Here is a 72,089-nt window from a genome sequence, read left to right as displayed (position 1 = left end):
ATTTAAATGTTAAATTAATTTTTTAGGCATTTTCCCTCTTGAATTATTTCACAGATTTTCGTGCTGATAATTACTATAGGGAAACTACGTGAAGCCACGCTGTGTCATAATGTGGGCTAAAGTGCATGTAGCTATTTCGAAAAAATATTTTCAAAACCTATTTACAAATGCAAGGCTCACGCGACGGTATAAGGAAAGATTGGGATTGAAATTGAGTAATGCGAATACGAGACGATACCTCAGTTTGAATTCATTATACACGATATGGTACCTCGTTGTGTTTCTGGCTGTTTATTTCATGTTGCAAAGTGTTGTAGAAGGAATATTTCTTGTTGCTTCACTCTTTATTATTCTAGTAGCTGTACTCCGTACATGACCTTTGTATCACTTTAGTTGTTTCTTTATGCTACTTCTATTGTTAACTTCTGGTATTATCTCTTGCTATTATCTTGTTCTACATCAGTTATTCTTCATTTTTCGTTACTTATATATATTATATTTTTATACTGTCTAATTCATATCCTAGTACGTATCTTGACCTGGCCTCGTCACTACTCTAATGAGGTTAGGCTTGATACTTACTGGTACCGTTGTGGTGTACTCATACTATGCTTCTGCACTTCTTTTTGTGCAGATTCATGTACGTCCGCTGGTGTTGGTAGATAGAGAATTCCTGCTAGCTGCTTTTACCAGAGACTTCAAGGTATGCATGCTCGGCGTCCGCAGGCCTCGGAGTTACCTTCCATTGTTTTCATTACTGTTGTATTTCCTTTCGTACAGTGATGTAGTAGTACTCTTAGTTGCATTCTATAGAGCTTATGACTCAGTTCCACCAAGTTTGGGGTGTGTACTTGTGAGATTATACTTTCAGATGGTTTTCTCAATTTTTCAGTCGCTTGCAGTAACTTGTTATTATAAATTTGTTTAGTTATTGTTATTTGTTAGGCTTACCTGCCATCACGACATCTTTCAGAGAAAATTTGGGTCGTGACATTAAATTTCAGATTTGAGAAGTGTGAGCTCCAATAATGGAGGTTTTATGATTATATACACCGTAAGGAAGAGAATACTAAGCCTAGTAGCAAGGATGAAGCAAATTCATAACTGAACAACTTCAAATCTTGTTCAAAGATCTAGCTTCGCACTTAGAATTGAAGTTTGCTTATATGATATGGCAGAATACGCATAAAAGAGAGATATCAAGAAGCTTAGGTAGGCTATAGACTACGGAGGAACTGAGTCTTTAATGTTGGATTAAATGATGAAAAGATTCTTTCAAGTTATGTACAACCTGGGCCAAACAAGGTAAGGGCTTTACCCCTAGGCCGTTTTCAGTTAGGTTGTAGGGTCAAGTGACAACCTACGTAATTCTACCTTTATTTAAAGTAATTTTTCAATTTAATTCAAATTATAATATCCTAACATTATATTTATTTCCTCTTAATATTTTTTCTACTGCTATATTTGATTATTTTTTTCATTTAGCATTTTATTTATAATTAAAATATCATAATTTTTAATTAAATTATAATTTTGATCTCACTTAAAGTATAAAGAGAAAAGCCATTTACTATCTTGTTCAAATGTCTAAAGAGAGAATTATTTTATTATTCACATTTTTCAATTTGTCTAAGTTCATAAATAATAATTTTGTATATTATTTACTAACTTTATAATTTTATACATATATTTTTTGTGTTTAAAAGTTTTCATGAATAATTGTAAAATTTAAGTGGCTTTGTAGTATCTTGATACTTGGCTTAATCTTCTCAATAACTATCTTTTGTCCTAAAATTGCCGAGTGTTTTTATATGATGCAGCCACTTGTCTTAACGTCTTTGTCTCTTTTTTAATTATATATAGATAGATAAAGATAGATTATTCTCACCGGCAACATTGATTGTTCTTACTAGCAGCATTGGAACATAATAATAGACATGATATAAACTAATAGCATTGTACTGGGTGATTTGGAACTCTCTGGGAGTCGTTGTGACTTAGGGGGTGATGAAGTTGAGGGGGCTATGCGTAATGAGTTTCGGAAGAGTGCGGGCAAGGCATGATTGGAGTGGCTCACTAGGATATTTAATGTCATTTTTAGAACAAAGAATATGCTCGAAGAGTGGAGGTGGAGCACGATGGTTCCTGTATACAAGAACAAGGGTGAAATCCAAAATTGCAATAACTATCGGGGTATCAAGTTGCTTAGCCATACTATGAAAGTCTGGAAGAGAGTGGTAGAGCTAAGGGTGAGTAGGAGTGTGTCTATTTCTGAGAACCAGTTTGGGTTTATGCCGGGGAATTCGACTACAGAAGCCATCCACCTTGTTAGGAGATTGATGGAGCAGTATAGGGAGAGAAAGAAGGACTTGCATATAGTGTTCATCGACTTAGAAAAGGGGTACGATAATGTTCCGAGCGAGGTTTTGTGGAGATGTTTGGAGGCTAGAGGTGTACATGTTGCCTACGTTAGGTTGATTAAGGACATGTATGATGGGGTAAAGATCCGAGTGAGGACGGTAGGTAGGGACTCAGACCATTTTCCGGTTATGATGGGGTTGCATCAGGGGTCGGCACTCAGCCCCTTTTTGTTTTCTCTAGCGATGGACGTACTGACGTGCCACATCCAAGGGGAGGTGCCGTAGTGCATGCTATTTGAAGATGATATTGTATTGATTGATGAGATACGAGACAGCGTGAATGCACAATTAGAGGTATGGAGACAGACCCTGAAATCTAAAGGTTTCAAGTTGAATAGGACCAAGACAGAATACTTGGAGTGTAAGTTCAGTGGCGAGACTCAAGGAAGGGAAGGGGAGGTGACGCTGGACTCGCAGGTCATCCCTAGGAGAGGGAGTTTTAAGTACTTTGGGTATATTATTCAGGGGATGGGGAGATTGATGAAGATGTCACACATCGTATTGGGGCAGGATGGATAAAATAGAGACTCGCTTCCGATATTTTGTGTAACAAGAAGGTGCCACCTAAACTTAAGGGTAAGTTTTACAGAGTGGTGGCCAGACCAACGATGTTGTATGGGGTTGAGTATTGGCCAGTCAAGACCGCTCATGTCCAGGAGATGAAGGTAGCAGAGATGAGGATGTTAAGATGGATGTGCGGGCATACCAGGTTAGATAAGATCATAAATGAGATTATTCACGACAATGTGGGTGTGGCCCCTATTGAGGACAAGATACGGGAAGCGCGACTTAGGTGGTTTGGTCATATGAGGAGGAGGATCACAGACGCCCCGGTGAGGATGTGTGAGAGGTTGACATTGGAGGGCCTACGGGGAGGTAGAGGTAGGCCAAAGAAGAGGTGGGGAGAGGTGATTAGGCAAGACATGGTGCAGCTTCAGCTGACCGAGGACATGAACCTTTATAGGAATGTACGGAGGTCGAGGATAAGGGTAGTAGAGTAGGTAGTCTGGAGTGTTCATAATAGTAGTATTGGCACGCAGTCTCGCTTTATGTTGGTAGTAGGTTTCTATGACTAACCATTTTTTTGTTTCATTGTTGATCACCTTACTATCTTGTTATTTTTATTCTGCTTTTATATGGCTTTTTGGTACTGTCCCTTCTTGTCTATATTTTCATTAATGTGGTGCTTATGCTTTCCTAAGCCGAGAGTCTATTGGAAACTGCCTCTCTATCCTCACAAGGTAGGGGTAAAGTCTGCGTACACACTACCCTTCCCAGACCTCACAGTATGGGATAATACTGGTATGTTGTTGTTGTTATTGTATATAAACTAATAGTACATACTTAGTGCAAAGCAACAAAAGGTTGAGACAATAAGAATTTGGCGAGCAAGCTACCTACATTCGAATGTAAAAACAATTTGTAGCTCGTTTCTAATAATAATAATAATAATAATAATAATAATAATAATAATAATAATAATAATAAGGTAATAAAATAGGCGAGCAAGTGTAGGATGTCATTTCCAGTAAAACCTCAGTAAATTCCCATAAAATTGTTTCCACCTCTTATATATGTAAAGCTTATGGACATAGAAAAGCAATATGTCATGACCAAAAATTCACTATAGGTCGTGATGGCACCCAACGTCGCCGTTAGGCAAACCAACAGTGAACTACCAACTTAATTATTCATATTATTATTTTTGAAATCATGAATCTTATTAGGTAGAGAGTTCGATGCATCAAAAATCGTAGATACGTATGATTTAAATAAAACATAAAGTAAAAGTGTCAAATGGTAAGCAAAATTATAAACAAATTCTAGGACACCTAAAACCCTGTGTCACAAGTGCATGAGCCTCTAATAGGAAGTACAATAACAATACAACATGTGTCTGGAATACAAGATAGACAAGATAATGTAAATAATTATGATGAAGACTCTGTATGCTGTGGATCGTAACATGGGACGTAGCTCACCCCAAAGTCCCCAAAATAGTTGCGCCATTGCACCCAAAAGACCACCAAAAATATATACCTACACAATAAGTGCAGAAATGTAGCATGAGTACGTAAAACAATGCGTACCCAGTAAGTATCTAGTCTAACCCCGGAGAAGTAGTGAAAAGGGGTCGACATCGACACTTACCGACACTTACTAGTGGTACAATAAATCAAGTACAATAGAAAGTAAAATAAGTATGAAGCATGATAATTAAACAGTGAAAACAAATATAGGTACATGATATGATCCTCATCTGAACAGTAAACACAAGTCCTCAAATATCGGTTACCTCCTCAAATGGAGTATATAATATGGTCCCCACCAGATAGGTCATCACAACTCAAGTCCGGAAATTTCACGGATATACTGGCTTTTTGTCAAATATTATGCACGATTCTCCCGAGGAGGACGACCCGATACCATAAGAGTATTTCATGACATTGCAGAGGTGAGAGGACCGATCCCATAGGAGTGTGATACATGATACTGCCGAGGTAAACGGCCCGATCTCATAAGAGTGTGTTACATGATACTGCCAAGGCGAACGACCCGATCCCATAAGAGTGTGTTACAATAATATCCTGCTGAGGTGAACAAACTGATCCTATAAGAGTGTGGTACAATATCCTACCGAGGCGAACGGCCCGATCCCATAAGAGTGTGATACATAATCCTGCCGAGGCGAGCGACACGATCCCATAAGAGTGTGATACATAATCCTGCCGAGGCGAATGACCCGATCCCATTAGAATAAGAAGCTTTAACAGATCCTTGACCCCACTCACGAATATACGTGTGAGTTATGAAATTTAAAGAAACTTTTCGATAAATACGTACAACGCGGGAGAAATTCGTAAGGGAAGCATAATTTTTGCAACTAATAAAGTAGCTCGTCCAATATTTAAAATAGCGAGTCCATTACTGTGCGTGAGTCTAGTCTCGGGTCATAATGCGAAATAAAGTAAATAACCAAGCAAGGATAACTCAAATAGTACAGTTAAAGCATGGCGTGAATCTAAGTCTACCCGAATATAACCAGGAATTCTAGCATACGCATGGACACTCGTCACCTCATACGTGCGTAGCTCCCACAACATGTAGCATATAACAGGAATAACACCCACAGAATAATTTTCCCCTCACAAAGTTAGACAAGAGACTTACCTCGCTTTGAAGTTCCATAACAGGCTCCAATGCCTCTCTAACACCTCAAACCGATGCCCATCGATCTGAAACTAGTCAAACAATAGGAAAATCAATCAAAATATACTCCAATACTTATAATTTAATAATTTGTAAAAATTCCCATCTCCGCTCAAAAGTCAACAAAGCCAACCCTCGGTCCCACGTGCCCGGATTCCGAAAATTATAGTAAATAAATGTTACCCATAACCTCACGAGTCCATACATGCATTTTGTTTAAAAGTCCGAATTTCAATCGACTTTCAACACTCAAATTCTCATTTCTCAAAACATAGCTAAAGTTTCTTAAAATATCACTCTAGTTCTCCTACTTTTGATATTAAATCACATGTATAATCATATAAATTAGTTGGAAATTGAACTAAATCAGTTACCCAAAGATTGTATATGAAAATCTCTCTTCAAAATCGCCCCCTACCGAGCCTAGGGTTCCAGAAATGAGAGAATGTCTCCAAAATCCCGTCTCCCATCCCTTTTACCAGGTGCAGATATCGCATTTCAGACACATGGTTTGCATTTGTAAACCCTCGTAATTGCGGACAAGTGTTCGCAATTGCGAACCAAGGCAAAATCTACAAACTTCTCAATTGTGAACAAATGTTTGTAATTGCGAACAAAGTAAAAAATCTACAGGCTTCGCAATTGAGAATAAATGTTTGCAATTGATATCATGCCCCGAACCTAGGGGTGAGAACGGCACCCAAGGCCTCACTTAACCTAGCGTACCAACTTACGACTAAGGGACTCTAAACATATAATGTCATAATTTGGACATGGGGCCACAATGCAAGACAATTTGTGAAGCAAAATATAAAACTGAACAGAAACTAGCACTGACTAAACATCAATATAAAGCTGGGCCGACAAGACCGTAATATCTACTACAACTAATAAACCAACAAAATATACATACCAGTCCTACAAGCCCAACATACTGCACTAACTGACAGGATATGTCTGCAAGCCTCTACTGATGGATGTACTATGATCGGAACAGGGTCCTAACCTACCCATAACATATATACATACATACAGAAGATGTACACAAAACCCTAGACCCGGCAACTCCGAAAAACTTAGACCTTACCAATCAGGTTGAACTCGGGAAACACCTACATACATACAGAAGGCTCTCGGCCATACTAGGATCTGTATCTCGGCCATCCTGGGCTCGCTCATAGGTGCTCGGCCATAGTAGGCTCGGTATATAACTTACCATCTGATCAGAGGTTGCCCAATAGGGGCCTGCCCACCTATTATAGCTCGATGGTGGTGAAAATACTATAATATTGTATATATATAGACCCTCTGCTCTCTTGACTGGAAGAAGGCAATACTCAATTGAATATAAAGTCCCAATAAGGGAGAATACTGTAGCGTATAAGACTAGGATAATGTATATAAATTCAGGAGTATGAAATTCTCTTTATGCCCCGTTATCAAACACGTGTAGTTACGAGATCATGCCAAAATGACGGAAGGGCTTGGCCTTATCATACCTTATCACAATCTTTCCACTCATCAAGTTGAACTCTCCTCTTCTCACCTTAATCTACAACAACAATAATAATACTATCATTAAGTTACAGAAAGTACAACTACCGCACAACGAATGACAAGCTTATTTTGTATTAAAATGGGCAGTATCTCCCATATAATCCTTACTTCCTCCAAATTCAAGATAACACCAACAACACAAGAACACAAGAATATTAACATATATACATTATTTTCCAACCTTATATACACCACAAAATACTTCAAAACAGCCCAACACATCCCAATCTCTTCATACACAAAACGACTACCGTAGTAGTGTCAAACAGCCCGAAAATGTTACGATGAATGACCAGCCCACCACCCAGCATTTATGTGGTGTTTCTCCACAACTTCCTCCTCCAAAACTCCACAAAACATTAGTAAAACACGCAGCCCAACAGCAACACAAAATAGTCCACAAAACAGTCTGCTACAAGTGAATAACTCGAACTCACGTCTTTCGATCACCGTCCCGTAAGTTCTTACAAATATAGAACGACTTACCATGAATTTATAGCAGAAAAAATGGATGAAAGAGAGCATTAAACTTACCATATTTTTTGTATAACTCAACTTCTATCTTGATTCTTCAAACTCTAGGTTTTACCTCCAATTAGAACTTGAAAGGGAGAGAAAATCAATTAGGGTTTGTGGGCAATTTTTGGGAGGATTTTTGCTGAGCTTATGTCAGGTTATTATGCTATATTATCAGTCTAATATATGAAAGAAATAGGCCTTTAAAAGGCCTCTTTGGACGACCCGAACTGGCCTATTTTCGGACTCTCATTTAAGCAAGTAGGTGACACACCTACGTGTCACCTAGCAGTCTCGTACAAATGCCCATATCTCTCTACTACAATGTCGTATTGACAAACAGTTTAATGCGTTAGAAATTAGACTCTTAGATCTTAAATTTGATGGGTGGAACACCCCATAACTCTAAGTATATTGGGAGAAAACCGCAGTTATATTTGATCCAAAGTTTCAGTAAAACTTATGAACGTAACTTGTGATGACTTTCATCGACTTTTGTTCCACAACTCGCTTGACTTCAAAACATAACACACGACTATCATACGACTAATATAACTCATAACATAACTCCTTATCATGTTAAGCACCCTAGTATCACCCCAAATGTACATGTTATAATATTCCCAACTTGTCGACTTTTGACGAAACATTATTTTCTTCAATTCCTTTAGCTTATGAACCTTCCAACCCTCTTTGTACTTGTTGTTCATGATCTTCAATATTTGTAACCTCCGAGGTAACTTGATTAACTTACTTCATATATTTTCAAAGATGATCTCATTTTTGGTCCAACATTAGTTTGCTCACGACGCACTTTTACGTACGAAAATATAGGGTGTAACAATTGCGAACCAAGGCAAAAATCTACAGACTTCGCAATTGGGGAAAATGTTCGCAATTGTGAACCAAGGCATAAAAATATACAATCTTCGTACTTGCGACATAAATTTTGCAATTGTGATACCTGAGCACCAGCAACACCAGCAATCTCTCCCGACACGAAAATGGGCATAACTCTCTAATACAACATCAAAATTTCATGATTCTTGTTGCTATGACTCCATAATTACGATACGGATCTAATGGTTTAATCAAATCACAAATCAAAGGTCCATTTCTCAATATAGTATCCTTTAAACCCAGAAAAACGACACTAAAAATCAAATAAGAGCGCGACACAATCCAAACACATCCCAAATACACCCGAGGCCCCCGAGACCATGTCGAATCACACAAACCAATCTAAAAACATAACAAGAACTCGCATGCGCTATTAAAACACCTAATAACCTCTAGAATCATGAATCGGACGCCAAAACACATGAAAACCGCAATGAACTTTAAGAATTTCTAGAATTGCAACCAAGCGTCCGAACCACATCAAATCAACTCCAAATGAAACCAAATTTTGCAAACAAGTTCCAGATGACGAAACGAACCTATTCCAAGTCTCGAAACCAAAATCTGAGCCCAATAGGCTTAAAGTCAAATCATGGTCAAACTTCAGAATATTCCAAACCTTTAAATGACAACTTTCCATAATAAGCGTTAAAATACTCCCGGACCACCCGATACTCAACCCGAACCTACGCCCAAGTCCAAAATCATTATAAGAACCTATTGGAACCTCCGAATCCCGATTCCGAGATCGTTTACTAAAAAGTCTAATCTTGGTAAACTCTTCCAACTTAAAGCTTCCGAATTGAGAATTATTCTTTCAATCAACCCCAAACTTCCCGAAAATCGAAACCGACCACACATACAAGTCATAATACATGAAGTGAAGTTGCTCAAGGCCTTAAACTATCGAGCGACGCGCTAGAGATCTAAACGGCCAGTTGGGTCGTTACATTATCCTTTACTTAAATATGCGTTCATCCTCGAACGTGCCAAGAACCACTCCAAAATTGTCCCAAACCACTATTTTTACACCTCGTGCACCTACCCGTGCAACCACGCCAAATTCCAACATCCAGAATTCCCTATGAAAACCAATTCTAACATACGAACACCGTATGAATCTCAACCAGCTGTACCAAATATAATCATGCACCCATGCTAAAACCATACCATGCACCACAAAATTCCTATGCCCATAATAGCATCCTCTAACCATAGAAGCTATATATTTACTAACCCGATACTCGTAGTATATCTCATAACATATATAATCCCGGTATCAACCCTCACAATACTGCAACGATGAAAGAGATGTGCAAGAACTCAAAACCACCCGTCAAATTAATAACTCGTGGAGTTGTTATGTATGGCTATAATTCCATAGTTTCGTACATTATTTGCCTTGCATTTTACATGCTTTAATGATAAATTACATTTTATTTGCGTGTAATGGAGTCTATTTTATATGTAGGTGAATTTGAGATGAAAGTAGAGCAAAAGGGACACTTAAACGTTGAAAGTGTGCTCGAGAACATTGAAAAGGAGAAAGCTGGTGACGCAAGGCTTGTATGCAGGTGCTAGACCTGGCGCCGCAAGGCAAAGGCCAGCTTAACCGGGCGTTAGGCTGGCGCTGCAAGGCACAGGCCAGCTTAACCAGGCGTTAGCCTGGCGACGCCAGGCCTAGGGCGAGGTCCAGTCGGAATTTTGAAGATTTATTTCATCTCGTGGCTTGACTGGGACTTGACCTACACGTTTAGGTGTTTTCCTACACATATAAATAGACCTAAAAATGCCACTTTGAGGAGTTTGACGACCGGAGGTAAGAACATCACGTGGACAACTTTTGGAGGAGAAAATCATAGAGTTCTTCATCCCTTTATCTATTCTTTGTAATTTGATTATGCAAAATACTTGGAAAATTGTTACTACGAACATGAGTGGCTAAGCACTCTAGGTTCTAGGGTTGTGGTTGACATGATTATCAACGTTTATTAATTACATCTTTGTTAATTCGGATTATCATCTTGTGGTTGTTTCTTTAATTCTAGTTTTAGTTTGTGAATTGTTGTAGCTACCAATTCACCCTACTATCTATGCTATGCTTGGGAAACCCGTGTTTAGATTAGAGTAGAATTAGAGAGAGCTTGTTTTTGAACTCGTGGCTCGGGGGAAGATTTCGCGGTTAGGATAGGAATATATCTAACAGTCTTGCTTAATTAAATACCGTATTATATTCGTTCATGATAGACTCAATACCATAGGAATATATGATTGATATATTGTGGGCAGACGAGTAGTATTGTGGGAACATGCTATTCATATAAACGATCCGGTTAATTAGCAACCATAGATAATCAGGATTAACGAGTGTGATTACTGAACTTAATAGGATTGATAAACCAACCACAACCCTGGAATTCCCATCCCCTATGAAGTAAAATCTCATCATACAAAATCGCATTCATGATAATTTAGTTGTTATTTGTTTAATTTCCGCAATAGTGGATTAATAGAAAAATATCGCTCTTAAATATCTTGGACAATTAATAGATTTTAGTTTGCTTAGTTAACGCTCAATCTAAGTCTCTGTGGGTTCGACATCTGACTTTCGAGTTACTTTATTATTGGATGACCACGTATACTTGCGTGTGTGTTTGGTCCCAACAAGTTTTTGACGTCGTTGCCGGGGACTTAGTTATTGATTGTTTATCTAATTTAAGCTTTTAATTGATTTCTGTTCAAGTTTTTAATTTTCCTATTTAGTTATTTTTCTAGATTAGACTTTTACTTTTATCTTTATAGGTTTTGTTTATTTTTTTTTTCTTTTTGTAAATTATTTTTTATTTTTATAACAATTTGATCTTTCTCTTAGTGTGTTCATAGTTCTCTCAACATGACATCTTGGGATGAAATATCTGGAGGTAAGGTTATTGATGAAGACGCTTGATTGACGGAAGACTTTTATGGCCCTTCTTTTTGGGCTTGTCATGACCTGAACTCTAGGAGGTCTGAATTTCAATATGGGAGTAAGGGTTGGTATTGGGATGAATATTCACGATTAAGGGAATATGAGGAACGACGTTATCTTCTAACAAAGTTAGAGAATGATTGGTCGAAGGAGAGAGTTGATCTTGCTCAAGAAATTGACAAGTTTGGCTTGGCTTTGCACAACTTGGATTCAGATTTGTCACGACCCAATTTTACCTATAGGTCGTGATGGCGCCCAACACTACAGCTAGGCAAGCCAACAGATAACTTAAACATATATCAATTATTTTCAGAATAATTTTCTAAGAAATTTTATTATTTTACTAGCAATATTAAAGAAATTAGAAAAGATACCAATTAACTTAAATCCAAAAAAATAATACCATTCCAAATTCTACCAATGTGTGTGCCAAGACCTGGTGTCACAAGTGTATGAGCATCTAGTAGATTATACAAAACATCTAATACTGTCTGAAATAAAAATAGGCAGAATAAAAGATACAAGGAGAGACACTGGTAGCTGCAGAACGGCTCAGAAAGGCAGCTCACCACTATGCCCCTAGATAATGTGGGTGTAAGACGATAGGTCCCCCAGTAGTACTTGCCTCAGGTCCTGCACAAAGAGTGCAGCAAGTGTAGTATGAGTACGTAAACAACGTATACCCAGTAAGTATCAAGCCTAATCTCGAAGTGATAGAGACGATATGGCCGACTTTGACACTCACTATGGGTGAATAAAAATAACTGAAATAAAACTAGAATATCTAAATCAGCATGATTCACAGAATTTACAATAATTTATTTAACCAGCAGAAATAATTAAATTCCTTCAAATGCAACAATTCTCAATATATTAATTAAATTCCTTCAATTCCAATAAATTTTCAATTTATCAATTAGTCTTACAGGAATAACAATAATTCCTTAACAAGCAGGAATAATAATTCTTTAAATTTCAAATATTTTCAATTTATCAATTAGCTTTGCAAGTTATAATAAACTATCAAAGTATCGTGTAATTATTATTATTAAGCACGATTTCTACCGAAGATATGTCTGGAATACACTATTCATCAATTGATATTACTTCAGAGGAGATGGAAATTCCAGGGTTGTGGTTAGTTTATTAATCGTATTAAGTTTAGTAATCACACTCGTTAATCCAGATTATCTATGGTTGCCCACAATATATCAATCCTATATTCCTATGGTATTAAGTCTATCATGAACGAATATAATACGGTATTTAATTAAGCAAGACTTTTAGGTATATTCCTATCCTAACCGCGAAATCCTCCCCCGAGCCACGGGTTCAGAAACAAGCTCTCTCTAATTCTACTCTAATCTAAACACGGCTTTCCCAAGCATAGCAGAGATAGTAGGGTGAATTGGTAGCTACAAAAATTCACAAATTAAAACTAGAACTAACGAAACAACCACAAGATGATAATCCGAATTAACGAAGATGTAATTAATAAACGTTAATAATCATGTCAACCACAACCCTAGAAACTAGAGTGCTTAGCCACTCATGTTCGTAGTAACAATTTTCCAAGTATTTTGCATAAACAAATTACAAAGAAAAGATAAAGGGATGAAGAACTCTATAATTTTCTCCTCCAAAAGTTGTCCACGTGATGTTCTTGACTACGGTCGCCAAACTCCTCAAAGTGGCATTTTTAGGTCTATTTATATGTGTACGAAAAAACCTAAACGTGTAGGTCAAATCCCAGTCAAACGAGGAGATGAAATAAATCTTCAAAACTCGGACTGAACCTCGCCCTAGGCCTAGCATCGCTAGGCTAACACCTGGTTAAGCTGGCCTTTGCCTTGCAGCGCCAGCCTAACGCCCGGTTAAGCTGGCCTTTGCCTTGCAGCGCCAGGTCTAACGCCCGCATACAAGCCTGGCGTCGCCAACCTTCTCCTTTTCACAGTTCTCGAGCACACTTTCAACGTTTAAGTATCCCTTTTGCTCTACTTTAATCTCCAATTCACCTACACACAAAATAGACTCCATTACGCGCAAATAAAGTGTAATTTATCATTAAAGCATGTAAAATGCAAGTAAAATAATGTACGAAACTATGGAATTATAGCCACACATCAATATCCTACACTTAAACATTGCTCGTCCTCGAGCAATCAAACTACACTTATAGACACAACTATTAAGCAATTCCCTTAACTCATTATACCAAGAATCTTTAAAATAGACTAAGCACAAAGGTGTAACATCTTCACCTCAAGATTTGACTCACAAGTACCATGCATTATTTCACAACTCACTCACTTACTCTAACATAGAGATCAATGACTTTACCTTTCCTTCATGAATCAAGTTCTCTCATACAACAAAAGAGAGTAGTTCCACACACAATAAAATTTTAAGAATAATTAGGAACTCAAGTTAGAAAGAATTCACTCACTCTCAGAAATAACATTTATATACTACAAAAAATGCACCATAGGCTTGCCCGTTGTGTAATACTCGACTAATCGAGTTCATTCAGTCTAGGATCAAGTAGGACTTTCATTGGCTGTAATTTAGGCTGCGGGTCGGGTATGATACATTATGATATGAGTGACTACACCTCCCTAAGCACTTTAATATATATACTTTAACATTTAAACCCATACTTATGTCAAAACATAACCCCACCTTCACATCAATGTATATTAACTCCATATTTCTTTAAGCACAGTTGCATCAAGAGTCACCACTATCACGGAATATTTTCACAACAATACAACTATATCAATACAACTATATTTTTTTTTTCTTTTTCAATTCAAGGGGATCTTACTTTTTTTTTTTCAAAACAGTGCATCTTTCTCCTTATTTCATTAGTTCCACTCAAAAGCCAAACCAACCACCCCACACTTTAACTTTTACAAAGTTCATAACAATTCAAGTGCTCTTGAGAGGTGAAAAGGTTCAAATAGATGATTAATTCAAACAAATGGGTAAGGCTTGTAATGTGGTTGCCAAAGAAGCAGGATTACACGTTCAACAGGGTTAACTACGATACATAACAATTAGGCGGGTAAAATATATATATTTGGCTCAACAAAGAAAAGCCAATATCACTTCCAAGACTAAACAAAACTACTATTTTGCTTTGTAAACACACGGGGCAAGTTCTAGACATCAAATGCAATGCACAGAATAACATAAAAACCTCACGCACACATGGCACATAACTCACTCAGGATTGGACTCATCAAGATACTCTAGTCAAAGCAGTTAAGCAAATTTAAGATTATACAATTTAAGATACCTATACAAGAGTAAAGAACTAAGCCTAAGCGTCACAACCAAAGTACTCACTATTCTCAAGGCATAACAAAGTCAAGAGACATTGCTTCAATTGAATTCACATCACCATGGCTCCTCTCCTAAAGAAAATAAAACTACCTACACCCGGTTCAAACAAAACCCTTGGAAAAGAACCGCGGCACAAAGAAAAACCAAGGGGGAATTATTACACTACCTACAAAAAAAAAATTGTCCTTTTTCTTTAGATTTAAATCCCTCAAGAAAACTGTCTAGGAGATCCATCATCGGGAAAAGTCCAATTTTTTTTTTTTTTTTGATTTTTTTCATAACTACTTCGATACTACACACTACTACACAACTATGAAATCACAAATAAGAAGTTAACATTTTTCTACATCCTACTACTAGTCATCTAGAGATTCTCCCACCCCACACTTACAAGGGTGCAGTGTCCCCAATGCACAAATAAAGCAAAATAATAACGAGGGTGGACAAGAAACTCCCTAAAAGGCCAAAGGCCAAAGCAATAGCGGCTCACGGGGTACTCAAACTTCCCCCAGGCATAGTCCTTTGTGTGGCACCCCACACTTATTCCTCACCATATAACTCAATTTTGCACTCTTCCAATGACTCTGCCTCCTATGTTTATAATCCTACAAAACACAAAATAAATACTACAACAATAATAAGAAAAAAAATAAAAATAAAAGAAAAAAGTAAAGATGGATTGCCTCCCAACAAGCGCCTAATTTAACATCGCGACACGACTTTCGCCACTTTTTGCCTCCACCTCGAACTTATGAATTGAGTCCCTAACATGGCATCCAGTTTGTGGCTATGCTCCTTCAGTAGGGCTACAAAGAAAACCAGGCCAAGCAATAAAGTTTTTGCTCTACACTTCTTGACCTTTAGATGAGGAATGTAATTTTTGCTTTTTGGCACAACAAATTCAAGAACATAGGCACCCCGTTCCTCGTCCATTGGCTCCTACAAAGGCTCAGATGACTCGATTTCTATGTCATCATCCAAACACAATATTGAAAAATGTATGGAATGAGGACCAATACGCCCTAACTCTAGAATTATATTAGTATGTACACACACTAGAGTCTTCAAATATAATATTATCTACTTACTCATATGACTCTAGAACACTCCTCTCAGCATTGGCATCCTCATGAAAAATATGGTCTAATTCTTGCTATTCTCGTTTTAGCTCCTCAATTTGGTCTAGAAGATTTTTTCAGTTTCACACAACTCATCATTAAATTGTTGGGAGTTGAACGCATCAACCTTTGCACTCCAATCTTGTAATGACCCAACCAGTTATTTTAACTTTTAGAACCCCATTCCCTAAAATAAAACTTCCAGTATGTTCTTTTAATGATTTATAACTTGCGGGAATGGTTGGTTCGTAATTTAGAAGTGTTTGGGTTGAAATCGGAACACTTGGTTCCTTAAGTTGGCTTTAAAAGGCCAAGTTTGTCTTCGGTCAACATTTTGAGAAAATGACCCCGGAATAGAATTTTAACGATTCCAATAGCTCTATACGGTAATTTTGGACTTAGGAGCATGTTCAGAATTTTATTTGGAAGTCCGTAGTTAAATTAGGCTTGAAATGGCTAAAATAGGAATTTAAGTTTGGAAGTTTGGCCGGGGAGTTGACTTTTTGATACAGGAGTCGGAATCCAATTCTGAAAATTTTCATAGCTCTATTATGTCATTTATGACTTGTGTGCAAAATTTGAGGTCAATCGGAGTTGACATGATAGGTTTCGACATCTAATGTAGAAGTTGGAAATTTTAAGTTTCATTAAGTTTGAATTGGAGCATAATTCATGATTTTAGCGTTGTTTGATGTGATTTGAGATTTCAAATAAGTTCGTATGATATTTTAGGACTTATTGGTGTATTTGGTTGAGGTCCCGAGGGCCTCATGTGAGTTTCGAATTGTTAACGGATCAAGAACTGAAGTTGGGAGACTGCTGAACTGAGTTTTGCTGGTTTTTGGCTGATCTAGTTTTTTTCCCTTATCTGTCAAAATCAAACTCCCTGATCAGACTCCATGATCAGACTCCATGATTGGACTCCATGATCGGACCCCAGGACCGAGCTCCCAAAATCGAACTCCCTGATCGAGCTACCTGATCGGACTCTATGATCAGACTCCAGGACCGAGCTCCCAAAATCGGACTCCCTGATCGGACTCTATGATCGGACTCCAGGATCGAGGTCCATGATCAGACTGGACAGATCTATAAGTTATAAAAATAGGGGACTTCGTCCCATTTGCCATTTTTGACGAATTGGAGCTTGAGGAGAGGCGATTTTGATATATTTTCAAAGAAAAACATTGGGGTAAGTGATTTTAACTCGGATTTGGTCAATATACACAAATATATCATTGTTTTCACCATTTAATTAGTGTTTTGAGATTGAAATTTGGGAAATATTTAGAAATCTCATAGAAACGAATTTTTGAGATTTCGGTATCGATTCGGAGTCGGATTTGAGTAAAACTAGTATGGTTGGACTCGTAATTGAATGGGTTGTCGGATTTTGTAACTTTCTCTAGATTCCGAGATGTGGGCCCTGATCCGTTCCAAACCTACACCACTATTGAGTAGCGAGGATGGTCAATGCAGTTTTGCCCAACAAGGTCGGGATCGATTTTCACAGGGAGTTAATTGATTTGGAATTAGGTTTATATCTAAGTCTTGATGCATGTTTTGTTACTAATTGCACTTCCAAACATAAAGGTGTTGATTTTACTTCTATTTTTATTTCTATTGTATGCTAAGTAATTCTGATCGCGGTCCGTATTTTTTCATATCTGAACCTAGGTTGAACCTTGTTTCGAGGACCGCGTAATTTCTACGGCGTCCGCGTGAGAGACTTCCGCGGCCGCGTAACTTTGACGCAGACCACCCTTCTCATTGTTTCTTGAATTAAGCACTCTCTGAACTTTTGCAACCGCGGTCCGCGGAATTCCCATCTCGGTCGCGCTGGTACTTTCACGGCCGCATCTTCTTTTCGTGATTCGCGTTCATGTTTGTGCCCAAAAAACCATCTCTCTGATTCTTCATATCGCGGACCACGAAATAATGGCCGCGTCCGCGTTGATACTTTTGCTGCCGCACTATTTTGTCACGGTCCGTGTTCCACACCTCTTAGCCCAGTTTTGGTTTTTGTTCAATTTTTGTCTCCTTTATGAGTTGATTATGGCTCCTTTGGCCCATTTTGAACAATCCCTGCAAGCAAGCATATTAAGTTAGTTTCCGGGAATACCTTCACGCATTTTTGGCCCAAAACACAAGTAAAAGAGAGCAATTAATAGGCTAAAATTCCTACTTATCAACTCCCCCAAACTTAAGCTTTTGCTTGTCCTCAAGCAAATAAGATAATTCCCACCTTCACAAGAAAAAGAAAAGGATATTTTAGCTGGCCTAAGGCGACTTCATCAAGCATCAATTGGGACTAACAATTACCCTCAACACGAATGAATTATCAACATCATCGTGTTATGACCTTTTGAGTTCCATAGTTCTAATATGACACTAGAGCATCAAGAGTTGACTCAATTCATCAAGGAAGCTCGCTCTCTCATGTAGGTCATTGTGAATCCCAAACTCCTCCTCCTCTACTTTCCATAAGCAAATCTCGCTTTTTAGAATGTAACACTCAAAACAAAGATTGTGAAGAAGTGCGTTCATCACTCTCAAAAGAATGCTACAAGTCCGGCTCTAAGTATCATAAGCTTGCCCATTATGTAAATCACCACTAATGTAAGATCACTCAACTTGAAACCATATAGGGCTTTAGCAAGGATGAAATGAAGGCTTTTAGATCAAGATAGGACATAACGAACTATGATGGTTTCATCTTTCCTTAAGCACTCCATTTTCTCATTCGGCTCATACTTTCTTGACTCTTTGAGTCATTTTTCTTCTTCCTCAGGGGAACTAGAGAGACAAACCGTCACTCTTTCTTACTCATGACAATCATTTTTGTCCTTTTCACATCATTCCTTTCTTTTCATCATTATGTTCTTTGAATCCCTTCAACCTTCTTTTTCTTTTTGATGTATTTCTTTTTGGCTTTTCTTCCTTTTCTTCGCCCTTCCTTTTCAACAATTCTTTTTCTTCTTTGAACCTTTTATCACTTTCAAATTACTCGTCTCTCCCCCAAATCATGAATGCTAAGGAAAGATTGGGTACCAAGAGAGGGTCATTATAGAATGGATGAAGGCTTGTAATATGGCTATTGAATGAAAAAGGCTCAGGCTCAAAGGGGTTGACTAGGTATATCATATTGGTAGGCTACGGAAGCTTTCAAAGTTCAACTTGGACCAAGGAGATCCTACAATCATTTCTCAAGTCGAGCTACACTTAGAATTTTGCCTAGACAAACATTCAGGGCAAGTTCTAGACTTATTGGCACGGGACTTGGACTTGCAATTCAATACCTCATTTCTTAAGCCGCTGGATTGTTAAAGAGAACAGAGTCGAGGGGCCACAACAACCCTAGCTAAGATTTGAAAATACAAATGGCTCAAGGAAACCACTCGATAATTGTTTTAGCCAACGCAAGAGTCTAAAGGTCACAACTAGAGTTAATCTTTGCCAATCAACTTGTCTCTAACCATGAGGTCGAAGGTAAATGTGTTAGTACCAAGTGAAGCCTGCTTGAGACATTTTTATTCATTACTTCTACTATATACACCAAAACAAAAAGAAAACGGACTCGATCCCTTAAGAAGGTTGTCACGCCATCCATCGTTGGGAAGAGCCACCCGGTTCACACAACCTCCACCTTTGGAAAGAACCGTGGCATTAAGAAAACCAAAGGCTTATTGATCATGAAGAAAGTAAAAAGAAGCTAAAAACTCAAAAATAAGCTACTAAAGAAAATAAGAAGCTAAGCTATTAAGGAAAAATACGAAAGAATTTATAAAGTAAACTACGGAAAGTAAAAATGAATATGTACAATAATGGAGTGAAACGAATATATACAAAATGGAAATGAATATATACATCGAATGGCAAAGTTATATACATACCAAAAGTGAAAAAACAACGAAAGTGAAACTAGCGATAAATAAAGGTAAAGAAAAATAGTATCATAATTATTACATACCAATGTTATCAAATCATCACCAAATCAAAATGGACCACCACCACCCCACCCCACCCCCCCCAAATAAAAGATAGTATTATCATTAATGCTAATATCAAAATAAGATCAGGGAAGGGTTAGAGAGTAAAGAAAACTCCCTATGTGGTCTCTGTCTGTATGGGATCATCAGCTCCTTCTGGGTCCTCTAACTGGATCTCCAAATCCTCTGACTGGGGGACCATAAATCTTCTAACTGGAGCTTTGTCTGCCTCATGCTCTGTTGCCTGTGCTGGTGGGGCAGTCTCCTCCATAAGCAAGTCAAGTGGGATGTCTCCAGCAGAAGTGAACTTCTCTATCTCCCTCTCCGGCTTCTCCACTGACTCTTTTGAGGCCTGAATATTTCTCATCTTCTTTACCTGCTTGCCCAGATCCTTGATCACCTTGCCATGAGTATCCAAAGTCTCCAGGATCTTCGTTTGGTTGTCCAGGAGCTTCTTCTAGTTGGCCAGAAGCTTCGTCAATGAATCCTCCACTGACGAAGGTACCTAAAGTTGTGCTGGGGCTGACTGTGCTGCTAATGCACTGGATAAGACAAAAACTTTGATGTAGCTGCCTGCATCCAGTTGTTAATGCTGGATAAGTTTTGAGAAACCCGCAGTTCAGTCTGGGAGTAAGTAGAAGGTGGGGGCACAGATAGTGGCACAGTGATGGATGGCCCGGATAAAAGAGGAGGCATGGCAGCTGAAGGTCCCTCTGCTGCGGAAAGATCTGACCCGATGCCCACTACCCTTGGCTCTTCAGACTTGCCAGTGGAGGTAGTGGCTTTACCCTTGCTTTAGGGTTGTCCGGTCCTTGAAGGCTATACCAGGAGAAAGGTTTCTTTGGCTTCACCTTCATGTCATAGTGCCTCCCCTCTACCCCTTGGTCCTCGAGATACATAGTGATGAAGTTGGGGTAGGGGTAGGACTTTTCTTCTTTTACGGTTCCTTTGGAGATGTTGTGGGACATGAGGTTCCCCACATTGATTGGATACCCCGCCATGATGGAAGCTATTAGGATCTCCCGGGAGAGTGGTATGTCACTATCATGATGGCTAGGGTCAAGCCGGCTGCATACAAATGTGTGCACCCATTGGCTTCAAAGCTGAGTGTGTTTCTGGCGATTGGGACTCCAGCTATGAGCCAGGCCGGTGTTGTCACTAGGATGGTTATTACTTCCGCTAGCCAAGGCCGGGATGCTTTATCTAGGGTCATCTTCTCCAAATACTGTACAGCTTCCACATCCTCAAAACCGGCATATTTGTTCAAGGTATCGCCATCAAACTGTATTTTCAAGTTCCGTACCTTTGTCACAGTGGTGCCCTTTTTGATGTGGGACATTTGCGTAGAACTCCTTGACAAGGTACTCATTGGCATCCAGGATCTTGCTGGTGAAGTACTTCCACCCTTTTCTCTCCTCAAAGTACCTCTTGACATTTGGATTGTGAGGAAGGAGATCTTTGTCTATAAGCTGTTGCTCAAGGATGAGCGATCTTTAGGGCCACCGTTCCCGGAATTTGGGGTATGCTTTCTCGCTCACGAATTCATCCGCCCACACCTCAGGTTTTCTTGATCTAGCAATACCACCCACATTGGTATCACCCCCTCTCCAGTCATTCGGGACCTCGTCATCCTCATCTATATTGATAGGAGCAGCAATAGAGGCCGAAGTTGCAGCAGGTGGGGAAGATGGCTCCGATGCCTAACTACCTCACTCTGAGCCATCAGACGACCCATAAGAGGAGGTAGCTTCATCGATTAGGCGAAAGGTTGTAATTGGGCCTCTTGTCGAGGTTGCGTAGATTCCCCCTCACAAATCTCCTAGGATGAGAGATGTTCACTTGTGTCTGATGAATCGGCAGGAGGTCTAGTGAGGGTTTTCTTTTTGCTAATGATTCTTTGAGCTGCTAAGGGCAAAGCCTGTTTTCCTTTGCCCTGGCCTCAAGAGGATTCTGCCCTCCCTTTTGATTTGTCTGCTCCTCCAGGAGATCACACCATTTTCTGCAACACACAATTAGTGAAAGATAATAAGAATTGGGGTTCAATCATGCCTTAAAGCAGTACAGATGAAATGAACAACCGGGCTTCTCAAAATAGGGCATCGCAGACCGCAAAAAAGTGAATGCGGCCGTGAAGAGGTCAGGTTCAGACTACTGACTCTCTGATCTTGGGCATACGTGGACCGCAAAAAATTAGACGCTGCCGCGAATGACAAATCGCGGACCGCAAAAAAGTGAATACGGCCGCGGAAGCAATTAACAGACTCTTTGAAGTTCACAAGTGCAGACCGCGAAAACTTGAACGCAGCCGCGAAGGACCAACCGTAGACCGCGTAAAAGTAACTGCGGCCGCGAACTCTTAGCAATCACTCAGTAACTAAAAAGCTGGGGTAGCGCGGACCGTGAAAAAATGAAGGCATTCGCCTACCCTATCGCGGGCCACATAAAGTGGACCGCTTCCGCGAAATTCAAACACGATAGGTATTAAGAACACTGATAACTAGGGTTTTCACTAAGTGTGCAAATATTAGTTCAATTAACCATGCAAAGTTACTAACCCCAGCTCCCATTAGGCATATAAACATTACCCGTATATATTTAAGTATCAATTAAGCATTGATTTGAGATCAATGGCATGCATCTAATCCTAACTAACAAAGAAAAATTAAAACAACGAGAAAAGAAAAGAAAAATATAGAATCACATCATGGAATTGAACATACCAGTTGTAAAATTGTAGTAGGAAATGAATTCTTAATGTGAATGACATGAAAATTGAGAGCAGGATGAGATGAACAGTGCTTTTTTGTGCGGTGAAACGTTAGGGTTTGAAAACAGTAAAATGTTTAAAGAACCCTTATTTATACTAATCACTTGTGGAACCTTTGGCCACTGATTTTGTAAAATTTTTTCAATTTTTTTGTGGCAAATACATGTTTGTTTATAGATTTTATCCATATTTTGACAAATTTTCAAATCTCAAAACCAGCTCAAGAGCTATTTTTGGCCCAAAATATTAACGTTTGATTTTTTTAAAAAAATCAAAAATTACCCCAAACTTTTATATTTTATAAAAAAATCCACTTTCTGTTATTATGATCCAACTTGATAGAATTCGAGGGTCCACCAAACTATATAGAGAACCAGATTCTCTATTAGTTTCCTCAGATTACACACACACAGCAGTAAGTAAATGACACTGAGAGTTTTTACGTGGAAAATTCCTAGCTGACGGGATTAAAAACCATGACCTACCCTTGTAAGATTTCAACTTCACTACTGAGCAAACTTTTAGATTACAACCTATTATAACCTAGAAATTAACCTCTTAATCCCTCACTAACTTGTAACAACTCTATTACAAGCCACTTTGTAATAACACTATTACAAAGATTTTACAACTCGACTAACTCTAGCTAAGATACAAACACAAGGGTTTATAATTTATAAAGGGTTTCCTACACAATGCTTCTAAGTAAGCTAAGTAGGAATTACAAGTAAGAACTTTTACAAAGGTGCAACTCAACTAAGGACATATCCGAAGAAGATAGAGGCGGTTTAGAGTTGGCCCAGGCCATCTTCAGCTACTGAAATTCAGAGCTTTCTCGGCTTGGATGGTTATTATCATCGCTTTGTAGAGGGATTTTCGTCTATTGCATCGTCTTTGACCAAATTGACCCAAAAAGTGCTCCATTCAGGTGGTCGGATGAGTGTGAAGAGAGCTTTCAGAAGCTCAAGACTGCCATGACCACATCTTCAATTCTAGTTTTGCCTTCAGCTTCATGCTCTTATACAGAGTATTATGATGTTTCTCGGATTGGTATTGGGTGTGTCTTAATGCAGGAGGGTAGAGTGATTGCTTATGCTTCGCGCCAGTTGAAGCCACATGAAAGGGACTACCCTGTCCATGATTTAGAATTGCCAGCCATTGTTCATGCATTGAATATTTGGAGGCACTATCTCTATGGTGTGTCTTGTGAGGTATTTACAGATCATCGAAGTCTTCAACACTTATTCAAACAGAAGGATCTAAATTTAAGGCAGCAGAGATGGTTAGAGCTACTAAAGGACTATGATATCACTATTCTGTATTATCCCGGGAAGTCCAATGTGGTGGCTGATGCCTTGAGTAGAAAGGCGGTGAGTATGGATAACCTTGCATTCATTCTTGTTGGTGAAAGGCCTTTTGCAGTTGACATTAAGACATTGGCTAACCAGTTCGTGAGATTAGATGTTTCGGAGCCCAGTCGGGTTCTAGCTTGTGTGGTTTCTCGGTCTTCCTTATATGACCGCATCAGAGAGCGCCAGCATGATGATCCCCATTTGCTTGTCCTTAAGGACACAGTTCAGCACGGTGATGACAGAGATGTTACTATTGGGGATGATATGGTATTGAGGATGCAAGGTCGGATTTGTGTGTCAAATGTAGATGGGCTGCGTGAATTGATTCTTGAAGAAGCCCAGAGTTCACGGTATTCCATTCATCCGGGTACCGCAAAGATGTATCAGGACATAAGACAACACTACTGGTGGAGAAAAATGAAGAAAGATATAGTGGGTTTTGTAGCTCGGTGTTTAAATTGTCAGCAGGTGAAGTACGAGCATCAGAGATTGGGCAGATTGCTTCAGAGACTCGAAATTTTGGAATGGAAGTGAGAGCGCATTACTATGGACTTCGTAGTTGGACTCCCACATACTTTGAGGAAGTTTGATGCTATTTGGGTGATTGTAGATCGGTTGACCAAGTCCGCATATTTTATTCCAGTCAGTACTACTTATTCTTCGGAGTGGTTGGTTGAGATTTATATCAGTGAGATTGTTCGCCTACACGGTGCGCCCGTGCACGCAGTTTACATCACAGTTTTGGAAAGAAGTACAACGAGAATTAGGTACACAGGTTCAGCTGAGTACAATATTTCATGCTCAGACGGACGGCCAGTCCGAGCACATTATTCAAATATTGGAAGATATGCTACACGCTCATGTTATAGCTACCAATCGAGCACTCAGATAGCTCTATATAAAGCCTTATATGGGAGACGGTATCGGTCTCCGGTGGGTTGGTTTAAGCTGGGGGAGGCAAGGCTATTAGGTACTAACTTAGTTCAGGATGCTTTGGAAAAGGTTAAATTGTTTCAGGAATGACTTCGCATGGCATATTCTAGACAAAAGAGTTATGCCGATCGAAAGGTCCACGATATTTCTTACATGGTAGGAGAGAAGGTACTACTCCGAGTTTCGCCTATGAAGGGTGTTATGGGGTTTGGAAAGAAGGGAAAGTTGAGTCCTAGGTATATTGGACCTTTAGAAATACTTAAAGAAGATTGGGGAGGTATCTTATGAACTTGCATTGCCACCTAATCTATCGGGTGTTCATCCAGTGTTTCATGCATCCATGCTCCAGAAGTATGTCGGAGATCCATCTCATGTTTTGGATTTCAGCACAGTGCGGTTGGATGATAATTTGACTTATGAGGTGGAGGCGGTGGCCATTTTAGACCGGCAGGTTCGAAAGTTAAGATCAAAGAACATAGCTTCAGTGTAAGTGCAGTGGAGAGGCCAGCCAGTCGGAGATGCTACATGGGAGACTGAGCGGAAGAAACAAAGCAAATATCCACACCTATTTGAGATACCATGTATAATTCTAAACTCGTTCGAGGATGAACGTATGTGTAAGAAGGGGAGCATATAACGACCCGGCCGGTCGTTTTGAGTATTACATCCATGTTCCCCCATTTACTGCTCAATGTATACTTTACAGTGGTTATGTGACTTGCCGGGGTAATTGGTTCGAGTCCATTGATGTTTTGAAATGAATTGAGACACTTAGTCTCCAAAATGAAAACTTAAGTTGAAAAGGTTAACAGGATGTTGAATTATGTGTAAACGACCCCGGAATAGAATTTGATGGTTCCAATAGCTCCGTATGGTAATTTTGGACTTAGGAGCATGTCCGGAAGATTATTTGGAAGTCCACTGTGAAATTAGGCTTGAAATGGCTAAAATAGAAATTTAAGTTTGGAAATTTGACCCGGGAGTTGACTTTTTGATATCGGGGTAGGAATCCGATTCTGGAAATTGGAATAGGTCTGTTATGTCATTTATGACTTGTGTACAAAATTAGAGGTCAATCGGACTCGATTTGATAGGTTTCGACATCAAATATAGAAGTTGGAATTTCTTAGTTTTATTAAGCTTGAATTAGGGTATGATTCGTGGTTTAACTGTTGTTTGATGTGATTTGAGGAATCGACTAAGTTTGTATGATGTTTTAGGACTTGGTGATGTATTTTGTTGAGGTCCCGGGGGCCTCGGGTGAGTTTTGGATAGTTAACGGACTAAATTTTGGACTTGGAAGAAATCTGGAAATTCCTGCCTTGTGATGCTATCGCACCTGCGGAAATTGGCTTGCAGGTGCGAGCTCGTAGAAGCAAGCCTGGCATTGTAAAAGCGGGACGTCCACAGAAGCGGACAGAATCTCGTAGAAGCGAGTCTGCAGAAGCGACACCAAGGTCGCAGATGCGGAAGCAAGGGAGGCTAGGAAAAACTGCAGAAGCGAGTCCGCAGAAGCAGTTAGTTTCTCGCACCTGCGAGACTGCAAAAACGGCTAAGTGAGTCATAGGTGCAAAACCCCTGGATAGTATACATTTCAAAGGGGTTCCGATTTTTACCTTTATTGGACCTTCAAGCACAGTTTTTGGGGCGATTTTCAGAGAGAATTCACGGGAAACTTGAGGTTAGTCGCTTGTGATCATATCTACTCCATAATATTTGATTATCATTGAGTATTTCGACTAGATTACATATTTGTGAGATGCAATTGGAGGATTTGGGCCTAGGGATTTTAAAATAAGATCTGAGGATTTGAAGGTCGAGTTGATGTCAGAATTTGGTAATTTTGGTACGGTTGGACTCGTGGTTGAATGGGCATTCATATTTTGTAACTTTTGTCATGTTCCAAGACGTGGTCCCCACAAGCGATTATCGGGTTAAATTTCGGGTTTTGTTGAAAATATTAGTATTTTCATATGGAATTAATTCCAATAATTTGTATTGACTTAATCGAATTAATTGTGACTAGATTCGAGGCGTTCAAAGGCCGATTCGCGAAGCAAGGGTATAGCGGAGTAAATAATTACGCGGTTTGAGGTAAGTAACATTTCTAAACTTGGTTCTGAGGGTATGAATCCCTGAATTTTGTGTTATATCAATTGTTGGAGGTGACGCACATGCTAGATGATGAGCGTGTGGGGGTGCACCATAGAAATCGTGACCTGAATAAATTCTGTGGAGTTGTAAAAATTAAGGAATCATGTTATTATCCGCATATTCTCCACATGTTAGAGAAATTGAGCAGAGACTCGTATTAAAGATCATGTTTAGGCTACGTGTCGATATTTTGGGACCCATAGGGTCGTGTTGCTGTTGAATTTAATTGTTTAAATATGTACATTTCATCCTCAGCCATGTTCATGCATTGTGAGGATATTCATGGGATCGGGGCTGCCTATCTGCAGCAGTCCATATCGGCTTTATATATATTATTATTATATGGAACGGGGCTGCCCGCCTGCAGTATGCCTTATATGCTTTATTATTATATGGATCGGGGTTGCCCGCCTGCAGCATGCCATATATATCACACTTGGGCTGAAGGTGCCCCTCCAGAGTCTGCACCCCCCATAGTGAGCGTAGATGATTTATATTCGGGGTGGACTTCCCGGGGCATGACTTGCCTTACTTATTTATATCTGTGATGAATTTCCCTAGACATGGATCTTGTCCGAATTATTTACATTTGGAGATAAATTACCCCAGGGTTGGATTGGCCCTATACGGTACTGAGTGACTGACTGTCACCTGATGTATATATATACAGGATGGAACATCCCTGGGCTGGATTGGCCATATACAGTACTGAGTTTAATTGTCGAACTTGAAAGAATGTCTATATTTCTGTATTGTTATTTCTATACTGGACTGTACCTGTTGAGCTCGTCACTACTTTCAGCCCAAAGATTAGTCTTATTACTTATTGAGTTGGTTGTACTCATACTACACTCTGCACCTCATGTGCAGATCCAGGTGCTTCCGGACACGGCGACTGTTAGACCTCAGTGTGTTACCAGTTGGAGACTATCAAGGTAGTTGCTTGGCATCCGTTGACCTTGTCTCTCTTCCTTTCAGTTATTGTATTGTTCCATATTTTCAGATAGTGTTTTTTTATCAGTTAGACTTTGTATTCATTTAGATTCTCATGTACTCAGTGACACCGGATTTTGGGAGTGTATTTATATATGTATTTGTGAGATTTTTCCACTGGATTTAAAAATTATGTTTTCAAACTTAAGAGAAATTGTGGTTCATTGAGGTTGTCGGCTTGCCTAGTATTGAGATAGGTGCCATCACGACAGGTGAGATTTTGGGTCGTGACATTTACCTCACTCTGAAGTTCCATAACCTGCTCCAACGCCTCTCTAGCATCTCAAACCGATGCTTCATCGACCCGAAGTTGGTCAACATCATGAAAATCAATCAGAATATACTCCAATACTTATAATTTAACAATTTGTAAAAATCCCCATCTCAGCTCGAAAAGTCAACAAAGTCAACCTTCAGGCCCACGTGCCGGGATTCCGAATTTTTTTGTAAATAAATGTCACCCATAACCTCACGAATCCGTACATGCATTTTGTTTAAAAGTCCGAGTTCAAATCGACTCTCAACACTCAAATTCTCATTTCTCAAAATATAGCTAAAGTTACTTAAAATTTCACTTTGATTGAACTAATTTTGATGTTAAATCCCATGTGCAATCATGTACAATAGTTGGAAATTGAACTAAATCACTTACCCAAACATTGTAGATGAAAATCCCTCTTCAAAATCGCCCCCTACCGAGCCTAGGGTTCCAAAAATGAGAGAATGTCTCCAAAATCCCGTCTCCCAACCCTTTTACCAAGTGAAGATATTGCATCTGTGATACAGGGTTCGTATTTGCGAACCCTCTCAATTGCGGACAAGTGTTTGCAATTGCGAACCAAGGCAAAATCTACCAGCTTCGCAATTGCGAACCAAGGCAAAAATCTATAGACTTCGCAATTGTGAACATTCCAAGACAAAAATCTACATTCTTCGCAATTGTGACGGAAATTTCGTAATTGCGATACCTGAGCACTAATAACACCATCAATCTTTCCTGACACGGAAATGGGCATAACTCTCTCATACGACATCGAAATTTGATGGATCTTATTTCTATGACACCGTAATTACAATTAGGATTTAATTGTTCAGTCAAATCACAAATCAAAGGTCATTTGCTCAATATAGAATTCTTTATACCCAAGAAAATGACGTTGACACATCAAATAAGAGCACGACACAACCCAAACACATCTGAAACACACCTGAGGCCCTAGAGACCCTGTCGAATCACACAAACCAGTCTAAAAATGTAACGACCTGACTTGTAATTTTAAGAATTAATGCCTCGTTCAGTGACTTAAGGTCTCGAGCAGCTTCATAATATGTATTATGACATGCGGGTGTGGTCGAGTTTGATTTTCGGAAGATTCAGAATTTAATTAAAAGAATAATTCTTAGTTAGAAGCTTAAATGGAAAGAGTTGACCGGAGAGTTGACTTTTGAGTAAATGACTCCGGAATGGAATTTTGATGATTTCAATAGCTTCGTATGGTGATTTAGGACTTAGGCGTGTATCCGTATTTGGATTTGGAAGTCCGTAGGACAATTCGACGCATTTTGGCGAAAGTTGAAAAATAGAAGATTTTTTGGAAAGTCCGACCGAAGGTTGAATTTTTTATAACGAGGTCACACTACAAGTCCGAAAATTGGAATAGCTCCATTACGTCATTTATGACTTGTGTGCAAAAGTTCAAGTCATTCCGGATTAATTTGGTACGTTTCGACGCAAAATATAGAAGTTGAAAGATTTGAAAACTCATAATTTGATTCGATGCATGATTCATAATTTCGGCATTGTTTGATGTGGTTTGAAGCCTCGACTAAGTCCGTAATATGTTTTGAGAGTTGTTGGTATGTTCGGACGAGGTCCCGAGTGGCTCGGGTGAGTTTCGGGGTGGTTTCGGAACCATTTCTAGGCCATTTATAACTGTTGGTTTTAGCTACAGCACTGTGCTATGCGATTGCGTAGAATTGGCCGCGATCGCGAAGCACAAAATGGGGGTAAATGGCCAGTGAATCGCGATCGCGAAAGGCCTTTCACGATCGCGTAGAGGAAAATCATGTTGTACTGACCTGACTTTGGAAGCTTATCTCTCGCAATCTATAAGGAATTTGGAGATGATCGAAAAATAAAAGTTGTAGATCTTTGTGTCTAGTTTTCAGAAAATCAAACCATTTGGCATTTGCAGTTGTGTACAATAGGTTATGGTTGATATACTACAAGCTGTCTGGGAAGAGTTTAGAAATCGCTAAGAAGAAATTTGTGTTGCACAGGGCTAACTTTGGCAGCTTATATCTCACAATCTATAAGGAACTGGGAGATGAGCGAAACATGAAAGTTGTATCCCTTGGTGTATAGTTTTGAGAAAGTTAAACCATTTGTAATTTTGAGTTCTGTACAAAATGTTATTAAGGTGGATCCTAAGAAGATTGAGGCAGTTCAGAGTTGGCCTCATCCCACTTCGGCGACTGATATTAAGAGTTTCCTGGGGTTAGCAGGTTATTATCGTCGGTTTGTGGGCTTTTCATCCATTGTAGCACCTTTGACCAGATTGACCCAGAAGGGTGCTCCGTTCCATTGGTCCGAGGATTGTAAGGTGAGCTTTCAGAAGCTCAAGATAGCTTTGACCACTGCATCAGCTCTAGTGTTGCCTTCCGGTTCGAGGATGTATATAGTTTATTGCAACGTTTCACACGTTGGCTTAGGATGCATATTGATGCAGGAGGGACGAATTATTGCATATGCCTCACGTCAATTGAATCACCATGAGAAGAATTATCCTGTACACGATTTGGAATTGGTCGCGATTGTTCATGCTCTTAAGATCTGGAGGCATTATCTATATGGGGTGTCTTGTGAGGTTTACACTGATCATCGTAGCTTGCAGCATTTGTTCAAGCAAGGGGATCTCAATTTGAGGCAACGTAGATGGCATGAGTTACTGAAGGATTATGACATCAACATACTCTATCATCCGGGCAAGGCGAATGTAGTCACGGATGCCTTGAGCAATAAGGCAGAGAGTATGGATAGATTGGCATTCATTTCAGTAGAGGAGAGGCCACTAGCCTTGGACATTCAGTCCCAGGCTAACAGACTTGTGAGGTTGGATATTCCAGAGCCCAGTCGAGTTCTTGCTCGCGTCATTGCCCAGTCTTCACTATTGGAGCAGATCAAGGCTCGACAGTTTGATGATCCACATATGTTGGTTCTTAGAGAGACGGTACTACAGGGTAGTGCCAAAGAGGTTTCTATTGGCGAGGATGGTGTTCTCTGACTCCAGGGTTGTCTATGTGTTCCTAATGTCGATGGCCTGAGGGAGAGGATCCTAGAGAAGGCGTATAGTTCTCGATATTCCATTCACCCAGGTGCTACGAAGATGTATCGCGACCTGAGGCAGCATTATTGGTGGCGGCGGATGAAGAAAGACATAGTTGAGTATGTAGCTAGATGTCTGAATTGCCAGCAGGTTAAGTATGAGCACCAAAGGCAAGGAGACCTACTCCAGCAGATGACTATACCCGAGTGGAAGTGGGAGCGCATCACTATGGACTTCGTAGTTGGGTTGCCGCGGACTTTGCAGAAGTTTGATGCAGTTTGGGTTGTTGTAGATAGATTGACCAAGTTGGCATACTTCATTCCTGTGATGACTACGTATACTTCAGAGAGATTCTCCCAGATTTATATCCAAGAGATAGTTTGGCTACACGGTGTACCTGTTTCCATCATTTCCGACAGAGGTCCTCAGTTTACTTCACATTTCTGGAGAGCGGTACAGAGTGAGTTGGGGACCTACGTGGAGCTCAGCATAGCATTTCATCCGCAGACCGACGGTCAGTCAGAGCGGACAGTTTAGATATTGGAGGACATGCTTAGAGCATGTGTGATTGATTTTGGAGGGCAGTGGGATCGATTTTTGCCTTTGGCCGAGTTTGCTTACAACAATAGCTACCAATCCAGCATCAAGATGGCTCCCTTCGAGGCATTATATGGTCGGCGATGTCGTTCTCCCATCGGGTGGTTTGAGCCAGGCGAGGCTAAGTTATATGGTACTGATTTGGTGAAGGATGCCTTGGAAAGGTGAATAATATTTAGGAGTGACATCGCGCAGCATAGTCCAGACAGAAGAGCTATGCGGATCAGAAGGCGCGTGATTTGTCATTTATGGTGGGCGAGAAGGTACTCTTGAAAGTCTCGCCGATTAAGGGGATTATGAGGTTCGGAAAGAAGGGCAAGTTGAGCCCAAGGTTTATAGGCCCCTTTGAGGTGTTGCGGCATGTTAGGGATGTTGCTTATGAGCTTGCTTTACCTCCCAGCTTATCAGGCATTCATCTGGTTTTTCACGTGTCTATGCTCTGGAGGTATCAACCCGACTTGTCACACGTGTTACACTTCAGCACTATTCAGATAGATGAGAGCTTGGGTTATGAGGAGGAGCCAATTGCTATTGTTGCTAGTCAGGACCGTCAGTTGAGGTCCAAGAGAATTTTCGAGGAGGCGACTTGGGAGTCCGGGGAGGACATGCGGAGCAGATATCCTCACTTGTTCAGCACTCCAGTTATGATTCTAGACCCGTTCGAGGACGAACGTCTGTTTAAGAGGTAGAGAATGTAACGACCTAACTGGTCGTTTTACCTTCTAGAACCCTGTTCCTCTAAATAAGACTCCCCGTATGTGCTCTTACTGTATTATGACTTACGGGGATGGTTAGCTTGAGACTTGGAAGGGTTCGGGTTGAAATCGAAACAATTGGTTCCTTAAGTTGGCCTTAAAAAGGCTAAGTTTGACCTTGGTCAACATTTTGGGTAAACGACCTCGGAATCGGGTTTTGACAGTTCCAATAGGTTCGTATGATGATTTCGAACTTGGGCGTATGCTCGGAACGAGTTTTGGATGACCCGTGAGCGTTTCGGCGCCTAATAGTGAAAGTTGGTTCTCTGAAGGTTTTAAAAGTTATTTAAAATTTGGTTTGGAGCGGGTTTTGGTGTTATCGAGGTCCAAACGGAATTTCGAGATCGAAAATAGTTCCGTAATGTCATTTAAGAATTGCACGCAAAATTTGGTGTCCATCCGAGTAGTTTAAGTACGTTTCGGAGCATTTGGAGTAAATTGAAGAACTTGAAGTTCAAAAGTTTGATTCAATTTGTTTTGGGGTGCGATTCTTAGTTTGAATGTTGTTTCGGGCGTTCTGAGAGTTCGAGCGAGTCCGTTATATGATTTCAAACTTTCTAGTATGTTCGGGCGGGGGCCTGGGAGCCCCGAGTGTCGATTGCACGAGGCTCGGACCAAGTTGTGAGCATGGAGCCACAGCTGAAGCTCCCAAATCTGTCATAATCGCACATGCTCTTGGCCAGCCGCAGGTGAGAGCCACGAGCATAGAAGCGAGAAATGGAGGGCAGCCCAGAACCCGCAGATGCGGAAGATTGGGCACACCTGCGTGAGCGCAGGTGCGAGAGCCATGGTCGCAGGTGCGGCTAGGTTCGCAAAGGCGGCCCTCCTTGTCCCCAGATGCGGAGCCTGGACAGGTGAGGGAAAGGCGCACCTGCGAGGCAATTGCCGTAGGTGCGGGACCGCAGATGTGGACCAACGCACCACAGGTGCGAAAGTCATTGGGCAGTGAGGGTTCATTTAATACGGTCTTAGGCCATTTGTATCACATTTTCTCTCACTCTTGGGCGATTTGAGAGATTTGAGGGAGGAGATTTCGACCTAGCTTTGTGAGGTAAATAATTTTTACTTAATGTGAGTTTAATACATAGATTATGGATAGATTTTGACATGAAAAGTTGTAGAAATTATGGGTTTAGATGAAAAACCTAGGTTTTTATTAAAATAGGATTTTACCACGAAAATGATTATGGAACTTAGTGAAAATCATATATTTATGTTCCTAAGGTTATAGGTAACAACTTTCTTTGAAAATTTATGGAATCCAGGCACGTGGGTCCGGGGGTAAATTTTAGGAATCTTGCATTTAGGGTTAGGTAATCGCTTTAATAGTGGGGGTATGAACTTTTGAGCGTAAATTGATTAATTTATATAATGTTTGACTAGTTTCGAGTCGTTTGGCACCAAATTGGGAGGTTTGAGCACGTTCTTGAATCAGGAAGTGGGCTCTGAGACGAGGTAAGTCTCCTTTCTAACCTTTTAAGGGGGAAATTTTCCCATAGGAGAATTAACTAATATATGTGACTATTTGTGAGGGGCTACGTACGTACAAAATGACGAGAGTCCATGCGTAGCTACTATTTATGCTAAAGTCAAGGTAGTCTAAGATCCCGATCATGCCATACTTGAAATAATTGCGCCTTTACTTGTCAATTGAATTGCTTAAATCATAGTTTTCCAAAAGTTGTAAGAGGATCCCAAAGGGGTAAGTTTCACTTATTTGAGGGTATGAATAGAACACTTGACTGTTATTGAAAAACTTGTGTTTCTTTAAGTGTTTTCTATTAGTGGAGCGGTCCGAGCGCCTCAGCAGATTAAATAGATGCATCTATGGTTCGCGTCGTTCGACCCTCGGCAGTGCACAGTTTAAATATCGTTATGTTGCTTCGGGTTGTACGTCCTCGGCATTATTTGCGCATGAATATTTTGGGATTTTATACTCATAACTGATATTGCTCTAATGTTTAATGGTAGATAAATTTGGGATTAATAATTGTGGAAAAGGGTATTTGCCATCACTTGATGCTGAGTTTTAGTATATTTATTGTAATCTATGCTCATTTATAACTTTAATTTATTATCATTAGCCTTAGTAAGTGTCAAGTTGACCCCTCGTCATTACTTCTTCGAGGTTAGGCGGGATACTTACTGGGTATATATTGTTTTATGTACTCACGCTACACTTTTGTACTTAACTGTGCAGGATCTGAGGCAGGTGTATCTGGATACCCATCTGGCGCGTATTCTTGATCCGGGTTTGAGATTCCACGGTGAGCTACCCTTCCGAGCCGCTCAGCAGCATGTCGGAGTCCCTCTTTTATTTTGTTTCTGTCTATTCCCTTTCAGGCAGTAAGATAGATATCTTTTGTATATTCTACTAAGTTGCCCATACACTTGTGACACTAGATCTTGGCACATATTAGTAGACTTGTGATTTTTTGGGGGATTTTGTTCTTACGGTTGTTAATGTTTCTCGTTGTTTTCATTTAATGATTTAAATCGGTTTTCATTAAATCTTTAAGTAAATGAAAAAGATCACCACATGGGGAAAAATCGTTAAAATGGGAATTCATTAAGTTATTCATTGTTGGCTAGTCTAGCAACGGTGCTGGACGCCATCACGGCCTGATATGGAATTGGGTCGTGACATTATATTTGAAAGATACTTATTTGAGAAAATTATATTTGAATGAGATTTATTGAAAGAATTATATTTGAAAGATATTTATTTGAGAAAATTATATTTGAAAGAGAGTTATTTGGAAGAATTATATGTGAAAGATATTTATTTGAAGGACTTGATTTAATTGGGTGTACTTGTATTTATTATTTGTTGAGCGATATTAATGGTGTTCTTATTGCCCTGTTGTGCATATCACTGGTTGATTTGTGTTGCCCTTATTGTTATTTGTTTCCTACTATTTTGTATACTATATTGCACAGGTTATTAGACTAGTGAGTGTCTTGACTGTACCTCCTCATTACTCCACTGAGGTTAGTCTTGATACTTACTGGGTACCGACCGTAGTGTACTTATACTACACTTCTGCATATTTTTGTGCAGAGCCAGGTATTGGAGCTATCGGACTCGGACAGAGTTAAAGTGTGATCACAAGGATTCAAGGTAGAGCTGCTTGGTCGTCGCAGTTCCTTGGAGTCTTTCCATTTTAATGTACTGTTATTCATTAATCAAACAGTATTGAGTATTCAATCCTTGAGATCACTTCATGTATTTAGTTAGAGTTCGTGACTCAGTATTACCAGTCTTGAGAGATTTTTGTGAATATTTCCGATGTTAGTGTTGACACTTGTATTGAATAAAAAAAATGGCTTGAATTGTTGTTATAGTCGGCTTACCTAGTCTTAGAGACTAAGTGCCATCACGACACCTGTGGTGGGATTTTGGGTCGTGACAAAAAACATAACACGAACTCGCTCGCGATAAAAACACCAAAATAACCTTTAGAATCACGAATCGGACGCTAAAACGCATAAAAATCGCAATGAACTTCAAGAATTTCTAGAATTGCAACCAAGTGTCCGAACCACATCAAATCAACTCCAAATGAAATCAAATTTTGTAGGCAAGTTCCAAATGACGAAACGGACCTATTCCAAGTCCCGAAACCAAAATCCGAGCCCCATAGCTTTAAAGTCAAACCATGGTCAAACTTGGGAATATTCCAAATTTTTAAATGTCAACTTTCCACAATAAGCGCCCAAATATTCCCCGACCACCCGATACTCAATCCGAACCTATGCTCAAGTCTGAAATCATCATACGAACCTATTGGAACCTCCAAATTCCGATTCCGAGATCGTTTACTCAAAAGTCAAATCTTGGTCAAGTCTTCCAACTTAAAACTTCCGAATTGAGAATTATTCTTCCAATCAACCCCGAACTTCCCGAAAATCGAAACCGACCACACGTACAAGTCATTATACATGAAGTGAAGTTGCTCAAGGCCTCAAACCGTCGAATGACGCGATAAAACTCAAAACAACCGGTCGGATCGTTACACAATCGTTGCTAGCAAGATATCCAAAACTCTCGTATATCTTCATTCAAAAATTTATACAGAATCAGTGAGAATTGCATATTGAATGAAGTTTGCACATGAGTTAGAATTTACTAAGCTGCACCAAACTCGCCCATTTGAAACTTACATATTGTCCAACTAAAAATCTAGAAGCAACCATACACGATGAAAATACATTAAAAAAATAATGTAATATTTATTACTAAAATATGATTTCGTTCATCAAAAGTTTAAAGAGATAAAGACTTTTATTATATGTTTTATTTAAAATCTACCGATATTTTTAATAATTATTATTTTTTCTTACGTATATAATATCCTTATCTCATGTATAAATATCCTAATATTATCTTTATATTTTTGTTATTTTTTAATATAGAATTATGAGTTATATTTAATAAATAAAAAGTTTTATATGAGAAATTTAATTAATATATATACTTTTACGCTATCGCTTGATTTTTTTATTTTATTAATATTCTAGATTTTTTACTCTTTATTGTTATGATGTCTATCATGTGTATATATGCGCTTTTTTTAATCATAATTATCATTAAAAGTCTTATATATCTTTATTTTCTCCAAAATTTGTATTTTATTCCTTTCTTATTCTAATTGTATTACCCATTAATTCGTATTATTAAATTGCAATATGAATTTTTAGTACCTTACCACTTAAGTAAAATACAATAAATATAATTTTGTATTACTCATGAAATTTAACTTGACTCTTTATCTTGTATGACTATTTCTCAGAATTTCTTCGTTGTTTAAATTTATCAATAATAGTTTTGAAGTATATTAGTTATTTTACTTAATCTTATCAAATAAATTTGAAGTGTAAATAGAATTACATTATCTCTATTCTCCAAGATACATTAATTTTTGTTCTATAATATTTTAATTATGTCTTGATTTGGTGTTTATAATATTGTTGTATTATTTTTTTAGTTCTGTGGTATTGAATTAGTCCAAAGTTTAAACATAGAAGTTCTTTTATTATATGTCATAAATCTACTAATAATGTAATAATTATGATTTTAGCATTACTTTCAATAAGCAATTAAATTGTACTTCCCTTTTGTATTTAATATGAAAGTTTGAATTTTTGTTTTTTTAAATCGAAATTAACTACATAAGAATATAAATTACATCTTTATATTTTTATTTATTTCTTGGAATTATGTCAAATGTCTATCTTTATAGTTTTAGTTTTAGCTATTATAATATTTTCAATTATGTGATCTTATCCATATAGTATGACTTCTCTCATTATTATTCAAAAACCTTTCTCATCTCAAAAATTAAATAAGTCATATCATTTTATATATCTCTATGCTAAAATTATTTGTTTATATGTTTTTCCTCTTCTTTTTTGTTTTTGGTGCCTTGTCCATGTTATTAAGTTACTCATAACTTAGAATTGTTCATATCCTTATCAATATAAAATGTTGAGTTTAATCTTATTTTTAAATTCTCTTTTCATGTTTTTATATGTGTAATTATTTATAACTGTCTTTATTAGAGGGAAAATTTAGAGGGAAATTTTAAAAGTGATATCCTTTTATCTTCAAAAAACGTTTCTCAATTCAAATAGGTTTATCTTTCATTTTAAATTCATAATTTTCTATATTGATTCAATTTTTTTTATTTTTTACTAATTCGAGTTAATTTTTTTTAATCCAAATCCAAATTATTTAATGTTAATTCAGATTTTCTTATCTTTCAATTTAATATATATATATTACTACACTGTAAAACTATATATAATTATTTCATCTAGCGTTTAATCCAATATTAGACAAAAAAAAGTGCATATATTTTTTCTTTTTTCTCAAACGGAGAATTGCATTAATAAAAGAAGTTAAGAAAGTACACGATAGTGGACTGAACGGATAGTTCTAGTGCCAAGTACATCAAAATCCAAGTGCATGAAAGTAAAAGTTGGGGGGGTCTTCAAAAAGTATGATATCATTTGGAGGTGAATCCAGTTGCGATTTTCCAAATTTTGTTAATGCATCCGCCACTCCGTTACCCTCATGGAGCATCAACCTGCAAGCAGAAAATAGAAGTGAGTATTTATAATTTCCTGTTTGAAGGAGTTGAAGTAATATCTGAGAGTCAGTTTCAACAACTAAAGGTTGTATACGACGATTAGTGGCAATGGATAGCCCGTGGAAAAGAGCTAATAACTCAGCTTGTAATACATCAGTGTATGGTATGTATTTTGCATATCACTAAGGCGTTGTTTTCTAATTGGGATCCTTGTCAAGTAATTAGTTTGGGCGGCAAGTGTGACAACAGACGAGAGGTCGACTAGATGTTTAGTACTGTCAAAACTGGTGTTATTACGGTTTAACCAAATTTGCCATAGTATGATAGGAGTTAGTATAAAGGATGGGACAGTAATATTGGTAGTTGACTATAGTGGAGTGGGAGAGGTACATAACTTATGTATCCAGTCGACCAAATTTGATGTCCGGGTGATTATATTGAGGTGTTGCCACAGAGTGGCTGCAGGTTTGCAATGGAGAAAAATGTGTGGTATGTCTTCTGTTGCATGACTGCAGATTCTACAAGTAGCGGTGGTTGTGACTTGTCTATGATAAAGTAACACATATGTGGGTAATTTTCCATGAAGAAGTAACCACAAAAAATATTTTATTTTTGGTATGGAAGTTAAATTCCAAATCCAATTGTGTGGGAAATTAGTAGTCCACTGGGTAGCTAGTGCAATTTAGAATATGGGAGTAAGCAGAAGATGTAGAGAATATTCTGTTCGAGGTGCTATTCCAATAAGGAGTATCTTCCGCTTGGTGGAATGTGTGTATAAGTATGTTATTAATGAGTGTTTCTACTTGGGGAGGTAGAATGAATGAGAGTTCGATGGATCCCATGAGGAATTGTTAATAATGAATACTAATGAATAATTTAGTTCTTTCTTAGGGATTGGACCCTGAATGAGTTGCCTCAGGGTCGTGTTAGGGGAAATCCAGTGATCTTGCCAAAGATGGATTCGATTGCCAGTTTCCACATTCCAGCTCGTGCCAGATTTACAAAAGTGAGCTACCTTTGTCATGCTCTTCCAGATATAGGAGGCGTTTGTGTGTGTGGGAAGAGTGTACAAAAATTGATTAGTGTGGAGTGAGTGTTGGTTGTATTTAGCGGTAAGTATATTAGTCCATATTGTGTTGTTTGTGTGGCAGTATCGCCATAGAAGGCTTGTGATCATGGCCAAATTTTTAGAAGTAACACTACTAAAAATCTGCTAAAAATCGACCAACTATTTCCGATTAACGTTGGTCGGTCAAAAAAAGCGACCAAAAACCGTCCGGGTTGGACGGAAACTGGGGAAAAAAAAATTATATTTTTTTAAAACTAAATACCGACCAACGTTGGTCGGTAAATTGGTCAACGAATTGACCCAGCTGGTCAGACAAGAAAATTTTGGATTACCGACCAACGTTGGTTGGTAATCTGGATCCAATTTTTTAAATTTTAATAATTATTTTATTATTTAAAATATTTTATAATATTTAAGAATTTATATTTAAAATTACCGACCAACGTTGGTTGGTTAATGTAGGGGAAGCATTTACCGATCAACTTTGGTCGGTAATTGTTATTTTCTACAAAATAACCGACCAAAGTTGGTCGGTTATTACGTCAACATTGATCAAACTTTTGAATTACTTTTATATTTACTATCTAAATAATATAAATGTAATTCGTTAACACTTTTGTAATACAAATAATGAATACACTAACATATACTATATATAACATGCTATTTGTAAATTGATTCATCGACTTATAACTTACTTAGATGCATCGATGAATATTAAAAACAAAACGTTTGACCTATATCGACTAATAGTAAAAACAAAACGTCTCGACTTATATTGATTAATCTAGCTATGCCATGCATTATTAGTGATGAATGAATGAAAAATAAAAGAATTAATACTAAACATCTTTGACATATATATATGGATCACAAATTAAATAAACGAAAGAAGCTATTAGTATTAAGTAAACGAGTTAAATTAATAGGTCAAACATGGTCAAACTTTAACAAGCTATATATATACACACTAACATATACTATAACAAGCTATATATATATAGTTAAAGTATTACAGTGAAGTGTGTTTGTGTGTATATATATATATAAGAACACGAAACGCTAGGACCACAGGGTCGGGTTCTTTTAGGGATAGACTTGGGAAGATACTAATTAGTATATATACTTTATCATCAAATATATCTATTTGTAAATTGATTCATCGACTTATAACTTACTTAGATGTATCGATGAATATTAATCAATGATTCATCAAAACGTCTCGACCTATATATCGATTAATCCATGTCATGCATTATTAGTGATGAACGAATGAAAAAAGAAGTTATTAGCATCAATTACAATATAGTGTATGTGTGTGTGTGAGAGAAATTACTCACACACATAATTATAACTTAGAAAATTTACTTAGATAGATGCTATTATAATTTATTAAAATTAAATAGTTAATATAATTATTTATAAAGATTATGCTTATAGTTTATAATATTTATTTTACAGTTTATAATATTTTAAGGAAAAAAAATACAAAAAAAAAAAAGAATTTAATTTTTAAAAAAAAAAAACGACCAAAGTTGGTCGGTTTTTGGTCAAACGGTCAACACTTAATGTACCGACCAAAATTACCGACCAACTTTGGTTGATAATTCTCAAATCAGAGAATTGAAAAACGGGGGGAACCCCCATTTCTCTGAAATTTTTTCCCCTCTCTTCACTCAAAACCTTCCCCTCTCCTTCTCTATTTTCCTCACATTCCCCACCCCGCGTTGCCACCGCCCAGCCCTCGCCGTCGCCGTCGCCGTCGCCGCTGCCACTGCTGCCCCTCTCCTTCTCCATCTCCTAAAAATTTTAGGTTTGAATTACAACCTATTTATTTATTATTTCTAGGTTTTGTTAATTAGTTATGAATTAGTTTCAATTGATTAGTGTTTCAATTATTTGAACATTGCATTTTATTGAGGATTAGGGTTTAGGTCCTTTTTTAATTAGTTTTATTAATTAGTTTTATTAACTAATTAGTTTTGTTAATTAGTCAATTAGTTATGAATTAGTTTACTTTAGGGTATGGGTTGAATTTCTTTAGTTTAGTTAGTTTATGTTTAAACTCGTAGGATATGAATTGAAATTTTATTTTTTAGGATTTTTTCTTGTGAATTGAACTTTTAGGATATGAATTAAAATTTTAAGGTATGAATTGGACCTTTTGGATATGAATTGAACTTTTAGGATATAAATTGGTGTAATTAGGAAAAAATAATTATCTTGAATTAACTAAAAAAGATATAATTAATTTATAATTGTAGAATAAATTAATTTGTTCTTGTGAATCGAACTTTTAGGGTATGGGTTGAATTTCTTTAGTTTAGTTAGTTTATATTTAAACTCGTAGGATATGAATTGAAATTTTATTTTTTAGGATTTGTTCTTGTGAATTGAACTTGTAGGATATGAATTGAACTTTTAAGATATGAATTGGACCTTTTGGATATGAATTGAACTTTTAGGATATAAATTGGTGTAATTAGAAAAAAATAATTATTTTGAATTAACTAAAAAAGATATAATTAATTTATAATTGTAGAATAAATTAATTTGTTCTTGTGAATCGAACTTTTAGGGTATGGGTTGAATTTCTTTAGTTTAGTTAGTTTATGTTTAAACTCGTAGGATATGAATTGAAATTTTATTTTTTAGGATTTGTTCTTGTGAATTGAACTTTTAGGATATGAATTGAACTTTTAAGATATGAATTGGACCTTTTGGATATGAATTGAACTCTTAGGATATAAATTGGTGTAACTAGGAAAAAATAATTATCATGAATTAACTAAAAAAGATATAATTAATTTATAATTGTAGAATAAATTAATTTGTTCTTGTGAATCGAACTTTTAGGGTATGGGTTGAAATTCTTTAGATTAGTTAGTTTATGTTTAAACTCGTAGGATATGAATTGAAATTTTAGTTTTTAGGATTTGTTGTGAATTGAACTTTTAGGATATGAATTGAACTTTTAAGATATGAATTGAACTTTTAAGATATGAATTGAAATTTTAGGATATAAATTGGTGTAATTAGGAAAAAATAATTATCTTGAATTAACTAAAAAAGATATAATTAATTTATAATTGTAGAATAAATTAATTTATTCTTGTTTTATTTGTATAGATGGAACATCGTACTTGGATGTACAATAGAAATTATCCTAATCGGCGGGGATTGCGGGAGGATTTTGTAGAAGGGGTTGATGACTTTATTAGACATGCAATGTCACTTCCACCATACCAAAGTGAAGGAGTAATTAGGTGCCCTTGTGTCAGGTGCGATTGTATGAAGTTTAAAAAATCGGAGGAAGTTAAGCTTCATCTTTATAGGAAGGGGTTTATAGAGAATTACTTTGTGTGGACTAATCATGGAGAGATCGATGGTAGCCGTGGGATATTTCATAACATGGTTGTTGGTGAAAGTAGTAGGTCGGTGGAGAATACAAATCTTGATTCTAGAATTCAGGATATGGTTGCGGATGCTTTTGGGGGTGAGCCCAATGAAAATGTTGAACAAACTCCTAATGATGACGCAAAATATTTTTATGAACAGTTAGAGGAAGCTAGTCGTCCACTACATGAAGGAAGTCCGCACTCTGAGCTGTCTGTTGCAGTTAGATTACTAAGTATCAAATCTAATTGGAATATTTCTCAAGCAGCCATGGACTCTTTCATTGACCTTATGAGTGAACTAGTTGACCCTAATATCAACTTACCTGGTGATTTCTATAAGGCGAAGAGATTGGTTTCTAAGTTAGGACTTTCGTCAATGAGAATTGATTGTTGTGAAGATGGTTGCATGTTATATTATAAAGATGATGCAACTTTAGACAGTTGTAAATTTTGCGAAAAGCCTCGTTTCAAGAGGCTTTCTAGCGGAAATATGGTCGCTGTCAAGGCGATGCATTATTTACCTCTTATACCTAGGTTAAAGAGGTTATATGCGTCGATGAGTTCTGCTCCTCATATGAGATGGCACTTTGAAAATAGAAGACCACCTGGTGTTATGTGTCATCCTTCAGATGGAGAAGCTTGGAAGCACTTTGATAGGACATATCCAGATTTTGCTAGTGAACCAAAGAACATTCGGTTAGGTCTGTGTGCGGATAGCTTCACGCCTTTTTCTATATCTGCGACACCATATTCATGTTGGCCTGTCTTTCTTACACCTTATAATCTACCACCTGAGTTGTGTATGACTAGTCCATATATATATTCTTAAATTGTATTATCCCCGGTCCACGTAATCCGAAAAGTTTGATTGATGTATATTTGCAACCTTTGATTGATGAGCTAAAACAATTATGGTATGATGGTGTTGAAACATATGACATATCAACCAAGCAGAATTTTAATTTGCGTGCTAATTTAATGTGGACTATTAATGATTTTTTTGCGTATGGAATGTTGTCTGGGTGGATGACTGCTGGGAAGCTAGCTTGTCCTTACTGCATGGAAAATAGTAAAGTGTTCACTTTGAAACATGGCCGAAAGCAATCATGGTTTGATTGTCACCGTCAATTCTTGCCTGATGATCATGAGTTTAGAAGGATGAAAAATGCATTCAAAAAGAATAAAGTGGAATATGATTCTCCACCTCCGATACTTTCATGTGAGAAAATTTGGGAGAGGGTCCAGAACTTCAGTAAAGTTACTGAGGCTCCAACTTATAGATTCCCCGGATATGGTGTTAATCATAACTGGACGAAACGGAGTATATTTTGGGAGTTGCCTTATTGGAAGGATAATCTTCTCTGACACAACCTTGATGTCATGCATATTGAGAAGAATTATTTTGATAATTTGTTCAACACAGTGATGGATGTTAAAGGTAAGACAAAAGATAACCCGAAGGCTAGAATGGACTTACAAGAATATTGCAGGCGGCCTGAATTATATTTGCAGACAGCAAACAATGGTAAGGTGTTCAAGCCCAAAGCAATTTACACATTCACTTTGGAGGAAAGACGACAAATTTGTGATTGGGTTACGAAATTGAAGATGCCTGAGGGTTATGCGTCGAATCTTGGAAAAAAGTAGATATGGAGGTAGGGAAGTTGAGCCATTTGAAAAGTCATGACTGCCATGTTTTCATGGAGACCTTAGTGCCTATTGCATTTTGTGGTTTGCCTGAAAGAATCTGGAAACCCATCACAGAGATTAGTTTGTTTTTCAAAGACTTGTGTTCTACCATATTAAGGGAAGAAAACCTACTTCGGATGGACCAGAACATCCGTGTAATTTCTAGTAAGATGGAAAAAATATTCCCATGTGGTTTCTTTGATGTGATGGAACACCTTCCAATACACCTTGTACACGAGGCACGACTTGGAGGGCCTGTTCAATGCAGATGGATGTATCCCTTTGAGAGGTAATATTATAAGTTTGATGTAATATTCTATTTTATTTGAATGTTCTTGGCTAACATGAGATTATGTAGGACAATTGGCAAATGCAAACAATTTGTTAAGCAGAGGAATAAGATTGAAGGATCTATATGCGAAGCCTATCTTGCAAAGGAAACTGCACATTTTTGTTCTTATTATTTTGAGAGTAACGTGCCATGTTCTAGGAATAGGCCCAATAGGCACACGGTCGAATGTGTGAATGATCCATTATATCCACCAATGTCCATATTCAATCAACCGGGCCGATGTTCTAAGGATGTTTGAAAGAGAAGTTTGAGTGATATGGAGTACAAGTCAGCTACACTTCAAGTGTTGCTAAATTATCCCGAAGTTGTACCATTTCTCAAGTAAGTATTGATTTATTAGTTATCAAAATGTAAAATTTACTGTGACTACATATTGATGCAACTACTAAAAATATTTGATATGTCACAGTCACTTCGTGGGTCAATTTGGCTATGATGCTGTATATACGAGATTTGGTACGTGGTTCAAACAGTTTGTAAGTGTGTGTGTATATATATATATATATATATATATATATATATATATATATATGTAGTGAATGTATAAAAATTGATTCATAAGTTGTGCTAACTTATGAATTTTTTTAACTCTATGTAGGTAAATAATCTAAATAATGGTGTAAATCAATTTTTGAAAGATATATCTTGGGGACCTGGGCTTCAGGTCATAACAATGTCTAAGTACGTAGTGAATGGTTATAAGTTTCATACAGAGGATTGCTCTAAAAATAAAAATAGCAACAACAGCGGGGTGTGGGTTCAATGTGGTGATGGCAACCAAGTTGGAGATATTGATTATTATGGTGTGGTCAAATAAATATTACAACTAGAATATACAGGTTGGCCATATAAGAAATTGATACTCTTTAGATGCATGTGGTTTGACCCAAATCCAACAAGAGGTACAAGAGTACACAACCAATACAACATAATTAAGGTTAATCATACGAGGGAGTATGATCGCTATGATCCTTTCATAATTGCACATAACGTTAGGCAAGTGTATTATGCTCCTTATCCATTGCGGCGAAATAAGTCTGATTGGTGGGTTGTAATAAAAACTAAGTCTGTAGGTAGGGTGGAAGTTGAGAATGTGTTAGATGTTGCATATCAAAACGATATCTCCAATGTTTACCAAATAGTGGACGATCAGTTAGAAAATGATTTGGAACATCCTGAACGCATATTGGAAGAAGTTGATATAAATGAAGTAACAATTATAGAAAATGAGGACGAAGAATCAACTGATGAAGCTCAAACAAGTGAGGACGAAGAATTCTCGGACGAGGAACAATACGTCGATGAGGATTAAAAAGTTGGTTTTTTAAAGCACTCTCGTTTTATAGCTAGTTTCTTATATGTTTCAATCTAAATGTGTATTATATTATGCAGATGGCAGGCAAGGGTCAAGGTAACAATGACCCTACTAGTTCTCGGGGTCGAGAAAAGGGTAGGAAGGGAAAGAGGAGGGTAGAAAATAATACTCCCTCTTGTCCACCCTTTTCAGAGATGCCTATGTCTTATCCTCCACTACACGGCTATACTGAGCTGCCACAGCATCACGAGCCGTACACCTTCATTCAGACACCCAGTCTTCCATCACAGGGCCATAGGACTATACGTCCGACATACAGTCCAGCTGCCTCACAGCCATCTGCATCACATCCACATGGATCACATCCCTACATATCACAGCCACATGGATCGCATCTACCTATGTCACAGCCACTCGGGTCACAGCCACTCAGGTCACAGCCACTCGGGTCACAGCCATCGGTATCACATCCACTTGGGTCGCATCCAACTATGTCGCAGTCACAGGGATCGCAACCATCTTCATCATCGACTCCATCTATTGCAGGCCTTCGCCTGTGAGGCATTAGCTCTGACTCGCCTACACCGTCTTCACATGCCTCTAATACACATGCTTCGGATGGTGATGACGAGGTAGTGCATTATGATCAATATGGCAGGATCATCATAGTCCCTGAGGGTGATGGGTAAGTGTCATTCATTATTTTTGCGTCTATTGATTTGTAAAATTTTTACTAAGATATTAATGTATTTTTATTGTTAAATTATAGGTTCAGGCCGGGCAATAAGACTACGAGGATAATCACCAATGCCATCAGAAAGCTTTATGATGACCCTTATGCGACTTGGACTGATTGCCCATTCTCACTGAAGGAGCAAATTTTCAATCAATTTAAGGTATAAATATTCTTTTAAACAGTTTAATAATTTATATTTATGATGTTTCCATCTAATATTTAAATTTTGAAATACAGAGCAAGTGTGTATGGGAAGACTGCTATAGCGCAGAAGTGGCTACAAATTTTCATCATAAAGCTCGCAAGAGATTGGCGGATGCTTTCTCGGATGCTAGAAAGAAGAACAAGAGGCCTGGCTGGTTACTTGAGAATTTGTGGAATGATTTGCAAAGGCAATGGCTTACCGCAGAGTTCTTAGAGAGGAGCGAAAAAGGAAAGAAAGCTCGCGCATCCGAGAAGGGAGGCTCCTTGCACACTGGAGGTGCGATCAGCCTAGGGACAATAAAAAGAAGATTGGTACGTAATTGCTTAAATTATTTTACTTTTCTAAGTATATCTATTCTGTTTATTAACTAAATTAATTTATTTTCAGAAAAAGAAGTACGGGCGTCCAATGAGTCATGATGAGCTATTCAAGGAGACACATATTGTGAAGAAGAAAAAAAAGGGGGATCAAGATAGGTGGGTCGAGGACCGGGCCTCGACTGCATATGTAAGCTTTCAATTTTCTTTAAGTATTATAATTTACTTTTATAAAAATTTTGAAATACTGATTTAATTTAAAATAATATAGGGTCGCTACCAAAGTAACGTGGAGGAATTCATCCGTAGTCATCCAGCTGGTGAATCGGGTGAGCCAACCCAACCTTCGGACGAGGATGCTGAAAGAATATGGTTGGAGTCTGTTGGCGGTCCAAAATGGGGGAAGGTATACGGGCTTCCTACTAAAAACTTCCATCGCTATAAGTGTGGAATACGAGGAATAGGGACTTCCTCGCAAGGCGAGCAACTTAATAGGGAGAGTCTCTCCGCTATGCAGGAGACAGTGACAAAGCTCACATCAGAGCTAGAAGCGGCCAAGGAAAGAGAAAGACTTAGAGATGCTCAATTCCTTGGCATGCAAGCTCAGATCAGAACTCTCCTATCTAGTGGAGCTTTTCCGTTGCCCCGATCTCATGAGTCATCTCCAGAGGGTCGACCTCCACGTGATCATTCCTCCCGTCCTGCTCGTGATCGTTCCTCCCGTCCTCCCCGTGATCGTGCTTCCCGTCCTCCACAAGACCGTTCTCTATATCGTCTTGTAAATGAAAGTTCATCAGACGGTGATGATGATGTTGTAGAAAATACCCCTTGACTTTTATATACTTTGAACTAGACAAATAAAACCAGTTTTGAACTAGTTGTAATTAGTTTTAACTTGGTTTTGGATTTTTATGTTCAATTGAACTTTAATTTGTTAGTTTTAAAGTATTTATTGAATGTTTTGGTTGTTGTTGTTGTGTTGTTATTGTTGTGTTGTTGTTGTTGTTGTTGTTGTTGTTGTTATTGTTGTTGTTGTCGTTGTTGTTGTTGTTGTTGTTGTTGTTGTTGTTGTTGTGCTGTTGTTGTTGTTGTTGTGTTGTTGTTGTTGTTGTTATTGTTATTGTTGTTGTTGTGTTATTGTTGTTGTGTTGTTGTATTGGTATGCTGGCAGGTGGTGTAGCTGCCAAAACAGGCATTTTATGCCAAAATTAAACCCAAAAAAAACCTACCAAAGTTGGTCGGTTTTTAATAAAAAAAATAAATTATTCCAAAATACCGACCAACGTTGGTCGGTTAATGAACATTGAATTCCTAGAATTCAACATTACCGACCAACGTTGGTCGGTAATGTTTAATTTTAATTATTTTTAAAAAATATATATTTTCAATTACCGACCAAAGTTGGTCGGTTTTTTTAAATTTTAATAATTAAAAAAAAATATAATTTAGTTAAACCGACCAACTTTGGTCGGTAAAATTAAATTAATAAAATATGTTTCCGACCAAAGTTGGTCGGTAAGTAATTAAACTTGTCAGATGGTCGTTTTAATATACCGACCAACCAAAGTTGGTCGGTAATTTCCGACCAACTTTGGTCGGTAAGCCATTCCGACCATCAAAATACCGTCCACACAGTAATGGTCGCATTTTGGTCGATAATTTGCCATAACCGACCAACGTTAGTCGGTTTTTTTGGTCGGTTTTTAGCGAATTTCTAGTAGAATTTTTGGGTGCCCAAACCTCCTGTAGATTTAGGGGAAGTTACAGTGTCCCAATTGATTAAGTGGATTTTATGCTTCTGTGTGGACGAGCCCCATAAGAAGTACTTCTTCATTCAGGGGGGAGGGGGGAGACTAGCCTCATTACTTCCCGATGGGTGAGAGGGCGCAGCGTAGCATCATGGCAGTGTTAGCTATACTCGACTAATAGAATAAGTCATGTGATTGACCACGCCCGCCTCTGATCAGCATTCCAATACTCCGAAGCACACATCAGATATGCAGAGTAGTAATTGACATATCCATTCGCTCTCCACAATGGCAAGCTCCTGGTTCACACCTAGATCTGGCCGGAGAATAGCAAGTAAGCAAGTCGTAGTCCCAGTTGGTTGATGATTTTGGGTAGTAGAATATTATTTTGCATAGTGTAAACTGGGATCGAATTAAAACCAACTTTATTAGCGTCGTTCGTCCTACTAGAGTAAGGAATTTTGACCTCCATCTGGATAACTTAGAAGTAACTTTGCCGATAATGTATTGATAATCCGTTGATTTAGGATGGTTAATGATGATTGGAAGGCCAGGGTATTTACCAAAATTAGTGGTATGAGGTATATTAAGACTAATTGATAGGGATTGACGGAGATTAATATTTACATTCGCTGAGAAAAACATTTTTGACTTTTGAAAATTTATGCGTTACCCTGATTTAGCGCTTAGCTGATTAAAAATGTTGATAATAGTGTGGGTGTTTGGGATTGTTGCTTGGGCTAACAAAATCAGGTCGTTCAAACATTAGGTGTGAGAGAAGCTGAGCAGTTCTAGTGAGGCGTACGGGAGTCCATTGGCGAATGTCAACCGTATGTTCGATTATACGTGTCACGACCTCAATTTCCCTCCGTGGAATATCGTGATGGCACATAGTCTTAGGCACTAGGTAAGTCTAATACTTACTGAATAAATGGCAAACTCAACCAAAAACTATTAAACATGAACAAAAAAAAATTATACAAAGCTTACAATCTCAAAACTGGTAGTACAAGTCATACGCTCTACTGAGTTTACTAGAAAGTATTCTAATTACAACTATTTCAGAATAGAAATAAACAGTACAAGTACAATATCAGAAAGTGACTTCGAGGCCTGCGAACGCGACGAGAGGTATATCTTGAGTCTCCACAGCAAAGTCTGAACATCTAGCTAATGATCAACCAACTCTGTAGTACTTGGATCTGCGCAAAAATGTGTATAAAGCATAGCATGAGTACACCACAGCGGTACCCAATAAGTATCAAGACTAACCTCGGCGAAGTAGTGACGAGGGATAGTCAAGACACCTACTAGATCAAATAACATGTACAAGTATGAATGTGAAACTAACAAGGAACAATATCAGAATAAAATAAGCATGATAAATATACCAAACAGTACTTGTAATAGGAAACTAAGAGCAACAATTAGCAGCAGGGAAACAAACAGGTAATAACGTCATCGACTAAGCTGAATACAGTTAAAGTCCGGTGAAACCAAGTAGAGGGAACAAGTAAAAATTCAGTAGGAGCAACCGCTTACACACAAGATTTGTTCAAAGATTTTCCCTCGGCACTTCACCTCATAGTCACATTTCACGGGTTCCAATTCGTGAACCCTAATCACTTGGCACCTCGTGCTCGCATTACAATTCATAACCACATGGACGACTCACTTTCCAAGAGAGTGACAATATGAAATATCCGTACGTACAACTCACGTGCCAACAATAGTAATGATTCATGACCACACGGACAACTAACGTGCCAATAGAACAACTTCCACACAAAAGACAAGTAAACGGGAGTACATGTAAATGGTCAATAACATCAAGATTCATCTTCTTAAACCGATATGGGTGATTAATTACGTGTATGCTTGTGCAAGTATTCTATCCCAATTCAAGTCAATATGTAAGAGTAAAGACAATGAATGGCACATAAGAAATGATCACCACAAATTATACAAGGTATAACTCACACAATGTAGGCACACCACTAAACAAATATCAACAATAACAATGCCCCAAGGCCATCACAAGTTATCACAAATCATTCCCCGACATAGCCTACCTTGTCTCGCCATATGCGCAATAATAAGGTAAATGCCTACCTTATCTCGCCGCACGCGCACAATAATATTCCCACCTTGTCTCACCACATGCGCAAACCCACACATATATATAGCCGTACTTTTCATACCACATATGCAAATATCAATAGTAACAATAGCACGGACAACTCATGTGCAAACACCCCGACAATCCTCTCAACAATATCACGTGTGCCAAAACATAACAACACGATATATGGTCCTTCACCACATGTGCACATATGCCACAACTTTTTCCCAAAACATATTTCAAGACCACAATCACACATAGCTCTCGGCTCAACAACACTGAGTACAACAAAAATAACAACAACAACGATAACATAAGGGTAAGATAAGTAAATCAACACAAGAACTTCATAACACAAAGAAGCGGGAGAACGAGCTCACAAAGAAAGACACAACATGGAATAATAGTCTCGATGAGAATAGCTCAACAAGGGAGAGATAATGTGTAACAATGATTCCACAAAAGTACAAATCGACGATAAGAGAGATAGCATGAATCAATGACCACAAATAAGAACATATCAACAATGGAAGGGATAACAAAACTTCAATTAAGGCTAACCAATTACGAAAAAGATAATAATAACTTTAATTAAGGTTAAGCAATTATGGAAGAAATAATAATAACTTCAATTAAGGTTACACAATTACGGGAAAGACAACAAGTCAATAAAGAGGCAACAACTTCAATTAAGGAACATAAAATTTAATTAGTAACAAGGGTAGAACATGAATCAATAAATTCCAAATAAGACGTGTAAGGGTGAATTTAGTAAATTGAGGATTTAACATGCTAAAACAACTTCACAACAAATGAACATAAGAACCTAAAAGCCCTAAACTGTCAAATTTCCACAAATAAGTCCGAGTACGTATTCGTCACCTCGCGTACACGGCCCTCACATGGCACAATTAGCACAAATGACTCAAATCCTAAGGGGCAGTTCCCCGACATAAAGTTAGGCAAGATACTTACCTCAAAAAATCTAGATCATTACTCTAAAATGACCTTCTCGAGTAAAATAACTTACGGGCGGCTCAAATCTAACCAAAATAACTTTAAATCATAAATAAAACTCATAAGAAACAATTCTGGATAATAAAGCTTCAATCTTTAACAAAAACCTAAAAAGTCAACCTAAAAGTCAACCCCGGGCTCGCACCTTGGAACCCAACAAAATTAATAAAATTCGGACACCCATTCGATAATGAGTCCAACCATACAAGAATTACCAAATTCCGATATCAAACTGCCTTCAAATCCTCATTTTACATTTTGAAAGATTTTCCAATAAATACCATTTTTCTCCAACTCAAACCACTAAGTTAATGATAAAAATAAAGTTGGAATCATAAAATAAAATTCAATCCGGGTAGAGAACACTTACCCCAAACCAACACGTGAAAAACCCCACAAAAATCGCTCAAATTTGAGGCTTACAACTCAAGATATTATAAAAAAATCTCTCCATGCAAGTCGCATTTGATAATTGAGATTTATAAATCGCATTTCACACATGAGACTTATGAATCACATTTTATACCTAAGACTTATAAACCGTATTTGACACCTGCAAATGGCCTCTGCTCCCTCAAACACCAGAAAAACTGCAGTCTTTCCCAACACAGAGACGGGCATAACTCTCTCATACGACCTCGGAATGCGACGATTCTTGTTGTTATAGTTCTGTATTTACGATACGGATCTAATGATTTAATTGAATTATAAATCAAAGGTCGTTTGCACAATGTGGTACCCTTTATGCCAAAAGAAATAGCGCCGAAATATCAAATAAGAGCGCGGCATAATCCAAACCCATCTGAAACTCACCTGAGCCCCATGAGACCCCAACCAAGTATACTAACAAGTCCCAAAATATGATATGAACTTGATCGAAGCCTCAAAGTATCTCTAACAACACTAGAATCATGAATCGCACATCGATTCAAGCCTAAGAAACTTATGAAATTCGGAATTCCAAAACTAATGTCGATGCATACCAAACCAACTCCGATTGACTTTAAATTTTGCACACAAGTCATAAATGACAGTACGGACCTATTTCAACTTCTGGAACTAGGATCTAACCCCGACATCAAAACAATCAACTCCCGGTCAAACTTTTCAAAATTTTTTATTTTTTTTAACTTTTTTCAATTCATGCGGAAACGACCTATGGACCTCCGAATCAACATTCGTGCACGCTCCTAAGACCAAAATTATCATATATAGCTCTTGGAACCATCAAAACGTCATTTTGGAGTCGTGTACACAAAAGTCAAATTTCGAACAACTTTTATCGCTTAACTTCTAAAACAAGAATCCTTCTTCCAAATCAAATCTCGAACATCTGAAATCCGAACTCAACCACGCACGCATGTCATAACACATAATACAACGCTGATCGAGACCTTAAGTTACGAACGGGACGCTAATTCTTAAAATAATCGGTCAGGTCATTACAATACGGGATAAGGATTCAATACATATGATGAATAGATAAGGAGAGAGAGAGTCTCCTTGTCTAATACCACGTGATGGTTGGAAAATGGGGTTGGTTTTCCATTGATAAGTATGGAAATGGTGGAGGTAGTGACATAATACATTATAAAATTGGTTAATGGTGGTGGAAAGTGAAGATGTTGTAGTGAAAATCGGATGAATGACCACTCTAATCGGTCAAAAGCTTTCTCAAGATCTATTTTGATCAATGTGTTACCTACTCTACCCTGTATTTTCCTAAAGAAGTGCATAATTTCCTGGACAAGTATAGCATTATCAACTGTCCTACGACCTTTGAGGAAGCTGTTTTGGGTTGGGTTAATTAACTTAGGCACTAGAGGTCTGATTCTGTGCACTATAATTTTAGTAATAATTTTATAAATCATATTGCAAAGACCAATAGTCCGATATTGAGCAATAGACTCTAGGTGTTGAACTTTAGGGATTAGAGTGATGTGAGTTGAATTGATCTCCATGGGATAATGGAATTAGTAAAAGCATTTTGGCATGTTTGGATAACTGTTTGTTTAGTTTGGGACCAAAATTTCTAGCAAAAGATGGGGTGAAGGCCATCTGGGCCATATGTTTTTAGTGGTTGTAAAAAATGGACTGTTTTAAAAATTTCAGCAGTTGATAATGGTAATTGTAGTGATTGAATATCTGATGACGTTAGAGAGTTGGAATATGTAGGAATGTGTTCATGTTGGCTAGTGCTTAGTTGTGTGGTATATGGTTGTTGAAAATGGTTGAATTTTGTTTGATGGATGGTGTCAGTATCGAAAGTCCAATTACCTACTGTGTCATGAAAACTTAATATACGATTGCATTTGCGTCTATGTATAGTTGAAAAGTGAAATAATTTTGTATTTGCATCACCCTCATTTAACCATTGGATTCGAGATTTTAATTTCCAAAATTCTTCTTCACTATATAATAACGTGTTAAAGTTTGTGGTAAGTTGGTTTTCTAAATTGTAATGGAATGAGTTTTGGTTATTAGGATTCATGCGTTGTAGACCCTTTAATCTAGCAATAATTTTTTTTTTTTTGTATAATGTATTACCAAAAGTATGTTTATTCCAATGGCTTGCTAATTCGGTAAATTGTTTTAGGTTGGTTGGATAGTGTGATTGATTAAGCCACGTTTGGTTTACAATATTAGGGAATTGTGGATGTTTTAACCACATTGTTTCGAATTTGAAAGATGAAGCTGGCTTGGAGTAGGGCTCGGTTAAGTTTAGAAGTAGGGGCAGTGGTCACAATGTGTTCGTGGTAGGTTTTTAACAGTGAAATCTTGAAATAGTTCTAGCCATGCATTATTAGCAAAGAATTTATCCGGTCGTTCCATAATTAGTTTATTAGGGTTTTTATTTGAGTGATTGAACTTAGGTTTGTTAGTCCATATAAAACGTGAACCTGAGAAACCTAAGTCAATCATATTAATGTTATTTATGCACTTATTAAAGTTTGATGATCTGTTAGCATGTAGCGGTGCCCCTCCGAATCTTTCAGAAGAGTTTGATATTTCGTTAAAATCGCCACATAATAGCCATGCACTATTATGGTTGGCATGAACAGTGTCTAAATTTTTCCAAAGATGTTGACGATGTGAATAGATGTTATTAGCATATATTAAGGAAAGAAACCAAGGCGGCGACGGGGTTGACCATCAGTTTATTAGCATACCATAGTAATACGATTCTACCTGATTGGCCTTGTGCAGAAACTTGGATGAGATCGGTGTAGTTGAACTTGTTGAAGAGATCAGTATGGTCTTCCATTTTGGTTTCCGTCAGGCATAAAATTGAAGGTTTGTTCCAAGTGATGAGAAATCGTAGGTTCCGGCGGAATTCTTGATTGTTTGCTCCCCGGCAGTTCCAAAGCATAATCTTCATGAGACCTTCACGGTGTGTCTGGCTCCTTCTAGTATCCATTGAAAGTTCCAAATGCATCAGTGTCACGACCCAATTTCCCTCTATATGACGTCGTAACGGCACCTAGTCTCTATGACTAGGTAAGTCTAACATTTGCGGAATAATAAAAAGAAAACATAAATTTAACAACTAACTGTAGCAATAACACCATATACTACATAACATTCCCAAAATCCGGAACATCGTGAATCACAAACTACATGAGGAAAATCTAGTATCTTTATACATCAGAGTCTAACAAAAGAAATACATAAGATAATGGACATGGGGAAGAGTAGAAGGGGACTCCGAGGTCTACGGGCACGACAGATATACCTTGAAGTCTCCAAAGTTGTCCCGGCTCACTGATAGTCCGGCAGATAAGAAGCACCTGGATCTACACACAAAAAACATATGCAGAAGAGTAGCATGAGTACACCACAATCGATACCCAGTAAGTTCCAAGCCTAACCTCAGTCGAGTAGTGACGAGGTCAGGTCAGGGCCCTACTGGTAAATAAATAATAAAACAAGATAGAGTGTAATACCGCAGTAAAATAAAGACTGAAATTTAACAAGAATGAAATCATAGAAGGTAACAGCACAGTACACAGAAACACAACAGGTGATCTCCCGAGATATCGTCTCGTAGTCCCAAACGTAAATATACAGTACAGGAAAATCTCCCGGAATACCGTTCCGTAGTCCTAAAGTAAATATGCAGTACAGGGAGATTTTTCGGAATACCGTCCGTAGTCCCAAAGTAAATATGCAGTACAGGGGGATCTCCCGAAATACCATTCTGTAGTCCCAAAGTAAATATGCAGTACAGGGGGATCTCCCGGAATATCGTTCTGTAGTCCTAAAGTAAATATGCAGTACAGGGGGATCTCTCGGAATACCGTTCTGTAGTCCCAAAGTAAATACGCAGTACAGGGGGATCTCCCGAAATACCGTTCCCTAGTCCCAAAGTAAATATGCAGTACAGGGAGATCTTCTGAATACCGTTCTGTAGTCCCAAAGTAAATATGCAACTAAACAATAGAATTCAATAGTTACGGCACTAAATTCTACAATTCAACCTAAGTACTAGTTAAGGAAAGATAGATAAATTCACTAAACATGATGCACGTAGTTCAAGTAAACAATTAAGGCAAGTAGGCATGATATTCTAGTCTAGCCAGATACTACACTTGCTGATGAAACTCATATAAGAAGGAAATCAAGTTATTACTTAGTAGAAAATTCGGATTTTTACACAATTAGCCTGTGTACATACTCGTCACCTCACGTACACGGTACTCATATATCAAAAACAATACAAATCCTATGGGGAGTTCCCCCAAACAAGGTTAGGCAAGCCACTTACCTCGAACCAAGCTCAATCAATCGGTCATAATGCCTTTTCCACGAATATCCAGTTCTGAATGGCCCAAATCTAGCCAAAAGTAATTACATATCATAAATACAACCATAATACACTCATCTAATTAATGAAATCAATACTTTAATAAAAATTTCGAAATTCGCCCTAAAAAGTCGACCCAGGCTCACGTCTCGGAATCAAGTAAAAGTCACAAAACACGAACACACATTCACTCACGAGTTCACTCGTACCAAAATTTATAAAATACGATGTCTAAATCTCAATCAAAACTCATAAATTCGGTTAGGGAACCTTTCCCCCATTTTCTCAACCTTTCAATCAAAATCCGAAATTAAATGGAGGAAAAAACTATAGATTAATGAAATACAACCAAAAATGAGTTAGGAATCGTTACCCCAATGCTCTCTCTGAAAATCCCTCGAACAATCGCCAATTCCCAAGCTCCCAAGTCCAAAAATGAAGAAATTTATCAAATAACTAAATTTAAAAAGAAAGATATCAAAAAATAAATAAAAGATTCAAGCAGTAGATTAAATTATATATATTTTTGTATCAAAAAATACAAAAAATAATTTTGTTTTACGTATAATACAAAATACCAACTATTAAAAATGTCGGTAGATTTTGTAAAGAAATAATAAAAGGCTTCTCTTCTTCTTTTTTTTTACTTTAAATGAATTCAAAAATTATAATTTTTTAATAAATATTAAATTATTTTAATTCCGTTGAAAAGTAATTATAAATATTAAAGTATTTATATCTAAATACTTAAACCAAATAATGAAAAGAAATAAAAAATGAAAAAGAAATAGGAAAACAAAATAATGTTGCTAGAGGGAATAGAACCTTGACCTCAAGGACAAAACCAACTTATTACCTAGCCTTTAATCATTGCACCACCTAGCATTTGGTATATTAAATTCTATTTATCTGTTTTTCCTGCGCCATGTGTACAAAAGGCTTTATACATATCGCGCCCTTTAAAAGGGCGCTATATGTATTTTGGTCACTAAGTTGTTTTTCCACGCATTTCGGTCGTTTGAGTAAAAAATGACCACATTTTGGTTCAGGACTCCGCGTTTTAGCCCACCTTATCACATCGCGTGACTTCTAGTAGTTCCTCTACTAGCCACGTGTATCAAGCCCGTCTTATCTCATCTCATGCGTTTCAACCCCAAAACCTTATACCACCGCATGCGTATCAATATCACAACGTATCAAAAATCGCATAGCCAACGTCATCATTTTGGCATGACAAAAAATAATACCATAATAGGGCAATAACCAGTCCATACCCAAAATAACATTAAAATCTACCATAATAAGCAACAATATGTCAAAGGTCTCAAAACCACCAAGAACAACTAAACACGGCCAATACACACAGCCAACAGTAATGGAATCTCCCACAAGCGTAGACACATAGACTGGAGAACTCAAAAAAGAACGGGATATACCCAAATATGGAGCAAAGTAAGAAGATACATAGGAATAATTAGATACTTGATCAAATAAGACTGATGCATCTCTATGACAAACTGGAACAATACCTGTGATAACTGAGTCGGATGCAACCGCCTCCGTCCTAGTAGGAAGAGCATAACAGCTAGCCTAGTCTCCCCCTCTAGGGCGACCTCTACCCACCCGACATCCACCTCTGGCTGGCTGTGCAGGTGGGGTGGAAACTGGTGCGGTAACCACGGCCTGAGAAGCCTGAGGACACTGTGGAATACGTGGGGCCTGAGTAGTCTGTGGAGGAGCACCCATCCTGAGTTTAGGGCAGTCCCTCATATATGACGAGTGCCACCGCACTCAAAACAAGCTCTCGGAGGACGTGGCTGTTGGAACTAGCTCAGACCTTATCAACTAGACTGGCCACTGAATGTACCTCGTGCAGGAAGTGCACTAGAAAGTGGCGGTACATAATGGGCAACCTGAGACCTGGGAGTGACCGTAATACAGCTGGAAGCTGGAAATGTTGAATGAATAACACAACTCACATAGCCTCTACCATGATGGGCTACAACTGAGGCACGGGCACCACTATATGTGTAAGAATCTCGAGGCCTCTTGGCCTCCCTCTTCTCTCTCTCCAATCTGCGAGCAATCTCCACAGCCTGCTGGTATTGGATGTCAGTCTCCAACTCTCGAGCCATGTTGAATCTAATACCATGGTTGAGCCCTTCGATAAATTGACGAACTCACTCTCTGACAGTGGAAACTAATGCAGGTGCATGTCTGAACAACTCACTGCATCGAACTGCATACTCAGATACGGTCATAGCACCCTAGCACAACTGCTCAAACTATGTGCGCCATACATCCCTAAGACTCTAGGGAACAAACTCCCTCATGAACACCTTTGGGAGCTGAGCCCAGGTGAGTGAAGCTGCCTCTGCCGGGCTACCCAACTCATATGCTCGCCACCACTAATAAGCCGCTCCCTTAAGCTGGAACATACTGAAAGCAACCCCACTCGACTCCACAATGCCCATAGTACAGAGGACATGGTAGGACTCTTCAAGAAAACCATGTGCATCATCTGAAGCTAAGCCGCTGAAAGTAGGAGGGTGGTACTTCTTGTGCCTCTCGAGCATGAGCTGCTCCCCCTCAGAAGTTGCTTCCCTAACCTCGGGATGAACCGGGACAACTGGCTGCACTGGTATGACCTTTGGGACTTGGTCAACCTGGACCCGCTTGTCTAGGGTACGGGCTACGAGAGTCTGTACTCCTCCCCCAACCTGAGATGTGGCAAGAGAAAGTGGAATCAACCCCTCCTGAGGTAGAGTGCCAAACATGCTCAAAAATATGGCGAGAGTCTCTTGAAGAGCAGGGGTAGTAACAAGCGTCTCAAGTGTCTGCCCTCCGACGAGAGCTACTAGTGGCTCCTCTGTAGCAGCTCGGGCAGGTGTTCTGGCTGCACCACGTTCTCGTCCTTTACCCAGGCCTCTCGCGGCTCTAGCAGGGGGCACGGGTGTCTAATTATCGGATCCAGTTGTGCTTGTTCTCACCATTAGTGAGAGAATAGAAAGACAGAGATTTAGAATTTTGAAGTCAACAAATTCGTAGGTTAAGGAATCGAAGAAGTGAAGCTATTCCTAACAGTTACATAGCCTACCGAAGATAAGTACAAACGTCTCTGTACCGATCCGCAGGACTTTACTAAACTTGCTTGTGACTCATAACACCTATGAACCTAGAGCTCTAATACTAACTTGTCACGACCCCAATTTCCCTCTGTAGGATGTCATGATGGCACCTAGTCTCTAAGACTAGGTAAGCCTAACAAACATGCGAAAATAACTAAAATAACAAGTAAACTCTCAAATACTTAGCAATTTAATAAAGAAAACTCTACAACTCAGCATATACAATTTCACCAAAACCTGGTGATATCGAGTCACAAGTTCTACAACAGTGTCATAATCACCCCTATACAATTGTCTCTAATAAAAGAAGGAAGATATAGAAATAGGTAGAGGGTGACTCTGAGGTATGCGGACGCGGGCAGGTGTACCTTGAAGTCTCCAATTACGAACTCAACTCACTAATGCTTGGACTGGTAGGAGGTACCTAGATCTGCACAAAAGATGTGTAGAAGGGCAGCATGAGTATACCATAACCGTACCCGGTAAGTGCCAAGCCTAACCTCGGTAGATTAGTGACGAGATCAGGTCAAGTCCCTACTGGAATAAATAATAGACGGAATGAGTAATTTAACAGTGCAACGATAATAACAATGGAAATGAAACAAGTAAGGAATATACCAGAATTTATTACACAAAACTAAAGTAATTAATGCATTAAGGAAGAAAACAATGAGTGTGATGCCAAGGAAACAAAGCAACTAAACACAGGTGAAGTAATAAATAATTACCAACAAAAGTTACTACCGAAGTACCACCTCGTAGTCACAAATCACAAGAATAATTCACAATCTTTGCTTATATCATCGCGGGAGCCTTGCATTTAGTTTGGAAAATTATTTTTTCCGAAATAGCACCCCGCGTTTTAGCCCACCTTATCACACCACGTGACTTCTAGTAGTTCCCCTACTAGCCACGCGTATTAAGCCCGTCTTATCTCACCTCATGTGTTTCAACCCCAAAACCTTATACCACCGTATGCGTATCAATATCACAACGTATCGCAAATCGTACCTCAAGTGCCCAATATCACAACTTACCAAGAAACCAACCACAATAGTATTTTCACAACAAGTAGTCGTGGCTACATCACAATATGCACAAGAGTAACAACAATGTCAACCAGAAGTGAATAACTCAACAAGAATAGTATTTCTTAACTTAACACTTTGCCTTAATATGAATCACGACCTTTATAACTCAATGCCTCTTTCAACAACAACATATTCCAAGAATAACAACTTCAAGTAAAGAATTCAACGATTACATAATGAATATGGAATAAAGAAAACAAGAACTTCAACTAAACATGTAGAGTAATTAACAAGTAAGAGATAAGACAAGTAGAGCATGTGAAAATAGACTAATGATGATGAAGATAACATGTTAAGATAAATCAATTAAGGCATGAAAGGAATCTATATAGCTAAAATCGGTAACTTTTACATTTAGCCCATGTACACACTCATCACCTAGCGTACACGGCTTTCACACATCACATTTATCACAAAACAACACCAACCCAAAGGTGTAATTCCCCTACCCAAAGCTAAGCAAAACACCTCAAAACACGTTAACTCAATCATAAGTCATCACAAATCATTCCCTGACATAGCCCACCTTGTCTCGACATATGCACAATAATAAGGTAAATTCCCACCTTATCTCGCCGCACGCGCACAATAATATTCCCACCTTGTCTCACCACATGCGCAAACCCACACATATATATAGCCGTACTTTTCATGCCGCATATGCAAATATCAATAGTAATAATAGCACGGACAACTCATGTGCAAACACCCCGACAATCCTCTCAACAATATCATATGTGCCAAAACATAACAACATGATATATGGTCCTTCACCACATGTGCACATATGCCACAACTTTTTCTCAAAACATATTTCAAGACCACAATCACACATAGCTCTCGGCTCAACAACACTGAGTACAACAACAACAACAACAACAACAACAACAACAACAATAACACAAGGGTAAGATAAGTAAATCAACACAAGAACTTCATAACACAAAGAAGCGGGAGAACGAGCTCACAAAGAAAGACACAACATGGAATAATAGTCTCGATGAGAATAGCTCAACAAGGGAGAGATAATGTGTAACAATGATTCCACAAAAGTACAAATCGACGATAAGAGAGAAAGCATGAATCAATGACCCCAAATAAGAATATATCAACAATGGAAGGGATAACAAAACTTCAATTAAGGCTAACCAATTACGGAAAAGATAATAATAACTTCAATTAAGGTTAAAAAATTATGGAAGAAATAATAATAACTTCAATTAAGATTACACAATTACGGAAAAGACAACAAGTCAATAAAGAGGCAACAACTTCAATTAAGGCACATAAAATTTAATTGGCAACAAGGGTAGAACATGAACAATAAATTCCAAATAAGACGTGTAAGGGTGAATTTAGTAAATTGAGGATTTAACATGCTAAAACAACTTCACAAAAAATGAACGTAAGAACCTAAAAGCCCTAAACGGTCAAATTTCAACAAATAAGCCCGAGTACGTACTCGTCACCTCGCGTACACGGCCTTCACATGGCACAATTAGCACAAATGACTAAAATCCTAAGGGGCAGTTCTCCAACACAAAGTTAGGCAAGATACTTACCTCGAAGAAGCTAGATCATTACTCTAAAATGACCTTCTCGAGTATAACAACCTACGGACGGCTCAAATCTAACCAAAATAACTTCAAATCATAAATATAACATTTAACAAAAACTAAAAAGTCAACCTAAAAGTCAACCTCGGGCTCGCACCTTGTAACCCAATAAAATTAAAAAAATTCGGACACCCATTCGATAATGAGTCCAACCATACAAGAATTACCAAATTCCGATATCAAATCGCCTTCAAATCCTCATTTTACATTTTGAAAGATTTTCCAAAAAATTTCATTTTTCTCCAACTCAAATCACTAATTTTATGATAAAAATAAAGTTGAAATCATGAAATAAAATCCAATCCGGTTAGAGAACACTTACCCCAAACCAACACGAGAAAAATCCCACAAAAATCGCTCAAATTCGAGGCTTACAACTCAAGATATTATAATAAAAACCTCTCCATGCAAGTCGCATTTGATAACTGAGATTTATAAATCACATTTCACACCTGTGACTTATAAATCGCATTTTACACCTGAGACTTATAAACCGCATTTGACACCTGCGAATGGCCTCTGCTCCCTCAAACACCAAAAAACAACAGTCTTTCCTAAAATATAGATGGGCATAACTCTCTCATACGACCTCGGAATGCGACGATTCTTGTTGCTATAGTTCTGTATTTACAATACGGATCTAATGATTCAATCGAATTACAAATCAAAGGTCGTTTGCATAATGTGGTACCCTTTATTCCAAAAGAAACAGGGCCGAAATATCAAATAAGAGCGCGGCACAATCCAAACCCATCTGAAACTCACCTGAGCCCCATGGGACCCCAACCAAGTATACTAACAAGTCCCAAAATATGATATGAACTTGATCGAAGCCTCAAATTGTCTCTAGCAACACTAGAATCACGAACTGCGCATCGATTCAAGCCTAAGAAACTTATGAACTTCGGAATTTCAAAACTAATGTCGATGCATACCAAACCAACTCCGATTGATTTCAAATTTTGCACACAAGTCATAAATAACAGTACGTACCTATTCCAACTTCTGGAACCAGGATCTGACCCCGACATCAAAACAATCAACTCCCAGTCAAACTTTCTAAAATCTTTTATTTTTTTTTAACTTTTGCCAATTCATGCTGAAACAACTTATGGACCTCCGAATCAAGATTCGTGCACCCTCCTAAGAAAAAAATTACAATATATAGCTTTTGGAACCATCAAAACATCATTTTGGAGTCGTGTACACAAAAGTCAAACTCCGGTCAACTCTTATCGCTTAACTTCTAAAACAAGAATCCTTCTTACAAATCAAATCTCGAATCATACGAAATCCGAACTCAACCACGCACGCACGTCATAACACATAATACAACGGTGGTCGAGACTTTAAGTCACGAACGGGACGCTAATCCTCAAAATAATCGGTCAGGTCGTTACAATACGGGATAAGGATTCCATACATATGATGAATAGATAAGGAGAGAGAGAGAGTCTCCTTGTCTAATACCACGTGATGGTTGAAAAAATGGGGTTGGTTTTCTATTGATAATTATGAAAATGGTGGAGGTAGTGACATAATACATTATAAAATTAGTTAATGGTTGTGGAAAGTGAAGATGTTGTAGTGAGAATCGGATGAATGACCACTCTAATCGGTCAAAAGCTTTCTCAAGATATATTTTGATCATCTATTTACCTACTCTATCCTGTATTTTCCTAAAGAAGTGCATAATTTCCTGGACAAGTATAGCATTATCAGGGCAGCTGCCCTACGACCTTTGAGGAAGCTGCTTTGGGTTGGGTTAATTAACTTAGGCACTAGAGGTCTGATTCTGTGCACTATAATTTTAGTAATAATTTTATAAATCATATTGCAAAGACCAATAGGTCGATATTGAGTAATAGACTCTAGGTGTTGAACTTTAAGGATTAGAGTGATGTGAGTTGAATTGATCTCCGGTGGGATGATGGAATTAGTAAAAGCATTTTGGCATGTTTGGATAGCTGTCTATTTAGTTTGGGACCAAACTTTCTGGAAAAAGATGGGGCGAAGGCCATCTGGGCCATATGCTTTTAGTGGTTGTAAAGAATGGACTGTTTTAAAAATTTCAGCAGTTGATAATGGTAATTGTAGTGATTGAATATCTGATGACGTTAGAGAGTTGGAATATGTAGGAATGTATTCATGTTGGCTAGTGCTTAGTTGTGTGGTATATGGTTGTTGAAAATGGTTGAATTTTGTTTGATGGATGGTGTCAGTATCAGAAAGTCCAATTACCTACTGTGTTATGAAAACTTAATATACGATTGCGTCTACGTCTATGTATAGTTGAAAGGTGAAAAATTTTTGTATTTACATCACCCTCAATTAACCATTGGATTCGAGATTTTAATTTCCAAAATTATTCTTCACTATATAATAACGTGTTAAAGTCTGTGATAAGTTGGTTTTCTAAATTGTAATGGAATGAGTTTTTGTTATTAGGATTCATGCGTTCTAGACCCTTTAATCGAGCAATAAGAAACTTTTTTTTTGTAGAATGTATTACCAAAAGTATGTTTATTCCAATGGCATGCTAATTCGGTAGATTATGTTAGGCTGGTTGGATAGTGTGATTGATTAAGCCACGTTTGGTTTACAATATTAGGGAATTGTGGATGTTTTAACCACATTGTTTCGAATTTGAAAGATGAAGCTGGCTTGGAGTAGGGCTTGGTTAAGTTTAGAAGTAGGGGCAGTGGTCACAATGTGTTCGTGGTAGGTGTTTAACAGTGGAATCTTGAAATAGTTCTAGCCATGCATTATTAGCAGACAATTTATCCAATCGTTCCATGATTAGTTTATTAGGGTTTTAATTTGAGTGATTGAACTTAGGTTTGTTAGTCCATGTAAAACGTGAACCTGAGAAACCTAAGTCAATCGTATTAATGTTATTTATTGTTACATATCGTATTTTTCGTACGTTAAAGTTTCGTCTTCAGTTAATTGACATAAACTCGGGGATGAGATTATCTTAAGGTTAGCATATTTATGCTATTTATAACAAGCAATAAGTAAGTGCCATGAAGGAAAGGGTACACGAATTAAAGAAAATGAATTTCGTTGAAGGTTGTCGATTTGGGATAAAATACGGGTCGAGTGATAATAACCGATATTTATGGACTAGTATCATGCAAGGTACCATATAACCGTGATAGTATGATGTATAAAGTGTATTATAAATAAGTAGAATTTTAAGTAATTTGAGACAATTCTTAATTATGCGGGTAATTGTTTAATTACCGGGTAGCGGGATATTACAAAATTAGTTAATTAATTATTGTATAAGATCAAAATCCCCACCCCACCCCCACGTGGCAGCAAGCCTCTAAATCAAACAAGTGACTCTTAGTCATTGTTGATTAGGTGGCAACTTAGTATGATAGTTAAAAGACATTTCATTTCTAAAGTCTTGAATACAAGAACACTATAGCAAACGTTAGCAATTCCTAAGCTTTCAACAAAAATTTCTTGCAACAATTCCTGTAAGCTTTCAACATCACACGTTAACAATTCCTACAAAATAACACTATAATCAGAGGTTGAGAACGTTGGCCATTCTTATACGTTTTCAAATTTTCATTTTAAAACACTGGAATCAGATTCTAAATGTCACATTAAGCAACGTGATTCCTACAAGTTTCAACAATTCCAGCGAGAATTATTTACATATTAGCAACGTAAGATTTTGGGATTCTAATGGAGTACGGTGCTACCTTTTCCAAGATTATCATACGGAATTTTTCCCTACTCCAGGTATGTTAAGGCTAAGCCCTTTCTTTATTTTGGCATGATCTCGTAATTACACGAGTTTGATAACGAGGAATAAAGAAAAATTCATATCCCGGAATTTACGTATATTTTACTAGTTTAGTAAGTTACAATATTATCTTTATCGAGACTTCATATTTATTTGAGTATTTTTCTTTTTCCAGTCAAGAGAGCAGAGAGTCTATATATACAGTATTACAGTATTTTCATTACCATCGAGCTAATATTGATAGACAGGCCCCTATTGAGCAACCTCTTATCAGATGGTAAGTTATATACCGAGCCTACTGTGGCCGAGCGCCTATGAGCGAGCCTAGTTTGCCGAGATACAGAGCCTAGTATGGCCGAGCGCCTATGAGCGAGCCTACTACGGCAGAGCAATTGTATATATATACCGAGCCTTGTAGGGCTAGACAACTATTTTACTTACTATATTAAGAGAGTTGAGTCAGTATCAGCAGGTGAGCATATCTTCAGATTATCTTTGACTCCCAGTTACTTTCAGCTATTATTATTATTAATTCAGTTTCAGCTTTCAGTTATATTATTGCCTTGCATATTTCGTATTGACGTCTCTTTCTTTGGGGATACTGCATTTCATGTGTACATGTTCAGATAGACAGACGGGTAAACCTCCTCAGTAAGTGTTGCCCGAGTTTAGCTTTATCGGTAAGCTCCCCGTCCTTCGGAGTTGCCGGGTCTAGAAGTTTTGTGTATATATGTAGATAGGTTATGGGTAGGTCGAGGCCCTGTTCCGATCACAGTACATTTATTAGTAGAGGCTTGTAAACATATCCTGTCAGTTAGTGCAGTATGTTGAGCTTGTATGCCCTGTACATATATTTTGTTGGCTTGTCAGTTGTAGTAATTATGACGGATTAGTCTCTATTCAGTTTTATATTTTTCATCGCACATTATCTTGTAATGTGGCCCATGGCCAAAGAATTACATTACATATTCAGAGTCACTTAGTCGCAAGTGGTACGCAAGGATAGGTGAGGCACTGGGTGCCGGTCTCCCCCCACCCCCACCCTCCCAGGCTCAGGGTGTGACAAAAGTAGTATCAGAGAAGTTCTGTCCTAGGGAGTCTACAAGCCGTATCTAGTAGGGTCTTGTTTATAGATGTGTGGTGCACCACATTATATAAGCAGGGGACTATAGGGCATCTAGGAATTTGTTACCCTTCTTTCAAATCTAAATCGTGTTGTAGCACTGAGTTAAAGGAAATTTGAGTTAAACTTACGTGTTGGCGTTTGCATGCACAGATGATGGTAACTAGGAAGACTACGGCTATCCAGAGGAGAGAAACAGCAGTAGGTGAGGGGACTAGCAGGGTACCCCAGTAGATGGGGCCCAATCAGAGGCCCAGGGAGAGACCCCTACTCAGCGATTACCGTCTCCTCCGCCACCTGAGGAGATTCCTAGGGAGACTGCACATCCAGTTCCCCCTCTGATTCCATCAGATCAGGACTTAAGGAGTGCGATTCATTTGTTGGCATAGTTGGTAGCTACCCAACAACAGGCTAGGGCATCCGCTAGTGCAAGACCTTTTGAGGGATCTGGGAGTTCAAGGGTCCGCGAGTTTATTGCTTTGAGTCCCCTAGAGTTCACGGGGACAAATAAGAGGGAGGACCCATAGGATTTCATAGATCAGCTTCACAGCATGCCACGGAGAAAGAGGCAGTTGAGCTAGCAATTTTTTGACTCCGTGATATAGCCATCCTTTGGTACGAGGGATGGGAGAGGTCCAGGGGACGTGATGCACCTCCAGCTATTTGGGAGAATTTTTTGGATGCCTTCCTTGACCAGTACTTACCGTGGGAGATCCAACAGGCTCGAGTCGATCAGTTTCTAGCCCTCAAGCAGGGCAATATGAGTGTTCGATAGTATAGTCTCCGTTTTGACTCATTGGCCAGATATGCACCATCCATAGTTGCTACTATGCGGGACAGGATTCACAGGTTTATAGCAGGGTTGGCCCCAGAGTTGACCGAGGCATGTGCCACCGCTGCATTACAGGATAGTATGGATATCTCCTGGATTCAGGCATTCGCCCAGAAAATAGAAAGGGGTAGGCATCTGCAACAGGGTACAGATAGGACTGAGTCAGGACAGCGCAAGAAGATGATATTTGCCAGGTCACAGGAGCAGTCTCAGGGTCGTTATAGGCCCCAGTACTTCGAACGGCCACCTAGGCCTCCGCCACCTCAGTTATAGGGTTATAGGTATGACCGTTATACTCAGTCAGGACCAGGTGAGAGCTCACGGGCGTCAGGTTTGCAGCGAAAGCGAGGTTTAGGGCAGACATAGACATTTTCGCCGCGGTGTGACATATGTGGTAGAGGACACTTGGGCCAATGCTGAGCCGGTTCCGATGCTTGTTATACATGTGGACGTCCGGGGCATATGATGCGAGATTGCCCAAATAGATATCCTGGGGGTATGGCACAACCAGCGAATTCAACAACAGGATCATCTATATCTGTGCATCCTTCAGGGCACGAGTCTCAGTCCTCGGCTGGTAGAGGTCGAGGCAGAGGTACAAGTTCTAGTTCAGGTGGTAACCAGAATCGTAGTTATGCTTTAGCGGGTCGACAGGACCAGGAGCCTTCACCAGACGTTGTGACAGGTATGTTGACCATTTGCTCTCATATTGCTTATGCCTTGATAGATCCAGGATCTACTTTATCGTGTATTACCCCATTGGTCGCGGGAAAATTTTGGTATAGTGCCTGAAATACAAAGTGATTCTTTGCGGTATCTACACCGGTCGGAGAATCAATTATCGCTAGACGGGTTTATCGAGGTTGTACAATGTCAGTTTGTGGTCGTCAGACCTCAGCCAACCTAGTTGAGCTAGAGATGTTGGATTTTGATGCTATCATGGGCATGGACTGGTTGGCAGCTTGCTATGCCACAGTTGATTGTCTAGCAAAGATAGCTAGATTTCATTTTCCGGGTGAGCCAGTCCTTGAATGGGTAGGTAATACAGTGACACCCAAATGTAGGTTTATTTCCTATCTGAAGGCGAGGAAAATGATCGCAAAAGGGTGCATTTATCATATTGTGCGAGTTAGAGATGTGGATGCAGAGATACCTACACTTCAGTCTATTCCAGTAGTAAAAGAGTACGCATATGTATTCCCAGATGAACTTCCAGGTATTCCTCCAGAGCGAGAGATTGATTTTGGCATTGATTTGCTTCCGGGAACTCAACCAATATCCATCCCTTCGTATAGAATGGCACATGCCGAATTGAAGGAGTTGAAGGAGCAATTAAAAGATTTACTAGAGAAAGGTTTCATCAGACCCAGTACCTCACCTTAGGGTGCACTGGTACTATTTGTACGGAAGAAAGATGACTCGCTGAGGATGTGTATCGATTATAGGCAACTGAACAAGATAACTATTAAGAATAAGTATCCACATCCAAGGATAGACGACTTGTTTGATCAGTTGTAGGGAGCTAGATGCTTTTCAAAGATAGATTTGAGGTCGGGGTACCACCAGGTTAGAGTTCGGGAGAGAGATATTCCCAAGACAGCTTTCAAGACCCGATATGGCCACTTCGAGTTTCTTGTCATGTCCTTCGGGTTGACGAATGCACCTGCCGTATTTATGGGCTTGATGAACATCCTATTTCGGCCAGATTTAGATCTGTTTGTGATAGTCTTTATTGATGATATTTTAGTTTATTCACATTCAGAGGATGAGCATGCGGACCACCTATGAGCGGTACTCCAAACCCTCCGTGATAGTAAATTATATGCTAAGTTTTCTAAATGTGAGTTCTGGTTGAAGTCTGTAGAATTCTTGGGGCACATTGTATCTGATGGAGGTATAAAGGTAGACACTCAGAAGATTGAGGCTGTGAAATCCTGGCCTAGACCTACCACTCCGACGGAGATTCATAGCTTTCTAGGCGTAGTAGAATACTACCGGAGGTTCGTAGAGGGTTTTTCTTGCAGAAAGAAACTAAGTTTTAGTGGACGGAGGCTTGTGAGCGGAGTTTCCAGGAGCTTAAAAATAGGCTGACTTCAGCGCCAGTTCTAGCACTTCCAGAGGGTCCAGATGGTTATGCCATGTATTGTGAGGCCTCAGGTGTCAGGTTAGGATATGTCCTGATGCAACATGGGAAAGTAATTGCGTATGCTTCAAGGCAGTTAAGGAAGCATGAGCGGAATTATCCGACCCACGACCTCGAATTAGATGCGATTGTCCATGCATTTAAGATATGGCGGCATTATTTATATGGTATTCATGTTGATGTATTTACAGATCATAAAAGCCTGCAATACATCTTCAAGCAAAAAGAGTTGAATTTACGACAGAGGCGTTGGCTTGAGTTATTAAAAGATTACGATGTTAACATTCTCTACCATCCAGGGAAAGCTAATGTTGTAGCAGACGCCTTAAGTCGCCGATCTATGGGTAGCTTAGCACATGTAGAGGCCGGAAAAAGACAATTAACTAGAGAGATTCATCAATTGGCTTGTTTGGGGGTTCAATTAGTAGACTCTGGCAATGGTGGAGTTGTACTCCAAAATACTGCAAAATCATCTCTCATAGTTGAAGTAAAGGAGAAGCAGTACGAGGACCCAGAGTTGGTCAAGTTGAGAGAGCGAGTTCCGCAGCAGAAAAAGCCGTTGTTAGAACTCAAGGGAGATAGGGTTCTCAGATTCAGGGGTCGTTTGTGTGTTCCAGATGTAGCAGGAC

The sequence above is a fragment of the Nicotiana tomentosiformis genome, chromosome 9 (genome assembly GCF_000390325.3).
Source record: "Nicotiana tomentosiformis chromosome 9, ASM39032v3, whole genome shotgun sequence".
Classification (NCBI taxonomy): domain Eukaryota; kingdom Viridiplantae; phylum Streptophyta; class Magnoliopsida; order Solanales; family Solanaceae; genus Nicotiana; species Nicotiana tomentosiformis.
This window is presented reverse-complemented; position numbering follows the sequence as displayed.